Below are 72089 nucleotides of genomic sequence, written 5' to 3' on the forward strand. Positions count from 1 at the left end.
CCTGTAGAATTCTTTCATTCTTTCAACTATTGTTTCTAACGTTGACATTAAATAAGTCCTACATCATTCAACGTCTTTGTCTCTGCTGTTTTCATCCTTAACTCTTACTCCTTACAAAGTACATCGTGATTTCCTCTCAACAGTTTTCAGGATGGCAACTGCTTTAGAAGCTGGAATAGTATGAGAAGTAATATACTTATACTCGTATTTAGAGAAAATGCAGCTTATAATCAGTTAACCGATGATCACGTAACCAATTTTGTAATAAAGTCTGACTTCGACAAAAAGAAATGAACAGCCAAAGTAGGGCACACAGCAAATTGGTGTAATGGTTTCATGGCCCTTATGGGTACTGAACAAAATTCAAAAGAAAAACTATAACAGGTGATAATGCCTCCCTCTCATTACAATATATGTGTGGTGTTCGAATGATTGTATACGGACTATTATGGAATTCAGATGGCATGAGTACAATACTCTGCCGACGTTCTATCGTGCAGACATGTACACACACTCTGTATAATTTACTGCAACAAATGTCCAGTCACGAGCCAGCAACCGAGCTTACATTTATATTTCAAATTTATACCTGCTGAGAACGGCATATTTATCACAGTTAATCGGGGATAACGTTACGCCAACCTAGTTATTCCACTGTTGTTGTTGTTGTGGTCTTCAGTCCTGAGACTGGTTTGACGCAGCTCTCCATGCTACTCTATCCTGTGCAAGCTTCTTCACCTCCTAGTACCTACTGCAACCTACATCCTTCTGAATCTGCTTAGTGTATTCATCTCTTGGTCTCCCTCTACGATTTTTACCCTCCACACTGCCCTCCAATACTAAATTTGTGATCCCTTGATGCCTCAGAACATGTCCTACCAACCGATCCCTTCCTCTGGTCAAGTTGTGCCACAAACTTCTCTTCTCCCCAATCCTATTCAATATTTCCTCATTAGTTATGTGATCTACCCATCTATTCTTCAGCATTCTTCTGTACCACCAGATTTCGAAAGCGTCTATTCACTTCTTGTCCAAACTATTTATCGTCCACATTTCACTTGCATACATGGCTACACTCCATACAAATACTTTCCGAAAAGACTTCCTGACACTTAAATCTATACTCGATGATAACAAATTTCTCTTCTTCAGAAACGCTTTCTTTGCCATTGCCAGTCTACATTTTATATCCTCTCTACGTCGACCATCATCAGTTATTTTGCTCCCCAAATAGCAAAACTCCTTTACTACTTTAAGTGTCTCAGTTCCTAATCTAATTCCCTCAGCAGCACCCGACTTAATTCGACTACATTCCATTATCCTCGTTTTGCTTTTGTTGATGTTCATCTTATATCCTCCTTTCAAGACACTATCCATTCCATTCAGCTGCTCTTCCAAGTCCTTTGCTGTCTCTGACAGAATTACGATGTCATCGGCGAACCTCAAAGTTTTTATTTCTTCTCCATGGACTTTAATACCTACTGCGAATTTTTCTTTTGTTTCTTTTACTGCTTGCTCCATATACAGATTGAATAACATCGGGGAGAGGCTAAAAACCTTACTCCCTTCCCAACAACTGCTTCCCGTTCATGTCCCTCGACTCTTACAACTGCCATCTGGTTTCTGTACAAATTGTAAATAGCCTTTCGCTCCCTGTAATTTACCCCTGCAACCTTTAGAATTTGAAAGATAGTATTCCAGTCAACATTGTCAAAAGCTTTCTCTAAGTCTACGAATGCTAGAAACGTAGGTTTGCCTTTCCTTAATCTTTCTTCTAAGATAAGTCGTAAGCTCAGTACTGCCTCACGTGTTCCAACATTTCTACGGAATCCTAACTGATATTCCCCAAGGTCGGCTTCTACTAGTTCTTCCATTCGTTTGTAAAGAATTCGTGTTAGTATTTTGCAGATGTAGCTTATTAAACTGATTGTTCTGTAATTTTCACATCTGTCAACACCTGCTTTCTTTGGGATTTGAATTATTATATTCTTCTTGAAGTCTGCGGTTATTTCGCCTGTTTCATACATCTTGTTCACCAGATGGTAGAGTTTTGTCAGGACTTGCTCTCCCAAGGCCGTAAGTAGTTCCAATGGAATGTTGTCTACTCCGGGGTCCTTGTTTCGACTCAGGTCTTTCCGTGCTCTGTCAAACTCTTCACGCATTATCGTATCTCCCATTTCATCTTCATACACATCCTCTTCCATTTCCATAAGATTGTCCTGAAGTACATCGCCCTTGTATAGACCCTCTATATACTCCTTCCACCTTTCTGCTTTCCCTTCTTTGCTTAGAACTGGTTTTCCATCTGAGCTCTTGATGTTCATACAAGTGGTTCTCTTATCTCCTAATGTCTCTTTCATTTTCCTGTAGGCAGTATCTATCTTACCCCTAGTGAGATAAGCCTCTACATCCTTACATTTGTGCTCTAGCCCTCCCTGCTTAGCCATTTTGCACTTCCTGTCGATCTCATTTTAGAGACGTTTGTATTCCTTTTTGCCTGCTTCATTTCCTGCATTTTTATATTTTCTCCTTTCATCAATTAAATTCAATACTTATTCCGTTACTCAAGGATTTCTACTAGCCGTCGTCTTTTTACCTACTTGATTATCTGCTGCCTTCACTACTTCATCCCTCAAAGCTATCCATTCTTCTTCTACTGTATTTGTTTCCCCCATTCCTGTCAATTGTTCCCTTACGCTCTCCCTGAAACTCTGTACAACCTCTGGTTCTTTCAGTTTATCCAGGTCATATCTCCTTAAGTTCCCTCCTTTTTGCAGTTTCTTCAGTTTTAATCTACAGGTCATAACCAATAGATTGTGGTCAGAGTCCACATCTGCCCCAGGAAATGTCTTACAATTTAAAACCTGGTTCCTCAATCCTGCCTTACCATTATATAATCTATCTGATACCTTTTAGTATCTCCAGGGTTCTTCCATGTATACAACCTTCTTTCATGATTCTTAAACCAAGTATTAGCTATGATTAAGTTGTGCTCTGTGCAAAATTCTACCAGGCAGGTTCCTCTTTCATTCCTTAGCCCCAATCCATATTCACCTACTACGTTTCCTTCTTCTTCCTTATTTCGTTATCTGCGCTATTTGTAACCACTGAATAGACATGAGCGAACTATTTGCAACAGATGCGGACATGATGATGTTACATATAGAATGCACCACAGATTTGTGTAAGTATTCATTAACTGATTTAGGAAGGCAGAAATGAGTAGCAGAAATGTCGAATGAATTGGCTACATTGTCTTCAAATCAAATAACAGACGACACGAGCCACTTATGACTCATATTACACGTTAGATGATAGTAGAAGTTTTAGCAGATTTGTATGTGTTATCAACTGACGAAACAACAGAAGTCCAGCCATTACTGTGGGTTCTTTGATTGCCTTGGAAGATAGTTTTCGGAACTTCGACATAAGATATATTGGTTGACGTTGGTTCATGAATGATGAAAAGATTAACTTAACTTTGTACGATCTCTAGCAAAAGGGCGTGCAGAACATTTACAACTGTCTTTGAATATTGAAGCATCGCTGAGGCACACTTTTATCAAAATCTTCTCTTGAAGTAGGCCTACGCAGATGTGATTATCACAGCGTAAGTTCAGTATATGACATAATTCACTGTTGTCCTACCAAAAACGCTGTTTTCTTGATATGAGCTCGTGAACAGGGACAGGGCCTTCCTCTGATCGGCAATATATCGGATAGGGCGAGTTGGTGCACTGGTTAGAGATTGCGCTCGCACTCGGGAGGACTACGGTTCAAACTCGCGTCTGGCGATCCTGATCTAGGCTTTCTGTGATTTCCCTAAATCGCTTCAGGCAAATTTCAGAATGAAATTAGAATTGTATTAATACCTTCAGCTGCTAGCGGGCGTAGATATTTATCAACGGGGATAGGTGAAAATGTGTGCCCCGACCGGGACTCGAATCCGGGATCTCCTGCTTACATGGCAGATGCTCTATCCCTCTGAGCCACAGAAGGCACAGCGCGACTGCAGGGACTATCTCGCGCACGCCTCCCGCGAGACCCACATTCTCACCTTGTGCCTCCACACACTACATTCGTAGTGTCCCACCCTAACACGCTCATTACTTGTGGAAGACATTGTTATCAAGTGCAATAAGAGTTCGGGGAATATGTGTGCATCCACCCAGAAGAAGGTCATGGCCAGTGTTGCTAGAACTATATACTTATATGGAAATGGGGTCTGTTCTTTCGGACATGTCCTTATAGTATCTCGCGCATAAGTATCACATCATTTCCATAATTAATCACAAGTGTAGCACAAGGTTTGCAAAATAGATCATGCGGGAAGAATGTCCTCGAAAGAAGTGTCTCGAAACCACGTTTGCTAGCAGCCACTGAAAACAGCTGAAATTCCTGATCAGATCTCCTAAATTTCATCGTCGCCTGTTACCGCCACAACTCATTACTCAGAAACAAATGTTTAAGACTCTTTTTCAAGCATGGCTCCTCTAACTGGCTGATTTGCTGGAAGCGTACAGACTCACGAAAAACACACGCTAAACTGCACGGCCGCAGAGAGACCCAATACAAAGAGTCTACTTTGCATAAGGATACTGCTTACGAACGTCCTTGGGGAAAGTTTTCAAAGACCAGATTGCGAATTTAAGTGCCGTTTAATAGGCAAGATTCAAGTTCTTCTACGTCTGTATTACGAATAGCCAATACGGCTATGTCGTCTTCCACTCTTGAAGTTTTAATCCACAGTAGTTGCTGCCTCTTACTCTTGTTACTCCTTGTCCGGTTGAACTGATGTTGAAGAACATCCGTTTGTTTCTAGACTTGAGCCGCAATCTTCAAACGTTAATGAACAACTTATTCCACCTTACGTTGTTCAAGCTTGTTCTTTGTCAACTAATGCTAAGAACGTATTGCAGTTTTCGTTCAATTTATCATCGTTTAACAAGAACAATGTCGTTATTGCCACTCTGATATCTAATTAGTTTCTCACCATTCTCCAGTTCGTTTCCAATTTATCTTCTGTTATTTTGTATACTAATCTAGTCGTCACTTTACAACTATGAAATATCACATTAATCACCTCATAACTTTCACGTGACTTTCTTGGTTACGTGGCTGGCAATGGTCTTACAGAAAACTGACAGCCATTCACCCATTCTATAGGGCGCATGTTTCCCACAATCCCTGCAGAAATATGTATCACTTTTCTACCTATTAGTTTCAGCCCAGACGCTTCAGTGCTCTATGAAACGTTAACATCATTACAGTGTCACGAAGTCCTTCCGTATAAACTTCAGGTTTATAATGTTCTCCTGCTACAGATTTTGTCCTTCTTCTACATCTAACAGAGGTTCCCTAAGCGGATGTCTTAGGTTGTGTACTTTACACTGTATTTGTCGTAACGTTTAATCTTCCTATGTGGCGTACCAACTTTTCATACGAGGATACAAATCTCACTACCTTTACATGTTTCACTTATCCACTCAAATTGAGCAGGTACGCACTTTCAGTTTATTTCATTATTAAGCAACCTATAGTGTTGTGGTAATATCTAATTTTTAGTATTGGTGAATCTTTTTCGACCATCTGTGAATTCTATTATCTCATCCATGTCGCAATCCCATCTACTTTCGTCTAACCTGCAGTGCTCCTTTTGTATTACAATTCCCTTCTCTCCCAATTAAATCTTCTTGATACTTCGATTTAAACCACTGGTTACAGCTTCAGAAATTTTCCACGTTGTCAAAGTTTCTCGTAAATACGCAGTACTCCGTTTAATCGCATGTTACTTTATCTTTATCCGTTCAATATTTGGTTGTTTCTCGTCACAACTAAGTTGTGTTCGCACGTGAATGAATTTTGTAATCCATTATTGAAGTTCTGCATATTTGTCCCGCCATTTTCGACTGTGTCTTGTGCTGATTTAGAGATGTGACTTGAAAGTTTGAACTGGGCAAATCAATGGGGAAAAGTTCATTTGAAGTCAAGTTCATACGGTGGAGTTGATGCAAACCGTTTTTGCTATTGTTGTTATTATCTTCAGTCGAAAGACTGACCTGATGCCGAACTACATTCTAATCTATAATGTACAAGCTTTTGATTCCCGGCAAAATGATTGCGGCCGTCACCCATTTCAACCTGCTTACTGTATCCAATCCTTGGTGTCCCCCAGCGTTTTTAGCCCACAAATTTGTCTCCATTACCAAATTGACAATTCCTTTGATCCCTCATATAATCAAGTTTGAGCCAAAGTTTTTTTTTTTTCAAATCCATTCAGGGGAACACAATTAGTTGTTCTCTCTACCCACCTAATATTTAGCACGCTCCTATACTCTTCTTATCTGAACTGTTTGTCACTTCTAAAAGTTGCTCTCCAGACAACTACCACCAAAAAAAGCTTTTGTAAAATATTTTGCATGACATATCCTTTCTACTTTCGCCATCATCAGTTATTTTCTTATGTATATAACGAAACTGATCTAAATTCTGCAGCATCACCTGACTAAATTGGACTCCATTCCATTACCCGTGTTTTACTTCTGCTAACATTCGTCTTAAAACCTCTTATCAAGACACTGTTAATTCCATTCAGTCCAAGCCCTTTTCCGTCTTAGTTAGAGACTGTCATCCAGAAAACGTAAAATTTTTATTTCTTCTCCCCCAAAATTTTCATTTGTTTCCAAATCTGTCTTTCATTTTCTTTAGTATTTGCCTAGTGTACTGACTGAATAACATAGGAGATAGAATTCAATACTTTCTCACTCTCTTTTCAACCATTGCTTCCCCTTCATGTCTTTCGATCCCAAAAACTGCAATCTGATTTCTGTATAAGCTGTAGGTATCGTTTCGCTTCCTGTATTTTATCCCTGCTACCTTCTAAATTTGAAAGAGTGTTTCACACTCAACATTGACGCGAGCCTTCTCTTAACCCCAAAAATAAAACTGGTTGATTTATCTTACCTCAACCTATTTATTAAGATAGTTCACAAGATCGCTACTCCCACCCTGTGTTCCGACATTTCTGTAGAACTGAAACTTATTTCCCCGTAGGTCAGCTTCTGCAAGGTTTCCCATTCTTCTCTTAGATGCAAAAAATGGTTCAAATGGCTCTGAGCACTATGGAACTCAACATCTTAAGTCGTAAGTGCCCTAGAACTTAGAACTACTTAAACCTAACTAACCTAAGGACATCACATACAGCCATGCCCTAGGCAGGATTCTAATCTGCGACCGTAGCAGTCCCGCGGTTCCGGACTGCAGCGCCAGAACCGCACGGCCACCGCGGCCGGCTTTTTTAAAAATGGCTCTGAGGACTATGGGACTTAACATTTGTGGTCATCAGTCCCCTAGAACGTAGAACTACTTAAACCTAACTAACCTAAGGACATCACACACATCCGTGCCCGAGGCAGGATTCGAACCTGCGACCGTAGCAGTCGCGCGGTTCCGGACTGAGTGCCTGAACCGCTAGACCACCGCGGCCGGCCTTCTGTAAGTTATTCGTATCGGAAATGCAAGATAACAGTACTATGAAGAGCTGGGTGCACCGCGCAGATTATTCTGCGATATCATCCTCCAGATGCAACAACGACTGGCAGTACTTTTGCTGATGTAGCGGCCGCATTCTTTCGATTGCAAATATAAGTCAACGGCGAGTTTCATTGTCAATGGTCCTCTTTGGTGAACACTGCGGATGGCTTACGTGTACTACAACTTAGCAGAAGAAAGACGATCGACTAATAACCACGTCGGAGTCTGACCTAGCACTAGTGTGTGTGTGTGCTGTGTAGAATCTGTCGAAGTGCTGCCGATTTTCGTGCGATATTTCAGTACAGCGTTACCGAGGTGTCAGCACGTGTTCCTTCGACCAGCAGCTTTTTATGTAATTTATGGAAACTTGAGTATATGCAATGTTTCCCTGTGAGTCAGGGAACAGTGTGTCACTAGAATATTATGACAAAATCAGTTTTCATCGAGACTTCTCTTCCACTTGGTTTACTGCGGCTTTACGAAATTTATGCCTGTAAACATGTTCGTAGTGAGTCCCAAGTTTTTTTTATATTTTTTCTTTTGATGCTTTTCTGATTGCCTTCGATTCCTATCGGAAAAATTCTCCTTCCACACATACCCCTCCTTCTCCCCTTACCCTTTCCATCTCTGTTCACTATCGGCAATTGGTCTCCCTTCCAGAGCCATTACCATACGCAGGCCGATCGCTGATACGCGTCGGGGAATTTCATGCCAGATGTGCGTGCGAGCAGTAACAGGAATTTCTTGAAACGCGCCATTACGCTCGGAGCCAGCACATTTTCCGCTGAATGGTCGACGTCCGGGACATTAAAGCTCGTATCGCACATGAAGAACCATTTGCAGATGTTCGTACATGAAAATATATTCCCCGAATCGAGGCGTACCTCACTTACGACTGCCTATCGGGTCCCACGGACTCTAAGGTGGGAGTACCAAACAAGGCCCGGTTTTAGATAAGGCCCACTGCTCCCAATTCTGAAAGTATGAGCGAAACCAGGAAGGTGGAAGTAATTTCTGGCCATTCTACTATTACGTAAGCACTCGACGGTGTTAATAAAGCACTTCAGCCTGCAATTCATTTCAGTTCACGTCGTATTGTTGCTTTTGTGTGCTGCATTTGGCCAGCTTCGTTGGTTGTGACATTTACTAATCCGATATCTGTAATATTTAGTAACTGAAATTTTAAGTGTCGCATATGTCTGAAAAGCTTGTTCACTTAACATTAAAACAAGTCCATTAAATTTGTCTAATTATTACTCGCGTTAAAGTCAGTACGTGAAAAGTGAAAAGTAGGTGATTTCTAATAAGATCCTTGTGAGTCTTCTTTAATACATTTGTTGTACCAATATGAGTGATCAGTTTTGTTTAATGAGATTCTCATCGTATTGTTATTTGCTGTAATCAGTAATCAATTGTGGTTGATGTAGAAGTTCGAACCTGTGGACACCCTTCCGATGGGCTTGTTATCAACACGTATCATGAGAGTAAGTGTATAATGTGCGTGCTGCTGAAACTCAGAATCCCTGTACGATCACGGGAGTTACATGGTGTCGTAGCCCTCTGCCCCATATCCATGAAAGACACCCCGTTTCTAATTGAAGGGCGTCTTCATGAAGGTATAAGGGCTCGGACGTTCCGGACTCTAGGATTTTCTGGTACATTCCCGAACATTCGAGAGTATCCGAGAACATCCAGACCATTCGAGAGCATTCCACAACATTCTATGTTGATCCGAAATGTTCTAGATTGTTCGCGAATAGTCTGGAACATTTGGGAGGATTCTAGATTGTCCAGGAACATCTCGGAATACACCGGATCATTGTGCAACATTCCAGAACAGAGTGTGGGCTGATGTGAAACTTCCTGGCAGATTAAAACTCAGTGCCGGACAGAGACTCGAACTCGGGTCCTTTGCCTTTCGCGGGCAAGTGCGCTGTATGATCACCGGAGTTACATGGTGTCGTAGCCCTCTGTCCCCTATCCATTAAAAAGGCTCCCGTTGGAAGGTAGAAGTATAAAGCTGTGTCGACGGGGCGTGAGTCATGATTGGGTAGCTCAGATGGTAGAGCACTTGCCTGCAAAAGGCAAAGGTCCCGAGTTCGAGTCTCGGTCCGGCACACAGATTTAATCTGCCAGGAAGTTTCATTCCAGAACACTCTACAATGTTGTGGAATGTTCTGGAACATTGTCGACCATTCGAAACGTTTTTGGTATGTTCAGGAATACGTCACTGGTGTGGCTACCCATTGGTGTGGGTATATCAAGTAAGACCTGCCGTGTGTTCAAATGTCAGTTTCTTATCACTGACGAAGCAATCGGAAAAGTACTGCAGTGAGTTGTTGGCAACGAACAGTGAGGTATGAGTAGTCGAGGTGATACTACGACTATACATAAACAGGAATAAAGTGTAAAGTGTATGATGTGTCCTTACTGTATTTTTAATAAAAAGTTGATATGTATTACATTTTAGACAGTGGGCAAATGTGAAAGAGGAGAAGAGCTTGCTAGTTCTGAAGCAAACCGGTGAAAAGAAAACAAAAAAGAAATAGACAAAGAATGCGAGGATCCCGACGAGTGATAATGAGCACCGTGAGAAACAGAGAAACCGAGGAACAACGAAATGGTTGGACTGAAGAATAAAGAATTGTGACACAATCTTACAATAAAAAACTGTGAACTGGAACCAGCCTTGAAAATATAAACCTACGAGAAGTGAGGACTAGGGTTGGGTTGGATTGGGTTGTTTGGAGAAGGAGACAAAACAGCGAGGTCATCGGTGTCATTGGATTAGGGAAGGACGGGGAAGGAAGTCGGCCTTGCCCTTTCAAAGGAAACAACCCGGCATTTGCCTGGAACGATTTAGGGAAGTCACGGAAAACCTAAATCAGGATGGCCTGACACTGGATTGAACCGTCGTCCTCCCGAATGCGTGTCCAGTGTCTAACCAATGCGCCACCTCGCTTGGTAAGTGAGGACTTGAACAAGTAAACAGTGCAACCTAGGGAATTAAGCATGGCACTGTGACCTGGCGATAGAATATGACAAACACAATCACGTCGTAATCGAAAAATAGATAATATACGCCAGTTTTACAAAGCGAAGACATTCATTGGAGGACACCAGGATTCTGTAGCATGAATTGAAAAAAAAAATAGATTACCACCACTGAAACACCTGCGCAGTAATGTTTACATTACATGATCAGTGGAACTTCAGAATGAAAACACTTCCTTCAAAATATAAAAGCATACAACGCCGGTTTCCAGTTGACTTATTTTGGTTTCAGTGAAATCAACATAAACAGAGATGAAGTCGAGTACGTATTTTCCTTCCAAGAATAGATCTATCGATACAAGGGGTCATTGCCACCAGTACCAAAAGAAGGCCATAAGTTTCTGCAAATATATTTAACCAGAAACGAACAAACAAAAACTGATCAGCAACTCCCAGTTACCAGTGGAATGAGACGATAAATAGTCGTAGGTGTACAGAGGACCTTACACACAACCACAGGTGGAAGCACAAGCGGCCAAAGACACTGCTAGCTAGGGCATAGCCACCTATGGTAAACTAACATACGCAAACAGCGACAAACGTCGGCAAGCCCCTGCATATCAGCAACACTGACTGGCAACTACCAGCTGCTACTAGAGCCGACCAACAGGCCACAGCAGGGACACCGACGAGCTCGCCCACAGGCGCACAAACAATCTGCCAACATTCCGTCACACTGTGCTTCCGGTATATGACCTATCGGACACAAGATCGATAACAAACCTAACTGTTGCAGGTTGCTGACGCTGAACGAGGACTCTGTACCAGCACCCAGCGCCAGCCGCCGAGCAGCACAAACGCACAACGTCAAGGTATCGACATGCATGATACCCACTACCAACAAAGCCTATCCTTGCACAACCTATCGCAGGCAGCAAGACAACCGCTACTGCTCTTACCACCTGACCTAACTATCGCAGAGTTTTTTCCCTTTGTTCTTGCCTTGGCACTTTTTTTCCTCTCCCCTTAAAACCACTACCCTTCGTCAGATTTCGACCAATCTATCTCCAGATGAGCACGTATTAATGGTTAATCTTAACCAGACGTACGCAAACATCGCAGTACCCACATCCTGCGACACCTCGGTTTAGTGAATGCTAACCCTTATGCAGAGACGGCAGTAGACCTTTTGAGTTGGCCACCATGCCCGTGTGGGCGTGGAGGGTCACCACCTCTATTAAAAATAGAGAGAGGACCTTACAAGAAATATCCTATGGTTCACCTATTCGATACAGCACTATACCGTGTATCTGATGACTATAAAGATACAATTCGTACCGACAACAGGCCACCTGAGAACACGAACGTCGGTTTCATGCACCTTTGATAGACGGAGTCGCCATCGTAATTGTGGACAATAAATACACAAGCCGTAACATAATTGTACAACTAAGATGAGAAGGACTACAACGCATTACAGAGATACACCGTTCATATAACGCCTTCCAATACACGTTAATATTTCAGTAAGGAGAGAACGGATACCAATTCACTGTGAAACAAATTCGACCTGTAACAAGCGTAGAAACAGACAAAAAAGTAACTTCCTAGGAGTTCTACGCTTACCGCTTAATGATGAGAGAGAATGAAACATACAATCTTATTCTCAACACTCGCCGTTTATTGCAACATATCCTGGTGGATATGTATTCAAAAATAGAAGCGGAAAGGATTCATTGCGAAATAGTGAATCAGAAGAAACTATGCACGAAAGAATTCATTCACCTTCGTGATGCAGTCATAAATGACGGAAACATTGACGACATTGGAAACATGGTCATCTTCCGCTGTCCACATACAGGAAGTCCGAGACACATGAACGAATACACTCAAGGTGCAATGACCTACATAAGAAAATATGGACGACCTGATCTCTTCATATCGCTCACGTCCAACTCGTCGTGTCCAGAACTCAATGAACAAGTAAGGTACGGACAAGCCCCCCGGCACTGACACGACATAATAAGCCGAGTTTTCCGAAAAAAGAAACATCATATACATTGAAGGCCTCACAAAATTCCACTGCGTTGGAAACGTTAGATGCTGGAGGTACACAATCTAATGGCGAAAAACGAGGACTGCCTCACTCGCTGAATCTTACAGGGCTATACGACCGAATTCATCCCACGGGTATCAAAAAAATCATTCACATTGAATTGCCCAGTCCACAAGATGATTCAGAACTGTACGACATACTAGTGAAAAACATGATTCAAGGACCTTGAGGGATATTAAACCCCAACTCGGAATGAATGAGTGATGAAAAATGTACAAAAAAGTACCCGATACCATAACTGGACAACACATAAACTGGAAGTGATTGCTATCCCTAATACAGAAGACGATCACCAGGAAACGGTGGCTTCAGAGCAAAAATACGAATACGAGGCAGCGACGAACTAGAAATAGATGATAAATGGGTGATACCATAGAACACTCTACTTTCCAAAAATGTTCCAAGCACTCATATACGTAGAATACTGCAATTCAGTGAAATCCATCAAATACGTCTGTAAGCATATTAATAAACGCAGTGACGTGGCAGTATTTGAAATAGCCAAAGGCACCGAACAACAAAACAGCAAACACGAGATCCTTATGTACCAAATGGAAAGATACATCAACAGTAACGAAGCAGCCTGAAGGATTTTCCTTTCTCCCATACATGAACATGAAGAGACTGTGCAACATCTGGCAGTACATTTGGATAATGAACAAAGAGTTTAAGTCACAGAAGACACCTCCAGAAAAATTACAAGCGAATCCTCTCAGAACACAATATTAACCTATTGTGCGAAACGCATCCAATCGCGAAAATATTATATGTCCACATCCCTAGGTTTCATGCGTGGAAAACAACAATAAAAGTCTTTCAGTGATGAAAAGACAGAATTCCAGCAGCAGATAATCCAGTAATCATGAAAACTGCCGCACTAGGCCGAGTACACATAGTACATCTGGACGGCGCCGAATGTTTCAGTCTCCAGATGTTGCTACACTAAATACGGTGGCCTACAAGTTTCACAGATCTCGTGACTGTTTGGACTACGCCAGACGTACAAGAAGTCTAACTCACAGCCTCAGCTGAACAAATGAGAGACTTATTCGCCATAATTCTAACAACAAGTAATACAAAATAACTATGGGACTCCTTCAAAGAGAGTATGAGTGATGACATACTGTATCAAATCTTACAAGCTCATTTTGAACTGACCATCGATTTCAATGGTGACATCTTCTATGAAACACTCATTGGAGTAAAAGATAAGTGTTTGGCAATAAAGAGTCACACCGTAGTAAAACCTGGGATTCAAGTACCACGAAAAGATGCTGCTAGCGGCACGAAAAGACGCTATCAGTCTGCTGAACTTCGAAATAATAAAGTAAAAAACCTACAACTCAACGAACTACTTCCATATGTATTTCACTACAAATCAGTCCTGGATGAGAATCAGAAGGAAATTTGGAACGTTATCATGGACCGAATCGGCCACAACACTGGCGAAATTATTTACTTGGACGCACCAGGCAGCACCGGAAAAATGTTTCTAAAGGTCTACTGTTGGTGGAAATACGTGCTAAACCCATCTATAAGATGGATCATGAAAAAATATCGATGATGATAAAACTCATCTGAAAAGTGGGTAACATGTACACTGCTGGCCACTAAACTCCTACACCAAGCAGGATACTAAACAGCGAAATTTTACTTACATAATAACAAATTAAGAAATTTTGTTTATAGAGTTCACTCTATGTACCGTATGTAAAGGAAGGCTCCATGATGATGATGATACAGACTTTCAGAGACGAGGTTCATTTCTACTCATGTGAAACATATCGCCTCAACCGAATAAGTGCCCGCACAGCTTAAGGTACGCATTCTGTGTCACACGTTTATGCTTTTCTTTGTCCCATACTACCTCCTCCCAAGACACAGAAAGCAAACACCTTTAAGAAGAGATGCACTAGACACATCACTACTATTTTCGCTGAGAATTATGGACTCGGTCTTTTCCTAACCAAGGTTGCTTTAACTCAGATTCATACATTTACCGTTCATCATCATCCCTGAAACTCTGTTGCACTATCACGAATCACATTGTATAAGTTACTAGCCATTACAGCTGCAACATTAAGAACGATGGTAAATAGCGAAATTTTACTCAATGTGTGTATACTGTATAGTTGGAAGAATATGTTATTGTATTTGTAGAAGATTCGGCTGTCTGAGGGGGTAGAGGGGGGAGGTGCGAATTTTATTACACAGTGCTGCACCTCTAGCAACAACAGCGGTTTCAATGGATTTGGCCACAGAGTCTAACTGAGATCGGAAGATAAGCTGAAGTATTTTATTCTATGCTCCATCAACCCGGTCAGAGTTCGCGAGTTACAGAGGCAGGTGATGGATGTCAAACTAGTATCTCGGCTAACCAGAACCAAATGTTTTCAGTTGGGAAGAGGTCTGGCGAATGTGTTGGCTCAGGCAACAGTCGAATACACTCTGTATCGAGGTATGTCAGGTCAATACGGGGAACATGTTTCCTGGTGTTATCTTGCTGGATGTTAAAATCACGGAGACTTCAGAGATTGAACAGAGCTATCAACCTTAACACGTCCCAATTGCTACAGTCATTGTATAATTCCGTCTCAGTGAACCAGAGCTGGTCACGGTGGGTGCGCAATGCCAGCCACTAGCATCAAGGCACGTATTGGGCGTTTGTGACGACGGTGTTCATCCTCATCGAGGCCTCCAAACATGGAAACGTCCATTGTGCTGTGCATTCGACAGTACCCCACACAATCACTGCAGGTTCTGGCCTCTGTACTGCATACACCTAACTTTAACTCGCATGAAAAGATGTTGTGAGGTCATTCCTGTTCCCAGTTTGCTGGTCGAAGACCACCGTCTTCAAACCTCTCCTTGCTGACACATCAGTGGGGGGGGGGGGGGGGGGGGTGAGGGTCTAACAGTCGTCACAATGCTCTCTTCATACTGCTTGGGAGCCTACTTTTATTCCTACAACCAAACCTATTTGTAGGCCCAAGTCGCTTACCGTCGTTGTTCAGTCCTGTAGAGCGGAATAAAAGATGTACTGGTCATTATAATTAATGTGCCACTACGCACAGAGATCCAGTTGGGTTGTAATTGCCGTATGCCAGCGAATCTTAGTAGATACGAAAATCCGTTAATGCGGAGCCGATCTAATCTTCAAAAAAATTTTTTCGAATTTTGACCCCCATGTGCGCTGTGAATACCCAAACGACGTATAGAAATGTCTCCTAGTATAATGGATCAGGAATGGGAAGTTGGCTTGTACAACTTCCTCAATATGACCAGCAGACTAGGCGATGAGATGCTGCATCCGTGAAACGACGCTATGAACGGTTGGTGGCAGCACTTGTAACACCATATCTTTAATACTCTATTGATTTATTTTGCGTTTTGCTTTGTTATAACAGTAAGTATTTGTAAATGTGTTTGAGTCGACAACATAAAATTGTATACTCCTTTCTTTGTTAAAACTTTGATGCCATGATTTGATTCGATGTAATGTAGTATATCTGTCATTTATATTCTTTGTCCTATTTGGAGGGAGAAAAATATATATATATATATATATATATATATATATATATATATATATATATATATATATATATTGTAATTTCCGTGTGAATAATTTTTTGTTGAAATGTCAATATGTGCAAATGTTCTGTTTTATTTAATGTGTTTGGTTGCTGTTATGTAAACTGCTGACCTTCACTTAGGGATCTTAGTTCTTTAGTATATAAAAGGTGTAGTGATTCCCCTCGGGAACGGAATTGTGTAGCTCACGCAAATTGAGGTTGGCCTAGGTAGAAATGGTGGAAGAAGAGTCAGTCGGGGACGGCCTACAAAACTGTGCACTGCCATGTAAAACCTGTGCTGGTTCCGAGAGAGGCTTCTTCTGCTACTTTCCAATGCCTTGGATGGATGGATAAATAGCGGGAACGATTCTGGAATTGGTATTCATCATCACCACCAAGAAGAGACAAAGTCCAGCAATGCTGTCTGCAAAGCCGCCTACCAACATGCAGTTCCCACCACATTGCGCAATCACTGTAAAGGAGTACTATAATATTGTACTGTGAAGGATCAGCTTCTTGGGTGATTTAGTGAGCACAAATATAAGGTAACTTACAGCTGAATTTATGTGCCTACCTTGATGTTTCCCCTATCACAACACCTCTCAATTTCCTCTCCATTAGAACTATGATTACTGAGTGTTCTATTTTGTGGAAAAAAATGAAAGCCTCAAAGTTAGACAGTTAATTACATAATGTTGTTTGATCTTTGATGAGAAGGGAATATTCAGATTTACTGTGGATTTAGTGGAAATGTGGGAGGCAGTAAATGTAGTTTTGTGAAGTTTCCAAGTCACCTATTTAATCATTTACTTGAAAGTAGAAGACAGTGGTAATAAAGACAATTTGCTGTATCTTTTAACGATTAAAAGATCGTAAAACTGAGGCTTATAAAGCTTTGCTTAGCAAATGATCACATTGCTGCCTGTAGTAAATTTTTAAAAGATGAGTCAGTTTCTTGCAATTTGTCAACATTGTGTTTCACTGTAGTAAAAGTGGAAAACTGCAATAGTAGAAAATTATATGTTCATGATTGCTAAGTGTTTGTCTCTCTTGAGTGTTGAAAGTGCATATTAATAGTATAACAGGATTCACAGTTTGTCTATTATGCTAATGCTAGCTAACAAATAACGGGAAGAGCACTATTTATGAAAACCGTAATTTCTTTATTCAAAAGACAGTGAGAAGTAACCTGTTAGTGAATTCCATTTAACTTTCATTCAAAATAGAATAATATTTAGTTGAGAGATATTTAACCTGTGACCAGTTCATAATTTTGCAGTAAACTGCATTCATAGTTTTATTTCAGTTAGGAAAATGTTTGAACAATAATACTGAACCTATGTCCAATTAATGATTCTGCATTGAATAGTAATAATAACGTTATAAAGACCATTCAGTTTGAAGAAGTACTGCAAGTAATAGTGTGTTTCGTTATTTGTTACATTTATGCAAATACTTTGTGCTGCTCTAGCTGTTAGTTTCAACCTTAACGTTAGCATATGCAGGTGTCAGATTTCATTGCACTCGCGTGTGGTAAAATATAGGTTGCGTTGTCTGTTGAAGTTACTAATATCTAATCGCTCTCTTACCTAATTAGGCTGGCGACCGTTTTATTTACTCTTTAAACAGTGTAGCTAATTAAAATATTAATACTTACTGTTTAAATCTTTACGTAATTCTGACTTTCACTTCTGATAAGCCACCTCCGTTAGGTACAACACGGTCAACATAACAAACTTCCTCTCAGAGGGTAACACTGCTCTGTTGCGTTGTACCATAATTGCTTTCACACGATACCTGCCTTCAACTTTAAGGTTATCGTATAGTAGTGTTACACGTGGCTTTTCCGCGACAGGACTGCTTTGTTCTGTTGGGGCATAATACGTAATAAACCAAATTTGGTATTTGATTGCATAAGCTACGTAAATGCTGTTGCAGTGTTATACACTTCCGGTGGATGCTGGGCAACGTGTTTCCGTAAACCGGCCTTCAGAACAAATAGAGACCGAATATGTCCCTGGTAGATATATCCAGAGCCAAAACTCACATGGATTAAGATTAGGTTACCTTACTGACAATTAATCTGGAAAACATGTGGAGGTAGCAAGTTTGTGAAAGATTACACTAAGCACGAGGTGTTACTCTATCTTGCAAGAAAACAGCTGTCTCCGCATAGTTGCGCTCTTGCGAAGTAGGAATCACATGCTGCACAAGGAGGTCTGGATCACATACAGGCGTCAGAGTACGTCTGACTGACGCTCCCGCTGTAGGCTCCTCAGAGAAGAACGGACCGACACTAAACTTGCTTGTGAATCCAAACCTCACAGAGACATACAACGAATGCAATGGCTCATTGTACGAAACACGTGGCTTAATGTTACCCCAAATTCGGCAGTTATGTTCATTTACTGCTACATCCAGTGTAAAATGTGCGTCGTTGCTCCATAGAATATGTCTGGTCACATCTCATTAACCTCGATCCGTGCCGGAAACCGAAGAACAAATTCAGATCATTGCTTCGGATCGTGAGATTTCAGTTGCTGCATGGTCTTAATCGTGTACGGGTATCAGTGTAATACAGACCAGAAAACATTCCGTACTGTTGGCCGTGAGATGGACAATTCTCGAGGCACTTCACGCGAAATAACACTACTCGGAGCACAAACTACATGCTTAGTTACACCAACAGCAACCTCGTCAATACCTTCCACCTATATGGGGCGTCTTCCTCTTCTACGGGCCACGCTCATGTTTTCCAACTTCATTATAATCTTCTTAAATTATTTAATGACATCCGGTCTCCTCTCTCATCACTCGCTCGGCGACGCTCTCTCTATGCGTCACAGAAATTGTTGCCGTTCACATAAAACAGTTCCAGTAAGAGCTTCCGGTCTCCGTTCTCGATAGCCCTACTGTTCACTCATGTTATAGACTGTCAAATTACAACATATATAACATACCGTCATACAGTGTACAGGAACGAATTTGAAGTTGCTGACCATAGGTAGAACTAATTATTTTTCCAGCGTAAATTTGTTCCACATTAATGCATTAACATATCTGGTACGTTTCACTGCCATACGACAACCACAGCCCACAGTTGACCTTCGTGAATAATTGAACTTTAATTAGGATCACACTTTATCTGTACCCTTGGGCGCTTGGCGGATTGGCCATTGAGATCTTCCATGGCGCTGAGTATTGTATGGATATGAAACCTGAATCAGAGACACACAAGAATAAAGTGGAAGTAACTGAAAGTAATGCTACAGGAAGATATCGAGTAAAAAGTGAAATAAGAAGTAAATTTACGAAGTAAACATAGGCCGAAAGTAAAATCGAATGAATGCCGATCAGGAATAGTAACCGGTAGCAGACAAAGATTATTTGAAGGTCTGCGTTGAATTTCAGAAGTGGTTGTTAGCAGCTAGGAGAAGCAATATATCGGAAATTTGTAAAGGCTAACAAAGACTACAAGAACGTTATCAAGTAGTTATGAGTGGTGGATATGTGTAAACATGTGTCAGGTTAAAATTAAAAGTGCTAATGAAAAAAAGGAACGCACACGTAACCGAAAAATGAACATTCCTTATAAATTTCTTCTGACAGTGTCCCATATTCAGTTTCATTACTTTGTCAGTCTGTAACAATGTGATTTGTTATTGTCAATCCTTGCTACAAATTTGTCGCCTTAGCAGACGCGGGGCCTGCAGTTTAAATCCAGACAGTGATGTTCAGGAAGTCTTGCTGACAATATTTGGAATTCTGCAGAGAAGTAGAAAATATTATTATAACAAAATACGGTGAACTCTTAAAATAAACAACTGCAGTCCATACGATTAGGAATGTGTGATATAAGGTAGACAAAACTGTGAAAGGAAGATTCCTTGACTTGATAATCTTTGTAGCACATGAAACGTAAAGAAACTTCGAGTTCCGTACGCTGTCAGGAAGAGACTTCTTTCTAGTTTTGAAACCCGATAAACTCTATGGGAAAATATGAATTTCATGACGATGTTACGTCGTTTGATTTATTATTACCTCACTCGCACTTCGGCATGCTCTTTGACCTGTGGAATCCCACTGAATCGTAATTCGATTCTTCGCCCTTCGCGTCGCGTGTGTATTAGGTCTGCGAACTGCGATTGCGAGAGGAGACCTGCAATCAAACAGACGTAGAAAATTCCATGCATTTAAAACAGGTGCAGACTTTGAGAGCGAGAAACGCCGATGAAGCTGCAGGGGACGACGAATGCACGAAAGATCCGTTTCGGAGGCGTATAAAAATTTATTTCGTCATATCACTTTACCTTGTATTTCAATATCGGTAGAGAAAAATCTCTGTGCAAACGGATCAGCACCCGATAAATAATACATTATGGGAAATTTTTATTTATATCAATAGTGGAAATGACGCAATTTAGGTGTAACGTACACAGTTATTTAATCTGACTATTTCTTGTCCAGCTTGCCACAACCACAACATCCTCTCCTGTGTCAATATCTTTAACTCAGAGTGGCTGTTACAATAAGCATTCCCTGTTACGTATTGTGTCTATTCCACTCCCTATATTGTTCTACCATATTTATCCCGTACGTACTCCGATAAGGGCATGCAAGTTTTGACCTGATGCGTAAACCATGTGCTAACATTTTGTGTTATTGCCACTGTGTGCCACGTTTTCCGTTGCTCGCAGACTCTTCTTATGGTATCAGTTCACTAAAGATTCAAAATCTGCCGCAACACAACGTCCAAACTACTTCGATTCTTTTCTTTCCTTGTTGTCTGAAGTCCAAAATCCAGTGTCCAACCACGATACCCTCGAAATACACAACAAATTTCTTCCTCAAACTAAGATCAAAGTTTTGCACAGGTAGACTGGTTTTAGCGAGGAACACCTTCTTTCCTGTGCCAGTCAGCTTGCATGTCCTTGCCTAGTCATGCTTTATTTGGCTTTGAAGTTAGCAGAAACCGTCCACTTTAGTTACAGCATCATCACCAACATTTATATCACATTCATGTTAAACTCCTTTCTGCTAATTATCATTATTAACTTGTTCCTTTTGTTTATACCAAAAACATAATTTGCGATCAGAAGATTGTCAGCCGCATTCAAGACATACTGTAATTCTTTCTTCCTCTCTAAAAGCATAGTAGTGCCTTCTGCGAATGTTATGGTTAACATCCTTCCACCCTGAATTGTTATTCCACTCCAAAACTTTTATTTCCATCACTCCTGTTTCGCTATAGTGATAAAACATTGGGGGAGACAGGCTGCATCTCTGTCTTGCGCTCTTTTTATCATGGCAAGTAAGTCATCTCCGACGTAATGACAACTAAGTAGCTATGGAAAATATCTGAAAATGATTCTGTTCCTAAACTGAAGCCGGTGACGTTTACTTGAACAGTTTTGTGATTTGTCCATACTGTAAAATAAAACACTGTCTGGTAAATGATGATAAATTATCGCTGAATTATTGACATATAGTAGATAAAATAGCGGCACTTTGCATTTTATCACTAAGATTAATGTACACTACGGCATTTCCTCCACGCATATGGTAGGTTGTAGAATTGGATGAGAGTTGCTCAGTGCGAGAAAGGTGGATTGTGCACAACACAATAAAATATGTGGACGAAGTATTTTGAAAAGAGGAAAAAATTGAAACTTCAGATTAATACTCATCAAGTACTCAATGATATACGAAGACTTCCGCAGAAAAGCGTTCCGAATTTCATAAATACTTTCAGAATTGAAAAGCGCATTTGCCTTGTGGACAGGTAATCTGACGATCAAAGTCAGCTTCATGGCAGGAAATAGTTTATTTTTAAGACCGATTTTCACCACTAAGGCTGTAATGCGTTAAGAAATTCTTGACATTTCAGTGGTACTTCCGTTAAATGATTTATTAATAAAATCATTTAACAGAAAGTATAGAACCCAATCTTACTCTATGTAGTTCTATGACATACTCATCTCAGGGCTAACCTATATGGATGGAATCATATGGGACATTCTGAACTGATATCTGATTCCTTATGTTTTACAACACTGTTGTAGTGGCATCAATGGTTCAAATGGCTATGAGCAATATGGGACTTAACTGCTGAGGTCATCAGTCCCCTAGAACTTTGAACTACTTAAACCTAACTAACCTAAGGACTTCACACACATCCATGCCCGAGGCAGGATACGAACCTTCGACCGTAACCGTCGCACGGTTCCAGACTGTAGCGCCTAGAACCACTCGGCCATCCCGGCCGGCCGAACTGGCATCATTGTGATTACTCAAATAAGTAATAGCGTTCTTGATACTAATAACGTTAATACTGGATTGCAGCTGCAACCATTTTACACAGACTTTCTAGTAACGGAAGTAATTTTGCTTCTTTTAAGAGTGGAGGCGCGTAGACCAAAATTATTTGAAGTCAATGCAGGTGTCAGTGTAAGGGCATTTTGAAATGACGGTAACACACAGAACGGCCTTGTGACTGCACGAATACATGGACGTAGCCCGGTGGTGTACAGTCGTGCTGAAAACTATCCTAACGACCTGAATGGCATTTCGCCTGATTCGCATGCAACCCACATAACACAGCTGTTTAGCAGGTCCTCTAATCGCTCCTTCGTACAGTCGTTTGACTATTGAAAATGGATCCAACATGTCACCCCTAGAAAACTCCGTTCTGTAACGCAGTAACTGGAAGTGTAAGTAATACCACGATACTACAAATATGAGGGAACGCTTTACCACAGATATGACTGTCCTTAAGCCTTGTAAGCTCACATTGATTGCAATAAATTACATACCTGAAATGTTACCACTCTCATTACTGCGTCGGATAGGTAATGCACCTAGTAAGTTCGTCGTATTCATGATTTCTTCTTCAAAGTGACATACCGTACTTGTTATTTAAAAAATTCAAGTTAATCACCAGCAGCTAGTTGAGAATATGTATGAACGTGAAATGACACGATGCACCGTCTAGTTCTGCGTAAGGATTCAAACCCAGGTCATGCTGACTAATATTTCGTGACTGACGGAATCTAACAGTCATTCCTGCCTAGGCATACAGAGAGTGATATCCCTTGGTTTTAGACAGTATCAGTTAGCAAATACCAACTTCAAATTACATAACGTTAAGATTTTAAAAGGACGCGGATTCCTACTCAGCATCTATCGTCCCTGTTAATGAATTACGAGAGATGTTAAATTTTGCTTCTTTACAGGTAACGTACTTGAAATGCAACGAGGCAAAGCTTTGTGTTGGACAGAGATTCGAACCCAGAACCTAATCGGATTGTTATCGAAGCACAATCAACTGTGACATATCGGATTTTCTCGGCAGTAGCTAGATGTTTTAACTGAAATGAGGAGACAAAACATTAACTGTTTGCTTCCCAGGACTCCAACCCGGAAACTATCGCTGTTTAGTTCTAGAGAAAACGTACGGTAAATATGGTTTTGTTACATCAGCAGCGACATGTGAGCATATTTCAACTAGAAATAATATGAGGAAGAGTTCAGTGCTGATTGGGTAGCGAACCCAACACATACTGTTGTTGACTACACACAAAGAGACGTCAGCTACCGAATTTTTCTCCACCATCAGCTCGGAAAAACATCCTTGAACTTACAGTGATCTCTCAAGTAGTCATGTGTCTCATTGGGAGTCAAAACCGTCAGATATCGTTAGTGTTGACAACGAATGAAAATGCATTAAAAACGAAAATTATTTTCCACCAGCAGACAGGTGTTCTCATGCTAGAGGTTGATAACACATAATGAAAACTTTAGTGCCAGGCCAGCATTCGGACCCATTGACGCGCAATATGTGGATATGTTGAGGAATCTACAGTTTTGAACAAACAACAAATTGTAGTTGAGCTGTATTGTCACGAAGGGGATCAGATTCCGCGTTAAGGGCCATCTGAGTTGCATTCCAAGTTCAGAACCAATTTTACTGACACACAGAAGCTCAAATAAAAGATGGAATAAGGGTCCTGTGACCCTACATAGCGTTTGTTTCGTCACAATAAATAAATAACTAGTATAAGAAAGGTTATTGTTGATAAGAGTTCCCACACTTCGCCACTCCTGACTTTATTGGGGTTCAACCTTACGTCTACTTGGTACAGAAGGAATAACATGTTTAGTGTGAATTTCAGACCACAATGCCATTATACCTTCATCACTTGGCGTATCCAGAAGAGATAAGAATCTGTCTCTATCAATTAAAAATCATCGTTAGAAGTTGGAATCGAACCCAGACCATCATCATAGGAACCTACAACCAATCCAACAGGCCACCAACGCTTATGCTGAGTAACTCATTTTCTATCATAACACCGTTGCGGCACACTCGATAAGGATTCTGACACAGGCTCCCTGTAGTGGTTTGCGGCATGTTCAGTACATTCATTTACTATGTTGAACGAATAGCCATGAACTACCTTCCTCGGCTACCCAGTGCATACATTCGACTCAATTTTGTAAACACCGAAGTAAATGCCACGTAACTGCCACCTACACATAATTTACAACAATGTAGGATGCAGAAATTTAAATAGGAGGTGTTCCTTTCCAGTTGAGTTACTGCATTACGCTATCGGTTTGTTGAAAACGTCCTGCAGTACAAAAGAAAAGCTGTAACTGTCTGTCTCTCAGAAGTCTAGATCCAGCCATACGGATTATATCAAAGCACTGTGGAATGCAGAAGTTCTGGAGGCACTGTTGTCGACTTCTGCTGACGCTCTAGCTAGATGACAGCTAGTAGCGCCACGATGTCGCGCACCGTAGATAAGACGTGGCGAGTTCTATTGCATTTGCAGCTACCTTTTGTACAACGCAATTTTGCTGTTTGCTGAAGTTGCGAATTTAATGGAACTTCTAACTTAATTCCCTTCACTTCTCAACCCAAAACATTCGCATGTGGAAAAAGGGCTAACTTATGCGGAATTTTGTTCTTTTCAGGTTCAATAGACAGCCAGGCAGCAGATGCAGCTCGAAGCTTTTGTATTATGCGTGGGAAGAGCGCATCGTGCCAAAATAGTCAGAAAAGTATCTTCTACATTACCTGTCCTCTGGCAGTGTCATTTTTTTTCTTCAAACCTTGTTTGACAGCATCAACTCAGAACAAGTTTTCTACATGCATGTAATCAATAAACTGCTTGTGCATTGTCAGACTGTCTTAGATAACATCAGGGAATTCGCATATATCGTTGATGATTAACTTCTCTCTCATGCGTAGTATGGTTTTAACAGCACTATAGGAAACCTTACGAAAATTGTGCACTGCATTATAAGAAATGAAATAAAACTACCCACAATAACCTTACATAACCTTATGACGAAAGTCTCTTTGATAAAGCTGAGTATCTGTACACAAGCGTGTATCTATCGGCACGAATTAGTAAAATACTACTCACTTAGTTTTCGATAGGGTCTGTATTTACTTGGTATGCTGTGTCATACTCAACAGGTATGCAAATGTGGCATTTCATAAAATTTGCTCGTCAGCAGCGGAACGAGGCGTTACCTGTTGTGCAGCATTGTAAGTTTTTCACCATTGCACTATGACCTGAAAGTATTTTCTTCCGATTTCCTTATCTACGTTTGTTCTGAGTGCTTGTAGCTCTTTCACAGAATGGATAAAAAAACATTATATTCGGCGAGAACGGAACCTCGAATCATAACAGACGCTTTTTCAGATGTCAGCACGTCACCACAGAGCTAGCGAAGAGGTATGGGTTGTGCAATCCTCTTACGAGGCCAATAGTGCCTAGAACTAGTAAACTGCTATTTAAAGGACGAGTTTAGTTGCGATTTTCACATGCAACGACTTCCTGGGAAGAAAACCGTAAATTTATAATCTTCTGTTACACCTCAAGCGATAATAACTCAGATTTTTCAATGAGAATGACAGGAAATTCAAGTGAACTTTGAGGCTTAATTCCGTGCACATCAGGAAGTAACTCGTCGATCACAGAGTTGCAAAATATACCTTGCCTTGTAGCCAAATCTCAGTTAGAATACTAGCAGGAAGAAAACGAGCCGATGTGATTCTATAGCGGGCTGGGAAGTGACCATAGCTGGCGTCTGAAAGACGTGGCTGCTACAACCTGGAATACGTAATGCGTCGGATTCGCATTTCTCTAACCAGGTTTTGGGACTGGAGCGTAGTTACTAATAGTACTGAGAACTGACTGCAAACTAAGCAACGTAAATCAGTAACTATCATAGTTGTCCTTATATTTCTTTCGTAATTGTTCTCAAAACTAAGAAACTCACACGTACATTTTTGTGCCTCGCCGATAATCGAGCACACCAAACAAATAAAAATAGAGAAGGATGTGTGTGTGTGAGAGGGAGAGAGAGAGAGAGAGAGAGAGAGAGAGAGAGAGAGAGAGAAGGAGAGAGAGAGAGAGAGAGAGAGAGAGACTGACAAACAGAAATAAAAAAAGAGTGAGAGAGACAATAAAAAAAATTTGTATAGAAACTGAATACAGGTAATGTAAAGAAATCTTTCATTAAAATAACACATTTCACATCATTTCGAAATGTCTTATTCATGATCTATGGAACAATTATTAATATCATCTAATATAATCATATCATATTGCTGACTAGCCATGAAGAGTAATGAATCATGGGAAATTTTCGTCAATGTCAGTAACCAAATCTTCACTTGAAAATAAAAGACGACAGGTTTTGTAATAACCTGGGACTGCTATCAAGACCCTTTTGTCCCTGTTAAGTAACCACGAAAGATGTCTGATATACTTCGATTCAGAAGTGACAAAGTGTGTATGCATTTAAAGATGAAGTGCATCATGTGAAGTTTTGTGACGGAGGTACGAACCCAACACGTAATCGGATTGTTAACTAAGAAAATCACATGTTAAGCATCGTTTTTTCTTACCAGCTTCTAGGTGTTTGAATCTAAAATTAGGATACTAATTTTTGTGCCTGAGCGACAATCCAATCGCACTCCTATCGTTCTTCTTTATCGTCCACGAATCTAGCTTAAGTATCAATTGCTTACTCACCATCAATAAGACCAGAAATTGTTGACCAGAAATTGTTGGCAACACATGAACAGACATTAAAAATACATGTTAATTTTCAATAGCAGGCCGGTGTGCACGTGGTAGGGCTTGAAATGAAATTATGATTATTTTTCTACTGGATCAGCAATCGGACCCACATACTCACCTTGGGAGGAGACCTAGAGAAGGTAGCAGTCTTGGAAAAAGGAACGAAATGATTGAACTATACTGTTCCGAGAGATTCAGATCCTCAAAGGGGGAGATACGAATTCTAATTACAGTCCAGCACCAAATTTTTCAACGTTTCTAGTTCAATCAAGCACAAGTAAAATAAGAGCCCTGTTCCTTTATGTGGCTATCGGTTAATCAAATAAAATAAGATTTTGTAATGTAAGTAAGTTTACTGGCGACAGTATTTCTGTTTATAATGGCCTCCGCCTATGTAATTTCCTAAAGAAAACCGGCTCTGTCCAGTTGGGAATGAAGGAACGTGATGTTTAATGCGGTTTCTGGATTATAACCTCTTTCACTTGAGGTTACCAGAGGTAAAGTAAATCTCTTAGTGCCTCTTAAAAGTAAATGCCTGAAGCCACGCATTGCGCTTGACAAAGTTCGTTCCACCAGACCACTGTGGCCACATTTCCCAGCCCCAGGAGTGTGCTGTAACGGTTGATGTTCTTAGCTTACAAAATTAGTCACGGCGGAAAACATGCAAGTCTATTAAATGGTTAAGTAGAAGCCAGTTTGTGACGCGGAGATTATGCTATTCTCACCATAGCAGGATGTAAAGACTCTTCTAGGCATCACAGCCTCAATGTGAAGCCATTTTTGAAATTTACATTAATTCAGGAAACTTCTTAGTTCGAGAAAATCCACTGTGAAGTGTGAAGTTAGCGGATAAATCGATTATTACCGTCATTATTCCTATTATTTTCTTCATACCACTGAAGGAAGACATGTGATTGAAGATCATTTAATTCCTTTTGGTCATTATAAAGATAGTTGCCCAAGAACAGGTTCTTTTCCTGTCTACTGAATCCTTTTCATGATATTATCAAACATAAGCAATTACCCGTAGATTACATTAAAACTAAAGTAATTGATGAAGGCGTTACTTGATAACAAAAACGCGCTGCTTTTGGTCCTTTACTTGCGCCTAGAAATGGCTGTCGAATACTGCCAAACCGAAAGGCCAAGGTATCTTACTGCCTTCCGATACACGTCACTGTCAGTTCTTCCATATGATTTGGTCGACGTGACCTGTTTCAAGTTCTGTATGACACAGAATGTTTTAGAAAATCAAGTGTTTACCTTTGCATTAAACAGAAAGATTTTCATTCTAAGCTATCCAAGTTCAAAATTTCCGCAATATTAGTTGAAATTTAATATTCGCTTCTATAATATAGGGAAGAATTTCACAGTTGCAAAACACACATCACACTCATTGTCCTTACACTCAGTTCAAAAGGTTTAATTGGCTCAGAGCTCTATGGGACTTAACTATTGAGGTCATCAGTCCCCTAGAACGTAGAACTACTTAAACCTAACTAACCTAATCACTTCACACACATCCATGCCCGAGGCAGGAATTGAACCTGCGACCGTAGTGGTCACGCGGTTCCAGACAGTAGCGCCTAGAACAGCTCGACCACTCTGGCCGTCTTACACTTAGTTGCTGACCACAAATTCTAGCTCAGAGTGACACTTGTTTAAGTAACCTAATGTAGCGGAGACTGTTTCCCAGTGCACTTTCTCACCGGGAATATATGCAATTCACTCATTGGGCTCCATAAGTACGCTGTAACAGTAATTTCTGTGTCTATGCAATGCATACGGATTTTAGAATTTAGTGGTCCTCTTTCTTCCACTTCTGTATACAATATGCCTGAGTTAAACGGGCCTTTTTTAATCATCTTGGTAATGAAGCTCTCTGTAGAAACACAAGACGTCAGAAAAACCATACCATGTGGTAAAAAGGTATGGATTTTCATAATTTATGTGTTTTCTCATATATCTATAATTACATTTTTTTAAACTAATAGCTACATGTATACAAAACAACAAAGAACGTTCTTTATCTTTAACAGATGGAAATTAAAAGCCCACTGAGGATGCTGCAACTGCACTGAAACAGTTTTGGTTATAAAACAAAACTGTGTTTTGCTAAAGGCGGACCCTATCCAAAAACATATGTATTGTTAAAGCAAACACGGAAAAAAAGAGCTTCAATACCAAGAGGATTATTTCAACGCCTTGTCAGCCATCTCCGAGCAAGCTCTACAACAAATTCCGGAACACTACAGCAAAGCTACATTGAACTATTTTAAATATAAAATTCAATAGACTTTGTCTTTCATATAATGTAATACCTAACTATATACAAGTAAATGTAAACAGTATGTCACCTGCAGCTCGTCATGCCAAACACAAAGCTGAAATTGAGTGGCTGAAGCCAGAAATTAGAAACCTACATACAAAAAAGCAAGAACTCAATGTTGAACCATTTAAAATTCACCTGGAACTAGGAAACCACATTAAAGTCTCTGAAATATTCAACGATATCATGAATGCAGTCAAACAAAACACAGAAACACAAATAAAATCAAAATGGAATAAACAACAACAAAAACTAAACACTCTTTTAAAACAAAACAAAGCTTTTGCACATAAAAATAGAAAGCAAGCAAACCACACATTCCACAAACGTCTGGTAAACCTTACTGACATACCACTAACAACCAAGATATAAGTTTTCTAGAAAAAGGCCCAAAATACAATCTCAACACACACATCACACACAAGACCGTGGAGAATCTTATCACAGAAAGTGAGTACATCATAAAACAACAAGAGAGAAACAATAACCAAAACTTCAATGCAGGTCTGACAAGAGAATTAGTCACAGAAGAAATAAGATACATAATAAAAGAAAACAAAAACAACATATTGACAGGAACAAAAACTGAAGAAGAAAAAACCTCTAGAAAAATAAAGGACCAACTTAAAAGCAATGAGTCACTCATCACAAGATCAGACAAATGCAGCACCATGATAATAATAAAACAGGATGAATACAAGCAAACAACCTTAAAATTCCTGGAAGACTACAACAAAACAAAGCTAACCAGTGACCCAACACAAAGATACCAGAGAAACACAATAACACTCCTAAAAAATATCTCACACATATTCACAAATCAGAAAGCAAAATCGTTGAAACAAAGGAACCCCCGAGCACCCACACTGAACAGCCGGCTAAAGCTCCACAAGGATGACATTCCTATACGCCCTTTAGTCAATTTCAGAAGTGCACCCACATACCACTTAGCCACAGAAATTCACACATACATACAGAAACATTACATATACACAAATAACAGAAGCATACGAAACACTGAAGAGCTGGTACAGCAAATCAAAGACATCAACATACTCACAACAGCCACACTCACATCATTTGACATCACATACATGTACACCAATATCCCCACCACTGAAACCATCAACACCATCAGACAACAATTAGAAGAACAAGCCAAAATTCCCGAACCCCACATAAAAGAAATAGCTAGCATCCTAAAACTTATCACACAACAAAACTACTTCTCCTTTGACAATCAGTTTTACTCACAAGAAGATAGGCTTCCAGTGGGGTCACCAGTCAGTGGAGTCCTACCCAACATCTTTCTCAATCACATTGAAAATAAAATATTCGAAACAATAGTTAGACCCAAACCATATCGGATAATATATTGGTACCATTATGTAGATGATATCATATGCCTTATAGATGAAACACCAAGTCGCATCCAACAACTCCACAGTGATATAAACAAAGTACACCCAAAAATAAAATTCACCATAGAAACAGAACACGAAAAAAGGCTAAACATCCTTGACCTCACAATATAGAGACACAACAACCAACACCAATTCTGTATATTCAGGAAAGCGACCACCACTAGCACAACCATTCACAAAGACTCTAATCATCCGATTACACACAAACTAGCCGGCTTCCAATATATGCTACACAGACTAAACAAAACCCCACTCACTGATAACAACTACAAGAATGAATTGCAGACAATCAGACAAATAGCAGTGGAGAATGTATATGACACAAACACTATAGATAAACTAAACCACAAAATTAAAGCAAAATTAAAAAGGACACCCAACATACAAAAACAAAAACAAAAGCCTCAACCTACAAACACACAGAACCCACCAATGAACACACATGAACAGGAAACACCCATAATGACAAGCAGATGGTTCACTCTCACCTATGACAACAAAACAGTACACAGAATAGGCAACATACTCAAAAAACTAGGGATAAAAATAGCCTACAGGACAGACAACTCAACACAGAAAAAACTAAGGACAACCAACACAAGCACAGACAAACACAATACATCTGGTATTTACCAATTAACATGCCAGGATTGCGAAGCAGTTTATATAGGACAGACTACCAGAAACTTTAATACCTGATATACAGAACACAAAAGAGCATTAAAAAGTAACAGCTGTCATTCCACATTTGCTGAACACCACATGGACAAGAAACATAGCCCAACAAACATCAATACGGATTTGAAAATTCTCAAATGCAGCAACAGCCCCTCACAAAAACTGATACCAGATACAAAAAGCCATAGTGGAAGGCAAACAAATCATAAATGAATGCACAGCTCTCTGCAATGGCACTCTGTTCTCTGCCCTCAAAGAATTAACAGACAAAACCAACCTATACAGATCTTAACCCCCCTCCCCCACACACCACTCCCCCACACACCACAAAAAAATTCTGAAACCTGAAATCTCTCTCTCTCTCCCTCTTTTTCTATCTCTGTCTCCCCCTTTTACATATACATACACACACACACACACACACACACACATACACACACACACACACACACACACACACACACACACACACACAAATCTCAGTCACCTCTGAAAGGTTCAAAACAACCGCCAGGAACACCTTCAACTGTTCCAATGTCAGCCATCTTGTTTTTACACCTCCAGCTGTTCCGCTGCCAGCCATGTTTTGTTTTTACAGCTGATAAACAGTGAAACAGTGAGTGACAGTGACAGTGGCAGTGGCAACTCAATATTCAGTGTTTGACGGTGATGAAGACGAAAAAATAGTAAGTGAAACACCATGTAAATAGACACTCACACACACACAAACACAAACATAGAATTAAATAATTTCAGGCATAATAATAACATAGCTCTTCAAATCGTAATTTTGGCTTAAACAATTTATCCACTTTAAGGTATGAGTGGTTGCAGATGACAAACTATGGAACACACGGTCACTGTAGAAACACAAGACGTCAGAAAAACCACACCATGTGGTAAAAAGATATGGATTTTGATAATTTATGTATTTTTTTAAATATCTATAATTACATATTTTTTAAACTAATAGCTACATGTATACAAAACAACAAACAGTTCTTTATCTTTAACAGTTGGAAAATAAAAGCCCACTGAGGATGCTGCAACTGCAGTGAAACATGTTTGGGTTATAAAACAAAACTGTGTTTTGCTAAAGGCGGACCCTATCCAAAAACATATGTAGGGCCTTTTTTAATTAGAAGTTCTGGGCGTTGCAACATCACACTGACAACACTAATGTGCTTGTACTGACAACCTCAATGTTCGTGTTACCTGATTTTGTAATCATTTGAATAAAACAACACAACCTTCTAGTGGCAGACATTTCGTCCGTCCCCCTTTTCCTAGTGTGAAATTTGTCAGTAAACTTCTTGCCTTCCATCCAGCGAAATGCGGCAGAGTACGGCCGGTGAACGATTCACAAACCACGATGTAGTCACGGTAAGACTATTTCTTTAAACATTGGCGTAGCTAAAGGAATTTAATTTCTTCTTAAATCATCTTATGCAGCAACGTTCATATATATCTCAAATAGGAAAAGTTCTGTATCCAGGTACTTCCCACAGTTTTTGTCAGGTTGATCTTTTCGTCTGTTAACAGTGCGTAAATATTTTGTGTAAGAGGCATCACAAGTAGTGTTTCTGTAGCTGTGGGCATCATTGGTTGAAAACGAATTTAACACCAGTGGGCACAGCACTACTAAATATTCAAAATGATCATTAGTCTAAGTCTGAGTTCATCCACAAACTGAGGCGTATTTATAATATTGAAGCTAGACTTTGTATCCTCGTCTTCCTTGAGTAAGGTCTCCTAAGGGACACGCATGGGCCAAAGCAGGCACAAATTATAGATCCTTAATTTTAATGCTAAGCCCAGACCACAGTAGTAGCTCCATAGCGGAAAGTGATAAAGATCAAGAGAACGAATATGAAGGTCTCAGGTTCAATCCCTCGTTAGGCCCACGATTTATATGTGCCATTTTACACTTATTTCCCGCCAGGCAGTGTTCATTGATGTGAAAAATGCCAAGTTGCACTGTAGTCAGAAAGTCACGTAAACTGTAGGTTCCCCTATTATCTGGCTAGGTAAGTAAACTCAAAGGTCGGAGGAAAGCAATGGCATACCACCTCCAACATGACCTTGCCTATTAAAGCACTGTGGTGTTGAAACCACTCGTCCGACTGATTACTGCTTTACTTTCTATGGGTTCCAAAGTTAATGACCTTCGGGTTATTAACATTTATGTGCTTTCATGCTGTAGCTTTGATACCAGTAAACGTAAGTAACCAGCTGAGCACTGTCACCGTTCGAGTTGTCAAAATGGTAGACGACGATGATGTCGACCCCAGTTACAGTCTTGGTCATGGCTTTGATTCAGTCGAATGCCTCCATGTGACTTTCTGCGTATCTCAAGATATACTTTTATACACTTGGTACGCATCCAAATTGATATCTGATACAGCTGTGCTTAGCAACATGAATCAGACATGTTTTCCGTGCAGTATACCGGACTACATGTCAGTGCAACGACATTTCGTTTGTGTGATGCGCATGGTGCAAGATATATTTGTGTTTTGCTTGCTTCTGTGGTAGATTTCACCCTACTGAATGCAAGCAAGCTCACGAATAAACTATCAATAACTAGAATTACGGAATAATACACTTAAAAGTTGTATTTTTGCATTATGTGTCCCAATGAAAATAACAGTAAACAGGTTATATGCCTACTTGTTTATTATTCCCGCTTCTCGATGCTTTCCTCAGAAAACAAAATAAAAATAAAAAGAGACGGACAGAGAGAGAAAACAGAAATGCATTTCAAATATCAGCTCGGTGACGCCATAATCGTCTCGTGATGTAAAGCAAGGATAATTGATAGGTAATATCTCGTTGTACTAGCGATATGTATGGCTAAAGGGTTCTTTCTTTTCTCTCTGCAAACAACCACAACATAATTCAGTAACAAAGTGGTAAGAACAGCTATGCAGTGGGCCATTTAAACACTCAGCTTTTCTTGGTTATTTTGTTAATCGTCTGTAATGCAATAACATTCTAGATAACTGATTCGTTATTACTACCATTTTTATTGTTATTCGTCACAACACAATAGTTTCCCTATCACTCATTGCCGCCGATGCACGTAACGAATGGATCAGGATGAATGAAATGTTGGATATTTCGTCACGGACAATATACCCATTTATCTCGGAGTCTTGTGTTCATGGTAATATGAAAATCTCAATATGAAAAGACGACAATAAAACCCAACTATTTCTGTCGACTTAATACCATGACGACAGACAAATTGGCGTCTCTCTGTATTTTGATTGTAATTCGTTAGCCTTCTTGCGACCTCGTTTTAATTCCTCGAGGGACCAGGCATGATATTTAGCTTTCTGAACATCGAACAATAACACACAAAGATAGTAGATGGAAGGATACAAAGAAAGAATCAGACTCATTGGTGTGGATCCAGTTCTTCACTAGAAGACTAAACGAAGGGAAACATTAAGAAATCAATGAGTACCCTGATTAATATACATTACTTGTATAGATCTGGAGATGAAAAGGCGCAGATCTGAACAGTGCCCGAATCTGTACATTAGTTTCTGTCTTAAAGGGCATAATTTTTAGTTTATTCTCTTCCGAATTTTCAAATGAATTGATTATTATGTGGTACAGAATAATTAGTTAACTGTGTTTCTTACAACTTCCAATCGCACCAACATTTTCCTACATTCTCGTGCGATTCATGATATTCTACTTGTATGATCACAAGACTGCACATAGATACAATCGATTTCGAGGTGAAAAGTGTTTGTTATCTTACTTTTCGTGACAGGTGGGCAAAGTTGATTTCCAAAGACTTTTTATTCTACTGAAATAATCTTTAGTCACAAAGTAAGAAGGTAAGTGTTTCATTCGTATATATTTTTTGGGTAACTCTAATCGTGATGGAAGATTGCACATCTGAATGTTTGACACAACTGGTAGGAGAAAACGCTGCATATTAACCAAACTCCGCGTCTCCTCTATGTATCCTCCTATGATAAGAGCACGGGATTCTCCTATCATAACGCTACAGAGCTGTTCCTAGCACAGCTGAGAATTGGCAACATCGTCAGAAACATTTGGCAACACTGTGACATTGCAATCACTTCTGTGTATGATACTGATCTGACTCGCAAAATTTGCTTGATACTCCCTTTCCATTTGAATGACTCTTCCTATATAATCCTCATGTAATCTAAGAAACTGAGACAGAAAATACCATTTTATGGCTAAAGAAATGCTATTATTCACATAAGTGACAACTTTTAATGTCTTACACTATGCATTACGAGGCTGAGTGACCAACACCATCATAAGAGTGGCGTGCTGGCAGCAGTGTGTCCGTAGTCCCTTGGTACCGCCCATGACTCGTGTCGCAAACCTCAATGAGTCGTCAGTTCTAACTGTGGTCGGGGCCAGCGTGTGTGAGTTCTGTTTCTGATTTATTTTATGGAGCTGCAAATTTGCAGAAAAATTCTGTAACGAAATCAGGACAAAACTTTTACACATCAAATCCTATTGCTAGCTCGACGCAGTATGTTGCATTACAGCATATTGATAAATTTTATTTAATGACCTTCTGACAGCAATTGAATAAAACACATTTTTAGTGCCATTCGCGTTTCGCCTTTATTATCAGCAAGGCATCATCAGTGGCCTGCAGTGTGAACATATGTTTGGTATTTAACTTACATTTTTGTCACTGTACCTGTAGGTTATAAACAGTTCTACTGGTTGGTATTTCCTATTAAGTAGTAATGTTTTAAACTGTATTTACAGGTTGCATAGACAATTTCTTACATATTACGCTCCTGTTGCATTTTTGGTGTTCTTCTTCTTCTTATGAATGCCAATTCGCGTTTTTTCCCAACATTCCACAGCAGTATGAACTAAACGCTTGTTTCAATGCAATATTCTGGATTCTGTGGCCGACTGTCAAATGTTTTTGCCAATGATCGAATGTTATTGCCAAACTTTCGAGTGTAATTATTGATCTGTTGTGTATGCATTTGTGTGAGTGAGTGAGTGAGTGAGTGTGTGTGTGTGTGTGTGTGTGTGTGTGTGTGTGCGTGTGCGTGTTTAGGTGTGACATAACTTTTGGTGCCGTGTGTGTGTGTGTGTGTGTGTGTGTGTGTGTGTATGTATTAGATTAGGAAATGAGACACCTAAAGTGGTAAATGAGTTTTGCTATTTGGGGGCCAAAATAACTGATGATGGTCGAAGTAGAGAGGACATAAAATGTAGACTGGCAATGGCAAGGAACGCGTTTCTGAAGAAGAGAAATTTGTTAGCATCGAGTATGGATTTGAGTGTCAGGAAGTTGTTTCTGAAAGTATTTTGTATGGAGTGTAGCCATGTATGGAAGTGAAACATGGGCGATAGATGGTTTATACAAGAAGAGAATAGAAGCTTTCGAGAGTGGTGCTACAGAAGAATGCTTTCCATTCTCAAAGTCTCTGTACCTTTCCTCCTCTCCGTCTCCTCTCAGTCCATCTCCGCCTCGCATTCTCTTTTCACCTCGTCCTCCCACTCTCTCTATCTATCGTCTCTCCCATTCTACCTCACTATCTCTTGATCCCATCTCTGTCCAAGTCCTCTTGGTCATCCCTTACACTGTCCACCATCCCGTTATCACCTCCATCCCCATGCATGTTGATGATTTTGGTTTTCATGCTCACTCTACTTCACTCCAGATAGTAACGAATGTGTGTTCCAAGTTTGGTTAAACTGGATCTATGGGGCTGAGGAGGAGACGTTCTACATTCATATATGTGACATATATTGCTTACACATGTGTTACAATGTCTGCTTGTTCTACACCATCCTACTCCGGACAGGAATTTGTGAAATTTAGCTGTGTGGCTTTATCTTGTGCCCCAAAACACGTTGACAATGTTGTGGACCTCAGTGAAGTGCTCTTTATCGCTACAAGATTGCCACACTGAACAGCACCAATAAGAGAAATTGCAGTTCATACTTTTAAAAGTCAACTGAATACAACAGTCAATCTTCGAACATTTCAACTTCATTCCTTCTCATCCACAATAATACTGCTACTGGTAGTAGGAATCCTACTTAGAAAGTATTTTGAAGCAAATATTCAGTCATGCATGTGGCAAAGTTGGTTGAAATTGTTTAATATGTTCCCGAGTTAGGCTTCCATGTCACCCTCTTCTCATGACCACCCATATCGGACGCGCATGTATCTTGACCCCAGAGTCGTTGTTTCCAGATAGTAAGTAACCAGAAAACCGCCAATCCTTTACGGTATCAAACTCCATTACATAAAACAACTTAGAACTTTACCAATTACACAATGTGTAAAATATTTGACTTTAAACATGTAAACGAAGAAAAATGGTTTGAAACTGTATTTAAGGTATGCTATAAGTCACTCTCATTATCAAAGACTATTTGAATATAATCTCAGTAATTTGCACTGCGTTTTAAGAAACAAAGAGTTTTTCACATATCTCAGTGATTACGACGTCATACCTCTAGAACTAGGTATTGCACAATGGTATAATTTTCTGGTACGTTCAGTGGTTTACATGGACAATTTGAGCTAAATGTGTTGCGAATAGAGAACGTAGTAAAGAAACATAAAACAAAGCGTCACAAATAACAACGCAAATTTTTACTCATCGCAATGATTATGACGTCACATCGCTTGAAGTACGTGTCGTACTATGGTGTCGTATGATGATACAACTTTGCACGCACATTTAATGGTATATGTAGATGCAGTCTGAAAAATGTATTGCGAATAAAATTAGTAGCAAAGAAGTAACAACTGGAACGTCAGCCTAATGAGGCAGATTTGCTGCAAGAATAGAAAAAATGTCGCTAGCGATGAGCTTTTTACCCTTCATCATATTGTGCGGGAGTCAGGAAGAAAAAGTTTCATAAAGATTTGAAATCACGTGTAACGCCTGTTCGAAGTTGTTAATCTTAAGTTCTCTCACTCTGAAATAATAGGTGAATAAATTCTGGGAATCACGTGCGAGATTTTTTAGGCCACATTCTCACCCCACCCTATCCTTCTTGGGTGTTAGATGGTTGTTACCCATACGGTGTTTCCTACCAAATAGCGTGTGGTATGTGTGTCTCAATCTGCTTTAAACCGATCGAGTGATGCGGCACATCGAGGAATGTTGTTGTTGTCTTCAGTCCTGAGACTGGTTTGATGCAGCTCTCCATGCTACTCTATCCTGTGCAAGCTGCTTCATCTCCCAGTACATACTGCAACCTACATCCTTCTGAATCTGCTTAGTGTACTCATCTCTCGGTCTCCCTCTACGATTTTTACCCTCCACGCTCCCCTCCAACGCTAAATTTGTGATCCCTTGATGCCTCAAAACATGTCCGACCAACCGATCCCCTCTTCTAGTCACGTTGTGCCACAAACATCTCTTCTCCCCAGTCCTATTCAATACCTCCTCATTAGTTACGTGATCTATCCACCTTATCTTCAGTATTCTTCTGTAGCACCACATTTCGAAAGCTTCTATTCTCTTCTTGTCCAAACTAGTTATCGTCCATGTTTCACTTCCATACATGGCTACACTCCTAACAAATACTTTCAGAAACGACTTCCTGATACATAAATCTATATTCGATGTTAACAAATTTCTCATCTTCAGAAACGCTTTCCTTGCCATTGCCAGTCTACATTTTATATCCTCTCTACTTCGACCATCATCAGTTATTTTACTTCCTAAATAGAAAAACTCTTTTACTACTTGAAGTGTCTCATTTCCTAATCTTGTTCCCTCAGCATCACCCGATTTAATTTGACTACAATCCATTATCCTCGTTTTGCTTTTGTTGATGTTCATCTTATATCCTCCTTTCAAGACACTGTCCATTCCGTTCAACTGCTCTTCCAAGTCCTTTGCCGTCTCTGACAGAATTACAATGTCATCGGCGAACCTCACAGTTTTTACTTCGTCTCCATGAATTTTAATACCTATTCCAAATTTTTCTTTTGTTTCCTTTACTGCTTGCTCAATATACAGATTGAATAACATCGGGGAGAGGCTGCAACCCTGTCTCACTCCTTTCCCAACCACTGCTTCCCTTTCATGCCCCCCGACTTTTATGACTGCCATCTGGTTTCTGTACAAATTGTAAATAGCCTTTTGCTCCCTGTATTTTACCCTGCCACCTTTAGAATTTGAAATAGAGTATTCCTGTCAACATTGTCAAAAGCTTTCTCTAAGTCTACAAATGCTAGAAACGTAGTTTTGCCTTTTCTTAATCTTTCTTCTAAGATAAGTCGTAAGGTCAGTGTTGCCTCACGTGTTCCAACATTTCGACGGAATCCAAACTGATCCTCCCCGAGGTCCGCATCTACCAGTTTTTCCATTCGTCTGTAAAGAATTCGCGTTAGTATTTTGCAGCTGTGACTTATTAAACTGATAGTTCTGTAATTTTCACATGTGTCAACACCTGCTTTCTTTGGGATTGGAATTATTATATTCTTCTTGAAGTCTGAGGGTATTTCGCCTGTCTCATACATCTTGCTCACCAGCTGGTAGAGTTTTGTCATGACTGGCTCTCCCAAGGATGTCAGTTGTTCTAATGGAATGTTGTCTACTCCGGGGCCTTGTTTCGACTCAGGTCTTTCAGTGCTCTGTCAAACTCTTCACGCAGTATCGTATCTCCCATTTCGTCTTCATCTACATCCTCTACCATTTCCATAATATTGTCCTCAAGTACATCACCCTTGTATAAGCCTTCTATATACTCCTTCCACCTTTCTGCCTTCCCTTCTTTGCTTAGAACTGGGTTGTCATCTGAGCTTTTGATATTCATACACGTGGTTCTCTTCTGTCCAAAGGTCTCTTTAATTTTCCTGTAGGCAGTATCTATCTTACCCCTAGTGAGATAAGCTGCTACATCCTTACATTTGTCCTCTAGCCATCCCTGTTTAGCCATTTTGCACTTCCTGTCGATCTCATTTTTGAGACGTCTGTATTCCTTTTTGCCTGCTTCATTTACTGCATTTTTATATTTTCTCCTTTCATCAATTAAATTCAATATTTCTTCTGTAACCCAATGTCCCCTTATGCTCTCCCTGAAACTCTGTACAACCTCTGGTTCTTTCAGTTTATCCAGGTCCCATCTCCTTAATTTCCCACATTTTTGCAGTTTATTCAGTTTTAATCTACATTTCATAACCAATAGATTGTGGTCCGAGTCCACATCTGCCCCTGGAAATGTCTTACAACTTAAAACCTGGTTCCTGAATCTCTGTCTTACCATTATACAATCTATTTGATACCTTTTAGTATCTCCAGGGTTCTTCCACGTATACAACCTTCTTTCATGATTCTTAAACTAAGTGTTAGCTATGATTAAGTTGTGCTCTGTGCAAAATTCTACTAGGTGGCTTCCTCTTTCATTTCTTAGCCCCAATCCTTATTCACCTACTATGTTTCCTTCTCTCCCTTTTCCTACACTCGAATTCCAGTCACCCATTACTATTAAATTTTCGTCTCCCTTCACTATCTGAACAATTTCTTTTATTTCATCGTACATCGTACATTTCTTCAATTTCTTCATCATCTGCAGAGCTAGTTGGCATATAAACTTGTACTACTATAGTAGGTGTGGGCTTCGTATCTATCTTGGCCACAATAATGCGTTCACTATGCCGTTTGTAGTAGCTTACCCGCATTCCTATTTTCCTATTCATTATTAAACCTACACCTGCTTTACCCCTATTTGATATTGTGTTTACAACCCTGTAGTCACCTGACCAGAAGTCTTGTTCCTCCTGCCACCGAATTTCACTAATTCCCACTATATCTAACTTTAACCTATCCATTTCCCTTTTTAAATTTTCTAACCTACCTGCCCGATTAAGGGATCTGACATTCCACGCTCCGATCCGTAGAACGCCAGTTTTCTTCATCCTGATAACGACATCCTCCTGAGTAGTCCCCGCCCGGAGATCCGAATGGGGGACTATTTTACCTCCGGAATATTTTACCCAAGATGATGCCATCATCATTTAATCTTACAGTAAAGCTGTATGTCCTCGGGAAAAATTACGGCTGTAGTTTCCCCTTGCTTTCAGCCGTTCGCAGTACCAGCACAGCAAGGCCGTTTTGGTTAATGTTGCAAGGCCAGATCAGTCAATCATCCAGACTGTTGCCCCTGGAACTACTGAAAAGGCTGCTGCCCCTCTTCAGGAACCACACGTTTGTCTGGCCTCTCAACAGATACTCCTCCGTTGTGGTTGCACCTACGGTACGGCCATCTGTATCGCTGAGGCACGCAAGCCTCCCCACCAACGGCAAGGTCCATGGTTCATGGGGGGGGGGGATCGAGGAATGCTGCACATAAATTTCTATAACATACAGGGATTACATCCGCAGCAACTGTCAAATTTTAACTCATATTCAGCCACTTGTAAATAACCTAAGGCAGTGTCAGAGTATGTAGAATGGAATCCGAAAGTGCCATTAACGAAGTGCCCAACACTTCTGCCCCGTAAAGTGTTTCTATGTAGCCATTCCCATTGTGGGGGTGTGATTTTACGTGTTTCACATTCGACTAAGAGTGTCTGCTAGCGACAGGTGGATCACGGGCAGGGTTGTTTTTTCCTTGCCAGATCGGCAGCAACACTACTGGCCATTAAAATTGCTACACCAAGAAGAAATGCAGATGATAAACGGGTATTCATTGGACAAATATACTATAACTGACATGTGACTACATTTTACGCAATTTTGATGCATAGATCCTTAGAAATCAGTACCGAGAACAACCACATCTGGCCATAATAACGGCCGGTATTGAGTCAAACAGACCTTGGATGGTACAGCTCATGCACCTTCAACACGATGCCACAGTTAATCAAGAGTAGTGACTGCCGTATTGTGATGAGCCAGTTGCTCGGCCACCATTGACCAGACGTTTTCAATTGGCGAGAGATCTGGAGAATTGGCTGGCCAGGGCAGCAGTCGAACATTTTCAGTCTCCAAAAATTTTGGGTTTCGCAGGGGTCGAATGAATTGTAGAGCCACGGGTCGTAGCACATCTAAAATGTAACGTTCACTGTTCAAAGTACCGTCAATGAGAACAAGAGGTGACTGAGACGAGTAACCAATGGCACCCGTACCATCATGCCGGGAAATACGCCAGGTATGGCGATGACGAATACACGCTTCCAGTGTGAGTTCACCGCGATGTCGCGAAACATAGATACGACCATCTTGATGGTGTAAACAGAACCTCCATTTATCCGAAAAAATCACGCTTTGCCATTCGTGCACCCAGGCTCGTAGTTGAGCACACCATCGCAGGCGCTCCTGTCTGTGGTGCAGCGTCAAGGGTAACCGCAACCATGGTCTCCGAGCTGGTAGTCCATGCTGCTGCAAACGTTGTCGAACTGTTCGTGCAGATGGTTATTGTCTTGTGAACGGCCCTATCTGTTGACTCAGGGATCGAGACGAGGCTGCACGATACGTTACAACCATGCGGATAAGGTGCCTGTCATCTCGACTACTAGTGATACGAGGCTGTTGGGATCCAGCACGGCGTTCCGTATTACCCTCCTGAAGCTACCGATTCCATGTTCTGCTAACAGTCATTGGATCTCGACCAACGGAAACAGCAATGTCGTGATACGATAAACCGTATTCGCGATAGGCAAAAATCCGACCGTTATCTAATTCGGAAATGTGATGGTACGCATTTCTCCTCCTTACACGAGGCATCAAAACAACGTTTCACCAGGCAACGCCGGCCAACTGCTGTTTGTGTATGAGAAATCGGTTGGAAACTTTCCTCATGTCAGCACGTTGTAGGTGTCGCCACCGGCGTCAACCTTGTATGAATCCTCTGAAAAGCTTATCATTTTCGTATCACAGCATCTTCTTGCTGTCTGTTAAATTTCCTGTCTTTAGCACGTCATCGTCGTGGTGTAGCAATTTTAATATCCAGTAGTGTATATTTAAGTTCTGAGTTACTTTACTTTCGCAAACTCAGTTCCATTGTTTCTCCTTGTAGCTGGGAGCAGTACTTATTTTCGAGGGTCTTTTCGTTTTTGTCCTATACCTTTGGCACAGAGCTATGTTTAAGATGGGACAAGTGTAATGAGCGAAAATATCAGCTACAGAGCAGCCAAAGAAAAGAATTCCGTTTCCAGTCCAAAAAAAAGTGGTCGTGATTCAGCTCTAATGTCTGTCGTTAAGTGATTTGTTGTTATTGTAAACAAATGTTATGTGACTTACCTTCCTTGTAAGCGTACTTGTACTTAGTAGTATGCCGGCCGTGGTGGCAGAGCGGTTCTACGTGCTTCAGTCCGGAACCGCGTGACTGCTATTGTCGCAGGTTCGAACCCTGCCTCGGGCATGGATGTGTGTGATGTCCTTATATTAATTAGGTTTAAGTAGTTCTAAGATTCAGAGGACCGATGACCACAGATGTTAAGTCCCATAGTGCTCAGAGCCATTTCAACTAACTTAGTAGTATACCTTACGTTTTAGGCATATTCAGTGGCTGACAACAGAAACGATTATTACCAGTAATTCCTTAAAATAAAATTTTATACAGTGTGATTCAGCTAGGCTGTTAGCTTTAAATATTTCCGAAGTTGTTTAAGATATCGAAGTTGTGTTTTCACTCAGAGAATTAGTGAGAAGGTCCTCACCAAGCCGACGTAAAACTTCTTTTCACTCCTGTAGTCATTGCAGAGATATGTGTAACAAATTTACTGCTTGAAGTGAAACGATACAAATTTCTCCTCCTAGTGTCATAGTTCTAAACGCGATGAATTCAGTGGCATATCACTCGTGAAACACCGGCTATATCAGTGGAGTGCAAAAGGACGAATGTGGCTTTCACATGATGTGTCATTCTAGCATAGCTCGATAAAACTTACATCGTACATACAAAGAAGTACAGTACGTTACAGAGGGTAACTGAAAGAAGTACTGAATGAAACACACGTAGATATTAGTTTATGCAAAGACAACCATTACACGGAAGTCACAGTCATTTATGATGGTCCCCTGTCCATTACAAGAGGTGGGACATTGTCCTAATAGGGTGTGTGACCACTGCGGACGGTAACGACGCATGCCTTGCACCGTGCCCACGTAGCTGTTAAGGAGTCCTTGTGGTAGGGCTTTCCTTACCTCCAATAGCGAGGTTGACAATTGATGGATACTCGTTTGCGCATGTCTGGGAACCGCAATACGACTGCGCATCGCAGTCCACATGTATTCAATGCGATTTGAGTATGGACAACGGGCGAGGCAGAAAATTAGCAGGACGGACCATCATATGGCGGGAGATGAGAACACGGAATGCACACAGGATAACTGTCAAGCATCGTCGTCTTGGTGGTTCAGATATTAAGGCTTGGTCTGGGTTAATGCTGCCTGGGCGTATTGACCTCCAGATCTTTGAACACGGTACCTTCATCACTCAACGTTTTCTGACATTCTATTCCTTCCACATGTCCGTCTTTTCAGGTGTACGTTGAGCCGTGACTTCTTCTTAGGGTTCAATACTACAGTGTATAAGAACTGAAACAACATAGGATCACATTGTTGTCCGTCCGTTCGTCAGTCTGTCTCTTTGCAGGTCTGTCTGCCGACTGTTAAAAACCCATTTTCTCAGAAACACATGGATGTACGAAGTTTTGTTTCACATTACTAAGATCTACGATCCCTTCACAGACGATTAAATGTGAGACATTTAAGTCAATGCAACCGAAAGACAGAGCCATTTATGTCGTAACATTAGTTCCTCACCAACTCAATCATAAAAAAGTATAGGGTCACCCGTTTACCTAGAAACATCAACTTTGGCTAGATGTAAAATTTCACAGTAAAACAAAAGAAGAAATCATAAAATTGTTAATTTGTATTTATATCACATTAAAAATGTTTTTTTCTCATTTGTTACAGACTGTCTGGCAGCCTGTCTATTAAGACCCCATTTTGTCAGGAACGAGTAGACATCTCAGTCTGAAATTTGTGTCACATACTATAAAGTCTCTAGTTTCTTAGCTCTAAAATAAAAATGAGAATCTAGCACAACGTAACGAAAAGAGACAGACTTTTATGTCACATACACTGAAGAGCCAACAAACTGGTACACCTGCCTCAAAGTGTAGGGCCCTTGCGAGTACGCAGAAGTTCCACAGCACGACCTGGCATGGACTGGAATTATTTCTCAAGTAGTGCTGGAGAGAACTGACACGATGAAACCTGCAGAGCTGTCCATAAATCCGTAAGAGTACGAGGGGTTAGAGATATATTCCTAACAGCACATTGCAAGGCACCATAATTTGCTCAATAATGTTCGCTTCTGGGGCATTTGGTGGCCTGAGAAAGTGTTTAAACTCGGAGGAGTGTTCCCGGAGCCATTCTGTAGAAATTCTGGACGTGTGGGGTGTCGCATTGTGCTGCTGTAATTCTGCAAGTCCGTCGGAGTGGACAATGGACATCAACGAACGCAGCTGGTCAGACAGTATGCTTAGGTACGAGTCACCGGTCATAGTCGTATCTAGTAGTACGGGTCCCATTTCACTCCAACTGCACACGCCCCACACCATTACAGAGTTGCCTTCAGATTGAACAGTCTCTTTCTGGCACGCAGGATCAACGGATGCATACCCATACACGCCCATCCGCTCGAAACAATTTAAAATGAGACATGTATGACCAGGCATCATGCTACCAGTCATCAACAGTCCAGTGTCGGTGTTGACGGATCCAGATGAGGCGTAAAGCTTTGTGCAGTGGAGTCATCAAGGGTACACGAGTGGGCCTTCGGCTCCGACAGACCACGTCGATGTCGTTTCGTTGAATGGTTCGCACGCTGACACTCGTTGATGCCCAGCATTGAAACCTACAGCAGTTTGCGGAAGGGTTGCACTTCTGTTACGTTGAAAGTTTTTCTGCAGTCGTCGTTAGTCCAGGTTTTGCAGAGTCCGCCACGCTATCCGATATTTGATATTTTACCGGATTCCTGATATTCACGATACACTCGTGGAATGGTCGTACAGGAAAATCTTCATTTCATCTCCACCTCGGGGATGCTCTGTCCCACCGCTCGTGTCGGCCGCGGTGGTCTCGCGGTTCTAGGCACGCAGTCCGGAACCGTGCGACTGCTACGGTCGCAGGTTCGAATCCTGCCTCGGGCATGGATGTGTGTGATGTCCTTAGGTTAGTTAGGTTTAAGTAGTTCTAAGTTCTAGGGGATTAATGAACACAGCAGTTGAGTCCCATAGTGCTCAGAGCCATTTGAACCGCCGCTCGTGCACAGACTGTATCACCTTATTGTCTTATATAGATGTTACCGACCGCATCGCTGTATTCTGCCTGTTTACATATCTGTGTATTTGAATACGTCTGTTTATACCAGTTTCTTTGGCGCTTCAGTGTATTTTAAGTCCCGCAGACTCACTGATCAAAACTTATAGCATAAGTCCCGTTGGCCAAGAATCGGGAAATTTGGCCTGAAACAAGATTTCACAGAACGACGACGGCAAAAAACTCCGAAAGTATTAATTTATAGTTATATCTCAATACAAAATATTTATTTCGTTATTTGTTATCTGTGTTCAAATCTGAATTTAAAACATTCTCGAAAGCTTAGAATCCCTGGAATCGATATCTTGCGAGTATCAAAATCGGCTACAGGCAAAACTCGCGGAGATTCTCGATTCACGGAATGAATGAACTATCTACGTACACAGTTAAGTCTATACCGAACTATCAGTGCTCGGGTTTTACTCGCACATGCCTCATTTTTTTTTTTTTTTACGGAAGACATTACACGACCGCGTCGATCAGTGGAGGTGGACGAACTCTTGAGACGAGAGGATGTTGATCGAATGGACTTGCCTCCTCGTTCCCTCGGCTTAAATCACATCGAGCGTATGTGGAAAGCACTTCCAGATGCACCAACGACCAACGATCAAGAAAACTTCGAGATGTTATTTTATTACGAAGAATGCAGAGGGAACGCGAAGGAAAAGGTTGAGTTCCATCGTCAAGGGAATCTCGACAGATTATGTCCAGAAACAATAACAATTCAATGAATGAGCCAAAATTTGTTGTTTGAGTGGTACAAGAATACTATGCAGAGGGTACGAAATAAACCTCAACGACCGTAGAGAATGAAAATTCATGCAGCTGTTGCTCACAATCCACATGTTAGCTCTACAGAAACTGCGAGTGCCTCTCGAATAAGTCAAATGTTCTTCTCTTTTTGTGTATAGACCGTTTCCATATGTAGCGTGTGTCACTTGCCAGCGGATTAATCAATGGGATGACAGGTTTCTTCCGCTCAGGTCTGGTCCGACGTCTGTGGAATAGCGTTGTCGGTAAATCTATAAATATTATAAAACTAAATTTAAGAAATATGCACTCGTCGTTTTCAGGAAGGATACTAAGACGTATATAGAACAAAGACGATGGGTGCCCAGCTCACTGTTGTGTTGTGACTAGGAACGCGCTCATCCACCTGGTCACTGGATAGAATGTGGAGGTTTTATTAGTTTGCCTTATATGTCACCAGTGGATACTTTTCTCTGCGGTAAACTAAACTACGAATTCCAAGAAGAATTTCCGACGAGGTAAGAGCATTTAAAACATCGCATTCTAACAGTATGTGTAATGCTATCGAAGCAATCCTTTCAGTTAGACGAGAAGGCTTTGCACTAACGAAGACGAACATTCATTGCAACATCGACGATTCGAGTCATCTGTTTCGATCTTCTTCGGGATGTTTCAGTGTCTACCATCGGTAGTGGACAACGAAAAATTCTGAAGAAGACCCAGCAGACCGGTCGAAACGTCGATTATTTTAGGAGGCATGGCGTAAGTACTCAGAAGACTTGAACTGTAGTGACAACGGCCACGAAAGCCTGCTGTCTTACATCATTAAGGAAGTATTTATGACCGCATTTTACTGTGATTTTATTTTTGCTGTTGTTGGTGCAAGTTTGCTAAAATGTATGTCTCCTGACCTCAAACAGAAGATGCGAAGCAATTACTATAGATTCGTTATACCACAATTCCGAATTTTGGACTTTCACCATTCTTTCAAGGCTCTGACTGAGAACAGCTGCTGCCATAGAAACTGGTGAAACATCCTACAACGTCACGTCCTTTGCCATCCAGTCGGGACGCATGCCCGTGTAACATCGTGTAGACGAGTGTGATTAGTAGCAGTTTCGAAATGTACATTATTCGTACGTTTTCCATTTTTATGCACGCAATCGTAGCTGCGCCAAGCTGCTGCCCCACATCATCCTGGCACAACGGTTCCGCATCACGACGCGAGCTCCTACCTAAGGCAGTAACTAAAAAATGGTTCAAATGCCTCTGAGCAGTATGGGACTTAACATCTGTGGTCATCAGTCCTCTATAACTTAGAACGTAACATCTGAACTTGGAACTACTTAAACGTAGCTAACCTAATGACATCTTACACATCCATGCCCGAGGCAGGATTCGAACGTGCGACCGTAGGAGTCGCGCGGTTCCGGACTGAAGCGCCTAGAACCGCAAGGCAGTAACTGTTTCAATGTCGAAGCATATAAATCCTACCTTCTAAATACTGTAATTTGTCCGAACTTAATCGCCTTTTGAAGAGTTAAACGCCGTTGAATAGATCTCTTTAAGTAACATGGTACTAGCAGCAGAAATTACTGGAGTTATATTTGAAATAGGCTAGTTAATAGCAGAATATCTTTAGAAATATCCTTTTGAGAAGAGAATATATGTTATCTTCTGGTAAACGTTCCGTGATGTATGGTCGTGGTCCATTAAACTCTTCAGCTCCTAACGTTTCGTCCAGAGCTGCGCTGGACATCTTCAGAGGGGTGTTTCTCCTCTGAAGATGTCCAGCGCAGCTCTGGACGAAATGTTAGGAGCTGAAGAGTTTCATGGACCACGACTGTACATCCCGGAATGTTTACCAGAAGATATGTCATCCGGTCGTGAAAGCCTTCATACTATGATCAGAATATACATTGTTTAGAATTTTCCGAATTTATTTGGAGAAAGCCCGAATTAGAACTTCCTAAATGGTCTATGAAAGTTGTCAAGATGAGCTGAGTCATCTTGTATGGATTTAAATAGCTCATCCTTTGGGTTAACTCATTGTTTAAATTACTTTTAAGTAAAGTTCATTGGGTGCTCACTTACGTTTACATATCGGAACCTCTGCATGTGCCCATTAGCTGTTTCATTTCCTCTTATGGCCTCAAAATAATTAGTGGAGGTGTGGACTGAGCGTAGCCAAAATTTAGCATTGTAAAACATCACACACATTATTCGCCTACTTGTTTCTTCATTTGCTATTTATTCGTCTTGTTCTAAAACAGACCATACTTCCCACATAAAGTTACATACACAATTATATTACACAATGTATAAACGTAAAAATAAAACTGGCTAGTGTATTTCAGCATTATGCTGTTAACCGATGGCAGGTACAAATGCGAGGGGTTACGCGGAAGTTCCGTCAGTGCTTTCCATCGCAGCTCCTTCATAATTGAATGGGTTTCTTTGAACCCTTGCTTCGCCGTATTACTGTGCAACTGCGTGGGTTGGTCACTGTTAGAGGTCGTGGGTTGGACTCTGTTAGAGGTACTATTTCCGTCCTCACGTACTCTGATGGCGTTTTGGCTTTTTATTGCCTTCCTGGTACTCACATTAATGACCCCAAATATACGCTCTTGCCGTTGCTCGTTACTGGATTTTAACAAAGTGGTAACTACTTCGACGACGGTGGTTGACCCCCGAAAGACATTAGGGATGATAGTGGATCGCAACGCGACCAAACTGGTGCCATTTATCTGGCAAGAGCGTACGATTCGTCTTCAGAGAGCTTTCTGTGAACACGAAAATCGTTGCTTCCTTCACTAAAGATCACCAGTTCAACGTGTGCACATAGGCTTCGCAGAATCTCTTTGGAACATTCGTTGGTTGACTGTCCTAGACTCTTATAGAAAGTTTCCTTTTGCTGTGCCAATGAAATCGACAACACCGCGTAGCACAGTTAGGGCGTTGTCGTCTATTTTTTGTCTCTAAGGTTTGCCTGAATTCATTGCGTCACTGGCCCTCACTTCACGTCACATGAATTTGAAAGATTCTGTGAACGCATTGGCAAACATCATTAAACTAATGCACCGTTCCATCGACAGTCAAACTGCGAAGCAGAACGTTTTATCATAACATCAAAGCAGCAGATGGCTGAACTTCGCTCCGCACACGCGAGGGAACAAGCACTGCAATTGTTTCGCCGGCGGAATTGTTTCAAGGCCGCCGCTATCGCACTCTGCTCCACCTTCTTCACCCTCCCCAGCATCCGGCGATTAAGGAAGGTCGCAAGTATCGCTTCGCGCCTCGTGTTAGTGTGGTCTTGAGGGTTTTTAGCGGCTGCGGATGGTGGGTGCGAGGCAAGATCCTTCGGTGACTTGGCCCATGGATGTATCTCATTGCAGGCCTAGATGGACAGAAGCGCCGACATCACAATGAAATGCGCCACTTTCATTTGCATGGTTATTCTCCCGTGTCTCTTGCCCCAGATTCACATATCCCGAGGACAGTGAGGTCACAGCAGGTGCCAGAGGGTGTCATCACGACACTACGCGGACTCCATGCAGACGGAGCCTTCAAATGTCGTCCGACCGATGGAACTGGACCCACCCATGCCTCCGATATCTGTGCATGGACTTCAGGACGTGGGCGCCTACCCTTCCGAGCGTTTTCTGGGGAACATTTCCAGCAAACCGAAGGTCAGATGGCGGGGTAAGACCTGGAGTCTGACGTCCCCTGCAGCCACAGCTTCCGGTCCTTTAGAGCGTCCATGCTTCTGCCCCCTTCCCCACCCTCCTTGTACTACTGCTCCATACGAGACGACGGTCCGTCGTTTTTTTTTTAAGGAGGGGAGGGGGGGGGGGGGCGAGAATTGTTGCGGCGTGAAGTCAAGCGCTGGCACACCAGTCGTGAACGAGAAAGAAGAAAAGGCTGTGAGAAGCGGTCAGCCAATCGCACGCTGAACGACACCCTTCCAGGTCGACAACTATACAGCAGTGGCCCCAGTGTGAAGAGGACATAAGTGCCGCGACCGACTGGTGATGGCCCAGCAGCTTTAAGATTAGCAACTTAGATACGAGCGTCAACGCTGCTAGCTTCGCTTATACTCTTTATGTAGCATTGACTTGGAATTGCCTATTATGAAGAAGACTGACTATTTTGTGTGTCGCCCTTTCTCACGACACATCTGTGTAATGGCTAAAATGAAGTACTGCAATTTTCTTACTGTAATCAAGCTCACTAACAAAACTTGCTTGATCGTTCATCTAGCAGTATGCTTCCTAGACACTATGCTTCTCTTCGTTATTCATATGTAAGGACCAAATAGATACTAGGTCGTAAGTCATTTTCTGGTCATTAAGATGCTTTTTTATTTTGTTTCTTTAATCATAATTATGTGTTTCTCAGTTTGCAACCATATTGCATGACTGATTAGCTTATGGTCGTCTGAATGTTCATGAAAGTGCCAAGTCAATCTATAAATCCCGTTCGACAGAATGCTGTGCAAGGAGGTTTGGTTCCCTTAACATTTGTATCGTAGATTTTCTCAGCTCAATGATGGGGCATGTGTTGTCTTCATTCTCATTTCATTGTTACTTCATTGTTACAAAAACACAGGTCACCGAAATGTAGTCAACTAAAAAGACTTGCACCAACGGATAGGTATACCCAACCAAAAGCCCTAGCCATACGCACATTTCATGTTATCATCTAGTGCCACATCGTCGCCCATCAGTTTTGCCCACGGGGTGGCAGCCGACCACAAGGAAGTGACTGACATCAACTGGCCCTCACAGCCACTAGCACTGTAGCACTATTTGAGTTAGAGGTGGACTAAGTAGTTAAACTACTCTGAGTAGCCTCAAGCCGCCAATATTGTGGACGCATTGTAGATAATATTTGGGTCATCGAATGCCATAAACATCATTGGCCTTTTGTGTCCTGAAGTGTTCGCTGTAGGTACGTGTAGTGATCTTGTCATGCGTTTGGTAATTTGCTTCGCTCAGTGTCTTCGACTCTGCGACCTCAGCCACATGAGCTCAGCTGTGAACAAGACACCTTGATGCCACCATCGGTAGTGGAACAAGGGTGGTGTGGCCACAAAGTACCGTTAACAAACATGGCGGAAGGTTGGCATCACCCCATGAAGGGGGTCACAATGAATACCATTATCCAAGATGGCAGCCGTGACGTCAGCTGATGAGGCAACTGACGTCATTGAAGACGATGAGAAGATCAAATTTTCTGAGAGAAGATCCCTCAGTTGATGTACCTCTACTAACCTTAAAGTGTGCCACGACCACTGGGGCCAATTTTAACCTTTGGTGGGAAGATAGTTCAATTGGGCTATCTCTACTAACCTAACAAAATTGCCGAAAAGAATTGGTAGTTGGGCTACCTCCACTAACTTAAGTCACCTATTCCTAGGAACTGGACGTAAGTCTTAATTTAAACAATTAGAACGAGTACCACTATCAAGTATGTTCGCCATCATCTTGGAAAATGCTTGTGAATTCTTCTCTATGAGCTTATTACTGCAGTTGAGGCGAGTTGGAATGTTGCGGCCCCCACTAGAGACTGCGCGTTCAATTCGAAAATAATTTTTATAAATTAGTTTCAACTCCCTTAAAATTCTTTCAATTTCTATAAATTTGTTTAAAGTTGATTACATTTGTTTAAATTTATTATCTACCAACAGCATCTGAGTCGTATTACAGCCACAAGAGGCTGAGATATAGGTGGTCCCTGTTTCGTACCTGTATTACATGTACTCATTCAGCTCTACACCTAAGTCTTTATTAAAACAATTAGAGCCATTACCACTAAAAGGTGTGTTCGCAATCGTATAGGAAAACGGGCATTAATTATTCTCTAAGAGCTTGCTCCTAGAGCTTACTGGAGTTGGTAAGGTGTTTCCGCTAGCACTCTTGTATTTCGAAGCGACTCACTTTTCTCGAATGTATATGCTACAGTAAAATTCTAACCTGGTTTCAGGTACCTCCCCTACCTCCTCCCCACTACCTTGCGTCATGCAATTGCTACCGTTTCTCCAGCCTTATCCATATGATTGTTACAATTTCAGTCAGTAGAAGTCGGGGAAAATACACTCCTGTAAATGGAAAAAAGAACACATAGACACCGGTGTTTCAGACCCACCATACTTGCTCCGGACACTGCGAGAGGGCTGTACAAGCAATGATCACACGCACGGCACAGTGGACACACCAGGAACCGCGGTGTTGGCCGTCGAATGGCGCTAGCTGCGCAGCATAAGTGCACCGCCGCGGTCAGTGTCAGCCAGTTTGCCGTGGCATACGGAGCTCCATCGCAGTCTTTAACACTGGTAGCATGCCGCGACAGCGTGGACGTGAACCGTATGTGCAGTTGACGGACTTTGAGCGAGGGCGTATAGTGGGCATGCGGGAGGCCCGATGGACGTACCGCCGAATTGCTCAACACGTGGGGCGTGAGGTCTCCACAGTACATCGATGTTGTCGCCAGTGGTCGGCCGAAGGTGCACGTGCCCGTCGACCTGGGACCGGACCGCAGCGACGCACAGATGCACACCAAGACCGTAGGATCCTACGCAGTGCCGTAGGGGACCGCACCGCCACTTCCCAGCAAATTAGGGACACTGTTGCTCCTGGGGTATCGGCGAGGACCATTCGCAACCGTCTCAATGAAGCTGGGCTACGGTCCCGCACACCGTTAGGCCATCTTCCGCTCACGCCCCAACATCGTGCAGCCCGCCTCCAGTGGTGTCGCGACAGGCGTGAATGGAGGGACGAATGGAGACGTGTCGTCTTCAGCGATGAGAGTCGTTTCTGCCTTGGTACCAGTGATGGTCGTATGCGTGTTTGGCGCCGTGCAGGTGAGCGCCACAATCAGGACTGCATACGACCGAGGCACACAGGGCCAACACCCGGCATCATGGTGTGGGGAGCGATCTCCTACACTGGCTGTACACCTCTGGTGATCGTCGAGGGGACACTGAATAGTGCACGGTACATCCAAACCGTCATCGAACCCATCGTATTACCATTCCTAGACCGGCAAGTGAACTTGCTGTTCCAACAGTACAATGCACGTCCGCATGTATACCGTGCCACCCAACGTGCTCTAGGAGGTGTAAGTCAACTTTCCTGGCCAGCAAGATCTCCGGATCTGTCCCCCATTGAGCATGTTTCGGACTGAATGAAGCGTCGTCTCACGCGGTCTGCACGTCCAGCACGAACGTTGGTCCAACTGAGGGGCCAGGTGGAAGTGGCATGGCAAGCCGTTCCACAGAACTACATCCAGCATCTCTACGATCGTCTCCATGGGAGAATAGCAGCCTGCATTGCTGCGAAAGGTGGATATACACTGTACTAGTGCCGATATTGTGCATGCTCTGTTGCCTGTGTCTATGTGCCTGTGGTTCTGTCAGTGTGATCATGTGATGTATCTGACCCCAGGAATGTGTCAATAAAGTTTCCCCTTCCTGGGACAATGAATTCACGGTGTTCTTATTTCAATTTACAGGAGTGTATACCAGGTGACATTCGTCCCCCGATGTACATAGGAAATTTGGTTGTATGACCTTGAAAAGTATTTGAAACTAGGTATTTGAAAGCATAGCATACCATCTTTCTTATCTATATCAACCTCCACAGCCTAATAAGCATATGGTAACATGGTGACATCGAACTAAGTCGCTATTCTAGTAGGTAGACAATAAATTTAAAAATATTTAAACAAGTTGAAACAAGTTATATTTTAATTGAATGAACAGCCTCTAGTGGGGCAGCACAATACTAACTCCCATCAGCCTGCAGGAGTAAGGTCTTAGAGAAAAATTAATGTCCGTTTTCCAAGAGGATGGTGAACACCTTTGATGGTGGTACGGCCTTTAATTGTTTAAATAAAGACATATGTGTAGAGCTGAGTTAGTGCATATAATACAGCTATTAAAACAGTGATCACCTATATCTCAGCCACTTGTGGTGGTAACACGACACTAATGCTGTAGGTAGATAATAAATTTAAACAATATTAATCAAATTTAAACAAATTTATAGAAATGTACAGAAACTTAAGAAAATTTAAACAAATTTATGTTCGAATTAAATGAGCAGGCTCCAGTGGGGTCGACACAATGATAACTCTCCTCAGATGCTGGAGTAAGCTCTTAAAGCAAAATTCATACCCATTCTCCAAGAGAATGGCGAACACACTTGGTGGTGGTACTGGTTATAATTGTTTAAATAAAAACTTATGTTTAGTTCCAAGGAGGAGGTGACATAGTTTAGTGGAGGTAACCCAAGTGCCCATCCTTTGTGGCCATTTTCTTAAGTTTTTAGAGATAGCCCCACTGACCTATCTTCCCATCAAAATTCAAACTTCCCACCAGTTCCTAGGAAGAAGTGGGGGTCAGGTGAGTTAGGTTAGTGGAGGTAGCCCAACTGACCTTTCTTTCCTGCAATTTTCTTAGGTTAGTGGAGGTACCCCAAGTGGCATTTCATTTGAGCCATTTTATTTGGTTAGTAGAAGTAGCCCAATTCTTCCCTCCAAAAATTCAAACTTCCCAATTTCTTGAATGGAATTGGAACAGAGGCCAAAATTGTTGGTTACAGTAAATACCTCATTATGCAACTGGAGGTAGTATTAAACCAAAATGCAAATTTTTGTCAGATCATGCCGTGAATCAAGGTTTCTAGATTTTTAGTGAAAAAAGGAAATCCGACGTAGAATCCGGGCCTAGCACAATTTTATAATTGTCTGACTGTATTCAGCAATACGGGAGTACAGTTCATGAGAGACTAAGTTGCTGGTAGTAAACTCATGGTTTATAATCACTCTGTAAAGTAAAGGTAACGTATTATACATACATAAGAAAAGGAATTCACTACCGTACATCTACTCCATTGACGGCTATTTACTGAACACAATTTATACTGCAAAATATCTATGCACAACTATGCAGAACGATTTTAAATGGAATGACCACAAAAAAGAAAATTGGTATGAAACGCAGATGCCAGCGAGATTTATAGGAGTAATCTGAAAGATAATTCATTGACGAAGGAAATGGCTTATAAGACGCTACATTCACCCGTCCTTCAGTACTTTTGACATTAGGATCCTCACCAGGTAAGACTAATAGAAGAGACAGGGAAGATCCAAAGAAGAGCGGCGCGATTCGTCACGGCATCGTATAGTCGGCGCGAGCCTAGGTGTGCAACACACTCCACTGGGAGACGCTCAAAGAGAGGCGTTATACAGCACAGAGAGGTTTAATACTGAAATTTCTAGAGAGCACATTAGGAGAAGAGTTGGAAAACATATTACTTTGTCACACATTCACTTCTGAAAATTACCACAATGAAAATATTCGAGAAATTCGGGATCATACGCAAGGTTACCAACAGTCATTATTCCCGCGTGCCATTTGCTAGTAGAACAGTGAGGATGGGGGGGAGGGGGGCGGAGAAGGGCGATCATTTAGTATTACTAGAAGTACCCTCTGCCACAAAACATCTGGATGCTTGTGGAGTATTAATGTAGACGTAGATGTAGCAGTGGATACGTTCTTTGCCAGTGTCGAACAACCAATAGATCCCACACACAAAAACAGATGCATACAGCCAACATATATTTATCTGGGACATATTATCCATAATTAAATTAAACACATCTCTAGTCCCTCAATTCTTACCAACGATTATTTGAGAAACTCGGCTCGTTTGTGAGGGATATGCCGGCTTTGACAAAATGCAGCCGCAGCCACTCCAAAAATTATTCGCTATTTTTCCACTAGGGGCTCTCATCGGCTAAGAACCAGCTTTACTGGTATTTGAAGAGAACTGGCATCAACATCTTTTTGTGTTTGACTTCTTCTTCTCTTTCCTTATGGGCCGTACAACACTGGGATGCCACGCTAACTCTGCTGATCGACACGCCGGACACACTCCGTGGGACACCATGGACCATCCCTCACCATGCGCCCACGTGAGTGCGGCAACGCTGCCTGCAGAGCTCCGTCTGCGAGCTTCTGCCAGCAAATCTGTCCGCCCCGTACTGCTGCCAGTGGAACAAGTGACAGCTAATAGCCGTTCTCGCACTAGGAAGCCTGCTATCGACAAGGGAACTGAAATTGATTCCTTATTTCTAAATTTAAAGAAGGCTTTCGACACCGTACCACACCAGCCGCTTATAGTGAAGATTCAAATGGCTCAGAGCATTAACATCTGAGATCATCAGTCCCCTAGAACATAGAACTACTTAAACCAAACTAACTTAAGGACATCATACACATACATGCCCTAGGCAGGTTTCTAACCTGCGACCGTAGCGATCGGGCAAGCGCTTCCGCACTAAAGCGCCTAGAACCGCTCGGCCACAACGTGAAATTGTGTGCTTACGGAATGTCGCCTGAGTTATGTGACTGGATTTGTCATTTCCTATGAGAGAGCATTATTCGTAGAAAATGACGGAAAATCATGAAGTAAAACAGAAGTGAATTGTGACGTTCCTCTAGGGAGTGTCATAAGCCCTTCGCAGTTCCTCATCTATATAACTGGTTTAGGAGAGTATTGAGCAGCCGTCTTTGTTTGTTTGCAGATGACGCTGTCGTTTATAGACTAATAAAGTTATCAAAGGATGAAAAGAAATTGCAAAACGACTTATAAAAGACATCTGTATGGTGCAAAATATTGGGAATTGACCCTAAATAATGAAAAATATGAGATCATCCACGTGAGTGCTAAAAGGAATTCCATAAACTTCGGTTACACGATAAATCAGACAAATCTAAAGGCCATAAATTCAACGAAATAGCTACGAACAATAGTAACGAAACTCTTAAATAGGAAAGAAAGCATATAAAACGTTGGAGGGGGGGGGGGGGGGGAGACAAACCAAAGATTGCGTTTTATTGGTAAGACACTTAGAAAATGTAAGAAATTTATTAAAGAAACTGCCTACACTGCCCTTTTCCGACCTCATTTGGAGTACTGCTGCGCGGTCTAGGATCCGTAACAGATAGGATTAACTATTTGTATTATCGGGAAATAGGGAGAGAATGTCTCTGACATGATACAGTATTTTGGGTGGACATCATTAAAACAAAAGTCTTTTTAGTTGCGGCGGGATCTTCTCACGAAATTTCAGTCATCAATCTTCTTGGCCGAATGCGAAAACATTTTGTTGACGCCGACCTACACGGGAAGAAACGATCACCACCATAAAATAAGGAGATTCAGAGCTCGCACGCAAAGACGTAGGTGTTCAGTTTCCCTGCGTGCTGTTCGAAATATGAATAATAGAGAATTAATGTGCAGACGGTTCTACGAACCCTCTGCTAGGAACATAAGTATGATTTGCAGAGTATCCATGTAGATGTAGATGTACAAACACTACCAACCGCACGCCCATACATAGATCTCTTCAAATTCCCCTTGTGTGCTATGGATTGTCTTGACTCATGTGTCTTTTATCAGCGAGACTCAGATGACACCAGAAACGTGGGACATTTCATCTAAGGCTTGTTCCTACTGGAAACTAAGGCCGGCAGAAATACAGGAGTTCATGAGTGGCATAAACGAAGCCAAATAACAGGACCCAGCATGTTACAATCACAATCAAACACTAAAACTGTGTGCCGGACCGAGACTCCAAATCGGGACCTTTGCCTTTCGCTGGCAAGTGCCCTACTAACTGAGCTACCCAAGCACGATTCAAGCCCCGTCCTCACAGCTTTACTTCTGCCAGTACCTCGTCTTCTACTTTCCAAACTTTACAGAAGCTCTCCTGCGAAACTTGCAGAACTAGCCCTCCTGAAAGAAAGGATACTGCGGAGACATGGCTTAACCACAGTATGGGGGATGTTTACAGAATGAGATTTTAACTCTGCAGCGGAGTGTGGGCTGATATGAAACTTCCTGGCAGATTAAAACTGTCTGCAGGACCGAGACTCGAACTCGGGACCTTCCCAGGAGAGCTTCTGTAAAGTTGGGATGTTAGGAGACGAGGTATTGGCAGAAGTAAGGCTGTGAAGACGGGACGTGAGTCGTGCTTGGGTAACTCAGTTGGTAGAGCACTTGCCCGCGGAAGGTAAAGTCCCGAGTTCGAGTCTCGGTCCCGCACACAGTTTTAATCTGCCAGGAAGTTTCATATCAGCGCACATTCCGCTGCAGAGTTAAAAGCTCATTGTGGGCACATTCGAACATCTTACAATAATGCACTTTCAGGACAATGTTCCTTACAGTTTTATTCTGCTACTCTACTCCAATCACAAAAACTTAGCAGCACAGGCAAGGCACACTAATTATCAGGATATGTAAGTTTTCCGGACTGAAATACCACAGCTACATCTCCTGCTCAGCTGCACGAGTATTACGCAAAGAAGTAAGGTCGATAAGCACATGAGACGAAGTTCCTACTTTTAGCCTAAAATATTTGTAAATGTAATTTGAGTTGATAATAAAATATTTATATATATATGTGTAGTGCCTGTTCTTTAAGACATGTCCATAAGAAGAGACACCGTTCTTGGTTTTTCATCCACACATATTCATGATGGAATGTAATAACCTTTGACATTAGCAGCAACTGTGCATCGAAATGAATTCAGAGCACAAAAGTGAGAATTTGTGCCGGACCATGACTCCGACACGGATTTCCGCTTAATGCAAGTGGTCGCCTTAACCGTTTCCGCTCTCAAGACACGCTTTCCGTCCGACCCAATTTCGCAACTTGTCGCACAATACTTACGTGTAGTCCCTTCCTCCTTAGAGATTGCTTGCTGCACCACACTGGATTCCCGCAAGAGTTCAGGAGAGAGAGTAGATCCGTACTTAAATGATATTAAAGGCCGTCAAGCCGTTCATATTTATATATGAGTGGTGTCTGTTCTTTCGGACTTCCAGTAGCTTGCCAAGTAAACGAACTGAATTCTCATGAAACTGAAAAATTGGACACTATAAATTCCTAAAACGTTGTACAGTGTGTGAAATTAGCTGCTTAATTCACGGTCAGCAATGAACTGATGCAGCTAGTACCTTTACCTTTTCTGCACTCTTTCTGTGTTTCAATGTCTCGCCCTATCTCTCTCTCTCTCTCTCTCTCTCTCTCTCTCTCTCTCTCTCTCTCTCACACACACACACACACACACACATCCATTATTTCGATAATGAGCTCAGACTGAATAAATTTCTCGGGCGTCTCTGCGAATGTCTTGAAATACTTCACCAAAGCGTTGCCGCCAGAGCGGCCATAGCTTCCCAGTGCTGTTGGGTCCTAAGGCAGGCTGGCGGCTGTCTGAGCTTTCACCTGCTGTAGGATATGGGTCTTCAAAGCCAAATAACACGTGAGCAGGTAATGGGCAAAACGCTTTCCCAGGCAATAATAATTGAGATGAAATTAACTTTTCTGGAATTTTGGTTAGAGCCAAAGGACACCAACCAAAAACCTTCATTCGTCCAGTCATATTCAAAATAACATGATCAATAATCTTTCTATATGCACTGTATAATATGCAAACGACCATGAGCCCGATGATTCATTCGCTTCGCCTAGTCCGCTCTGTCGCTTCTGTGCCGCATACAGCTAGAAGGCACAAAACATTCCGTGTTCCCAGCACGCCGGACACAGGTTGCAATTGCGGAATGAACGGAGGGCAGCCAGGCGAGTAATTCATAACGAGGTCGCCGCAGCATACAGAGCAGCAGAGCTACGTTTGTTCCAAACATCTGCGCACCCCAAACATCCCACTCTCGTCCAGCAGTCATGTAACGACACCGCAAAACGACGGCCCTCGAATAAGGAGCGCATGTAAACCGGACGCACAAACGAGTCACGAGCAACGGCCGAGTGTTACAACAGTCAAAAAAGATTACCATAAATTGCCGGACGTTTTCTAACATATTAATTTTCGCCAAAACTTACCTTTTATAACAGTGCTGTTGCCTGGATTTAGTCTTAATAATTAGGGAGAGAAAACGTGGAACAAAGTAACGGCTAGACCACAATAAAATATGAAACAAATCTGTGTTTCGGATTAAGGGATGTAGGACGGCAAACGGGCCGATTTGGAGCAGGAGAGGCATCACAGGACATTTTAATTTCCAGTGTCTATACTTTTACAAATAAAGTCATAAACTTTATCAGCATCACCAGGAAGGATTCAGGATGCACACTCATTTCAATGGAAGATCGAAAACATAACAAATAATATATGTTTTTTTTACATGTGATATTTCATCATTTTTTCACTTACTTATGGCAGCATTAGTTGCTGCAGGTACACTTTTCTTCATAAGTTAGAGGGATTCTTCTGTGAATTTTGCACAGCATACATACCATTACTTACAGGTATATGGAGTTCTAGAATTTATTTAATTTATGAAAAAACGTATGAGCTGTTATATTTTAAACTTCATGTTTAGAAAAAACACAACTTTTATACTTAATTACCTCAATTTTTACCACAGTTTTTAATAGATGCAGGAAATTCTAGTGTTCCATACACCTTTAAGTATGGTTTATATGTTGGGAAAAATTCATCGAAGAACCTCTCTTACGTATGAAGAAAAGTGTACCTATAGCAACAAATACTGCCATTTGTAAGTGAAAAAACTGATGAAATTTAACATGTGAAGAATATTGTTTCGTTATGTTTTCGAACTTCCTCTTCTATGTGTGTGAATTCTGAATTCTTCCTGGTCATGCTGACAAAGTTTTATGAATTTATTTGTAAAAGTATAAACAGTGGAAATTAAAATATCCTGTGGTGCCTCTCCTGCTCCAAGTCGGCCCGTTTGACGTCCTACCCCACTTAATTGAAACACTTAAACCAATAGCGATCCCACCTACGTTTGAACTTTCCCTTTGTTTCCTGGGCAGTAATGTTCTTCTTATTAACGTAAAAGAAATTTTCGATTTGCCTTGTGTTTCTACGTTACTTTGTAATTTGGAACTGTCTGAAAAAGTAGGCAGTTTTGTAAGTCTATACAAATACTCACCTCTCGAGCGGTTTGAGTAATTTATAAAAGTTATTCATCATTCGAAGGGGAAGAGTGCAGAATAGTGTCAGACATTAGTGACATGATACACATTTTATGCAATTTGTAGACAAATTATATGCAATTTTAAGAAAAATAGCTATATCAAAATATAAATCGTCAATCTCAAACTTCATTCATGAATAGTATGTGGTCCTACAATGTGACTTTCTATTTTAAAGGCACATTTACGGGGCGAGCTTTTATTAGCAGAAAACGTAATTATAAGTAAAGAAATAAAGAAAAATTTTAGCCATAGATATAATCCACAGCTGTGTAAATATTGTATGCAGCCGATGGAAACATTTGAAGATTTTTGATCGTCATATAATTCTACTTAGGGTGACCTTTTTTTCAATGCCTTATTCAGACCGTACGTATTTAAGCGCACCACCATTATAAATACATTATTTTATTAATACCAGAGGAGTTGCAACCAAACGGCACTCGTAATTACGTAATGTAAGTGTCGTACATTAAATTTTGTTTCTATTTCCGAATGTGCTGTTATTACTAACTTATGTTTGTTTTATTTTGCGTCTTTATTACTTGTAACATGGCATGGCAAAAGGTTATTACCAACAGTGGCTGCTACTGTTACTGTTGACACCGACCTACACAGAGAGGAACGATTTCCACGATAAAATAAGCGAAATCAGTGCTCGTACGAAAAGATACAGGTGTTCATTCTTTACGCGCGTTATACGAGATTGGTATAATAGAGAATTGTGAACGTGGTTCGATGAACCCTCTGCCAGGCACTTAAATTCGATTTGCTGAGTGTCCACTTAGATGTAGATGTAGATGTAGAAAAACGAAATTAATTAAACTGGTGACTTCGTGTCTGGATTCATTGTTATATGTACTACATTGTCTTCCTTTTGTTTCATGTTTATTGGAAACTACCAACGAGTCCGGAATACACTGAAGTAAGACAAATTACTGGATTGCAGTAGACACCAGAATTTACTCTGAAAATCGCGGATACAAGGTAAGGCACCGCATCATAAAATCAGCAATCTTGCCCAAGCGCTTCGTATTATCGTAGCTTCCTTGGTAGATCTACCACAATATTATATTCCCTTAGCAGAGATTTTAAGCTACATCTCTGTTTCCTAAATTATTTTCATTATTCACACTGTGCAACAATACAAAACTGTGTTCACAATACGGCCGACTGTAGTTCTGTGAGACGTAACATGGCGTGCAGCCATTAGTATTCAAAATTTCAACATTACTTTCGGCGGTTAATTTTCTTGTTCAGACAGTGTCGCACAGCGAGATTAATTTTTAAATGTGTTCTGATTGCCCATTTCATTTTCAATGAGTCATACATTACGTGTGGAATGGTACTGATCAGTAAACTATTAGCAAAGATGGAGAACCATATACTGCAAACACAGAAGCAATCCGACTATGAAATGCCTTTAAATAATTAAAGTGACGTTTCGGCTGACGAGAATACTAACGACCGACGTATTACTGATTATTCTGGTTACGTAAATTTAGAAAATAGACCGCCTAAAAGTAATTTGCCTAAATATAGTTCCGAACCCATTCTGGTGTCTGACATCATGTCTAACGACGAGGCTGGGAGGAACAATTGCACATCACTAGTATTGCCAGTATGTACTATGCTATTATGAAACAAATGACACAACATAAATAGGACGTTGACTCACGTATCGACCAATAGATGGCTTCCATACGCGCCACTTTGAAAACAGCTCCTGTCCAGATGAAAACACGACACGATGACATTATATGAGCTTTAGTGAAACTTTCAGAGCTTACACTACAACAAGGAAACATAAATAAAGATGTAGCAGGTATCTGAGCACAAGTGAAAATTCTCAATAAAACATACGGGTCAGTAGTTATTCAGATTAAATCTTATCCAGCAATGCATGATAATATAAAAACGCGTACTCATGTCCAAAACGAGGATGACACAATTGACAGACAGCTTTCTGATAAAGTAAGACTATACATTGACAACCATTTCTCATCCATCAACAGAGAATTTCACAGGTGGATAGAGCAAAAAGACAAATATATTGATGAGTGCTTACAAGAAAAATTGCCTGAAGTTGTCCAAGACACTGTCGCGGACTTTATAAATAGCAAGAAACACGTTATCAGTCAAGCAGTAGAATCGGCCGCTGTGCAATCGAAGCAGTTTGACACTTACGTATAACCAGTGTTCAGTGACGATAATAGCTGCCGAAACACATACCTTTGGCAATGAACACAAGTACATTTATGACGCATACACAACGCAAACTACGTACTCATAACAACAGTAGGCACCGCGACATGGCACCCTGCAATGCAATCGTGATAATTATCAACAACATTTTCCTTGCCATTCTGAAACTAAACATTACTATAATGCCAAGGAAGAGGACAGCCTCATAAAACATATTTAAATATGGGACATTTCCTTGACGAGCCGGTTGCAATGCGCGGCATTTTCCGCGCACTGAAGGCAAGACTGCCGTTTAGCAACAAAGAAAAATTTCTGCACATCCCAGAAAACGACGCGGAGTATTTTCTCACATGTTCGATTCTGTTTATATGCTTTACGAGGTCAGCGTTCCGTACGGCAAAACAACTGCTACAATGTTTACACCTGCGCCATGGAAAATACGCAGGCTAGACAACTAAATCGCGGCGCGCCGGCTGATGTCAGACACGGGAGCCAACAGAATCAACCGCTTCAAATGGAAAATGTACACACACAACAGAACCAACATGCTCAACACAGCACAAACAGTAATTACAACACTTCTCATCCTACTGGCGGCAATCCAACGAAACTAGAAACGGACCTGGAGAAACGACAACTACGCCGCTCGGTATCAAAACACTGCGACACCATCTCAGCAAAACAATAATAAAGACAAGTGGCAATTGCCACCACCGCAAATGCAAACTCAAGCCTGGTATGCATCTACGGTTCCGCAGGTGAGTCAAAACTTGAAAACGCTACGACCAACACAGTTCGGAGCCTGGAATAGACAATACCCAAATGTAAAGTAACAAGTGATACTGCATTTCCGTCTGTGACTGCACCCACTACAAATGTGACGACGTCAAACTAAAAGCAGTCAATACTTTGCCCCAGGTCGTGGCTGTGAAGGAATTGGTGGGCCACTTCCATATCAATTTATTATTGGACACACCCAGTTTGCAACGTCACAACGATCATGTACCTGACAGTTGCATACCACTACTACTCATAACGTATAATCATGACGAAAACTTGTCTGATCAACTGTTAAAAGAGAACACACAATGTCGTTCATCGAAAAGTGAAATTGTTTTGGCCTCAACTACTGGTGTTGTGGGTGGTGTTTCCAATAATGTTATTCTGGACACAGTAATGTCTTCTCTTATGATTCTTACAAGAAAAAGTGTGGGTTTGAACCCGTACCAGAGTATCCTGTCCAGAACTGCAAAATTTTAACTGCCGTATGCAATGAGCCTTCTAGGATTAAGAAACAGGTATTTGTGACAGTCAAGATAGGTAATGGAATCGTACATTGGCCCTTACTTGCCATCCAAATCCTTGTCATTAATTGTATTTTAGGTTTAGATTAGTGTGCGAGATGGACCGCACTATTGGCTTCTCCCAGCGTATATGTATACTTACAGAAAAAGGTAGTGAAATTTCTACTGTCTTGGATACCAAGATTCTGAAGCACGATAAATATTGTACCGGGTACAAGATTCAGTTAATACAGGACACTGGGGCTGTTGACACACAGACACATGCACATGATGCCGAGTTGAGTACTAGAAAACTTTAATTTGTAATAAGTTATCAGCAACCACGGCTGTCACACATGATGAACCTAATGAACCTTATGATGTTTTGTCCAAGTATATACAAGTATTTAGCAAACGACCAGGAGTGATCAATAGAAGTTAGGCTCAACAGATTTTCTTCCATAAAACAGAAGTTAAATCTCAACAGATTTTCTTCCACAAAACCTTTAAGGTGCCACTATCCCAACGACCAGCTGTGTGGTACGAGTTGAAACAAATGTTATAGTTGAAAATCATTTAACCTTCCACGTCACATTACTGCAGCCCTTTACTTGTTGTAAAGAAACCCAACGGGAGTATCAGATTTGTTTTGGGTGCTCGTGGAATTAATGAGATTATTTTACCTGTTCACACGAAACCTGGGAATTTAGAGGAGCAATTCCAGAAATTTATAGATTCTAGGTATTTTTCTACCCTACATCTGACCAATTCGTTCTGACAAAACGCAGTCACGCCAGATCCTAGAAAGTATACCGCATTTATATTCGGAAATAGGGGGTGGGGGGTGGAGGAGCGAACATCAATTTTTGGTCCTTCCCTTCGGTCTGAACGTCAGTTCACGTGTGTTTATCACCGCATTGGATACTGTACTTGTACTCACTACACTAAAAACCTATTCATAGTTGGTAACACTTGGTCTGAACGCATTGATACTTTGCAAAAGATTCTGCGTAAATTTTCACCAGCTGGAGTGAAAGATAATCTTGAAACGTCGAAATTGGCTTGCAGTGAAATGAAGTATCTTGGACATATTATTAACGCTCAAGGTATACGACCTGATCCTGGTAAGACAGACAATCGAGAATTATCCTAGTCCATGGACTAAAAAGCAATTAAAATCATTCCTTGTACTTTGTTCTTTAATTCGACTATTTTTTCCACACCAACTATTAAACAGTCAGCGTCTATGGAACCTACTCAAAAAGGATCAGACATGGATATGGTCTGACCAGTGTCACAGACTTTGATGGTATTAAGTTTTGGTTAACGCAAAGATTTTGACCCACCCTGATTTTAACTTGCATTTTCGTATGACATGTGACGCCTCATCCTATGGCGTAGGCTGTTGTTTGTTTCAAGTTGCAAAGAGTGGACAACAAGAACACGTGAAAATAACTAGTTTTGCAGGCCGCATACTTAGTGAATGTGAACGCACGTACTCTACCACAGAACTTATAAGACTCTCTACAATGTGGGCCTTCAAGAAATGCATTTATTATTTGTACGGTAAGCACACTAAAATTTATACTGATCACCAAGTTCTCACATTTCTTTTATCTTGTAAGCTTGTACATCCGAGATTATCATGCTGTACTTTATCTTTGCAAAACTTTTCCTTTGAAATTCTATATATTAAGGATAAAGAAAACATCACTCAGGATGCTTTGTCTCTTCTGCCTCAAGGCTTCAATAGGTATAACTCCCAACTGGAGGAGGAGGAGGAGGAGATTGGTGTTTAACGTCCAGTCGACAACGCGGTCATTAGAGACGGAGCGCAAGCTCGGGTGAGGGTAGGATGGGGAAGGAAATCGGCCGTGCCCTTTCAAAGGAAACATCCCAGCATTTGCCTGAAGCGATTTAGGGCTGGCTCTGAGCACTATGGGACTCAACTGCTGTGGTCATTAGTGCCCTAGAACTTAGAACTACTTAACCCTAACTAACCTAAGGACATCACACACATCCATGCCCGAGGCAGGATTCGAACCTGCGACCGTAGCACTGCGCGCCTAGAACCGCGAGACCATCGCGGCCGGCTGCGATTTATGGAAATCACGGAAAACCTAAAGCAGAAAGGCCGGAGACGGGATTGAACCGTCGTCCTTCCGAATGCGAGTCCAGTGTGCTAACCACTGCGCCACCTCGCTCGGTCCCCAGCTGGAGAATGTGAATGATTACTGTATACTTCTTATGCAGGATAAGCCATATCACCAATATTATATCGACCTAGTAGAAATATGTCAACGCTGCAGAAATCTGATCCTGACTGGAGTAAGGTAAGAGGTTTACTCACAAAACAATCTGAACGTCCTCTGTCCAACCGATTTTAATACATACTGATGTGATATTTTATCCCCGTCTTCCTGAAGCCACTTTTCCGTATGTTTGTATTAATAAACCTTCTGAAAGCCACTTCATTTGGCACACAAATTTTGTTTGGGGTCATTATGGTACCAAGAAGTGTCTAGCAAAGCTTAGTATCTATTGTTATTTTAGCAATGTGACACGTATACTGACATCATGTGCGATCTGTCAAAAATGTTAACCGCTGAACTTACGAAGAATGATTTGCACTCTATTCTACCCATTAAACCTCCAGAAATTGCAAGTTCTGACATAAGTGGTCCACCTCCCACAAGCAAAGCAGTCGTGGTGCCAAATATATTCTTGCTTATTACGATTTATTCTCGAAGCCTGTTCAATTGCTCGCTATAAGATCTGCTACTACCATTGCCATCATTCGTCGCTTCTCATGTGACTACATTCCTCACGTGGGAAGACCGAAAGCTATTTTATCTAACAATACTGCATACTATACCCGGTACAAGTGGTGTAAATTTCATAAAGACAATAGTATTAACAGTATTTTTATCGCACGTTGCAGTACCCATTGTAATACCACTGACGTATGTTCCGTGAGGTTAACAGATTTACGACAACCTACATCTCTACCAAACATGCCAACTGGGTAATATATTTGCTTTATTTTATTTGAAGAGGTACACAACAACCTAAATCGTTATGTAACACCGTAGGCTTCAAATGAGCTTATGTTCGATCGCAAAGAGGACAACGATTGACAATGCCAGTACCAAATCTTTCTTTTCAGCAAACAACACACGACAAAAAGGTAAGGGAAACCTGCGCGACGCTGTCTGCAGAAGCCAAAACTAGGAACAAAACTTATGCGCTCACTGTCAAGCCGAAGTGGGGGTTTAAAGTAGAAATGTTAGTGCTTTTGCATACTCAATATAATTCGTCAGCTCTTCAGCGGCGCAACGCGAAGTGGGGTCTGTTGTAGGACGTTCCTTATGTTATTGTCATCATTCCGCATCATGGTGCATATCTGCTACAGCATCTTAAAAGAAACAGATTTATTGGACAATATGGTTACCGTGCTCTTGGAGTATATCATGCTCAATGGTAAACACATCCATGAATAATGCTTAAGTTATACTGACCTATCAAACACACGTATCCCACAGTACTTCCTCAGAGAAGCTACGTAGTGTAAATGTTTCAATTCAGCTGTTCTTGTCACCTGCAGAAGGAGAAAGAAAAGATTCGTTTTGCTCGAATACTAACAGCAGGCACTTAAAATTGTGAAACAAATTTTTTACTAACTTTAATACATGTGTGAAGAATGTATTTTTTCAGCCTACGAGATTGACTATCTGCACCGTCAGTCTTCGACTACTAAAGATTGATTGACGTGAATACTTTATCATTCTACACCCTTACACTTTCTCGTTCAAACTTATTCGATCCACATCTCACCATTGAACACACCCACTTACGAGTATCTAAGGACAGTCATGTGGCGAGTATTGTTTATGTTTGATGTTAGTTCATTGTTTTTGTCATTTGCTAATTTGTAATTGTGCGCTTGGTCTTGTTGCTGGTGTGGGATGTCGTGTATAATCCTCTTCTACTTCAGGTCAGATCATTTGCAAAAGTAGAACATAGCTCTAAACTTGTAATGATTGTAAATACCGTAAATATTGTAAATTATGTAAAGCCGTATGAAAATATTTCTATGTGACCATTCATTCTTGTATGAAGGTAAGAACCTGTGACTACGAGGATACTGGTGTGCAAAACCGCATAATTGAACAAGACTGTTCATGATACATTGCTATGTATTTAGACGTGATGAATTATTTATGTTTGTAATTTGTTTACAAGTTGTTAACGTAAAGGCATGTTAGGAAATATTTGATAAAAGACTTGTCAACGGACATTTGCTATACGTCACAACTACCTGTGTACCAATATTTGTATATCGTCTGACAAAATTGAATATGTGAAAAGAAAACTGTGATAGTGAAGTCTCCGACACTTCTGAGTGCATCGCAAATTGACATTTACTGCGCTTCATCTTTGTACCTCTGCAAGTCTGAACAGCAAGAACTGGTTCCCTGCTGCAGGTTGCTTTGTTCCAAAACGAGGAAGAGCACTCTCCGGGTGGAGGAATTTTCGACGGGTCCTCAGGGAGCAAAATGTTCTCGGAATAGACGGACACTCTTACCTCGTGTAAGCGAGAATCGACGCTAGAACCGTGCCGTCTGAGGTCCTGCCTTAATGCCTTCAAGAACATTCTGATGTGGAATGAGAATCCACCTGTCTCTTATCAGGTGATGTACGATCTAGGATAAACAAACAGTGACGTCAGTCAAAATAAACAGGATAACCAGTGAAAAAAATATGAACTGTGCTACTAGTGATCGCGCACACGCGAATATTTATTGTACAAAATCGCTTGTTTTTTGCCAGAGCGGTGTTACTTCCCTAAGTGTCGCGCGCTGACGTAACTGCTTTTCTCACTTACAGTGATATTGCCTCACACTACAGTCCACTGGCTACGACAGATGGTCCAGTGGATACTTCCACCAGCGTGGTGGGAACTGAAATCTCAGTCCCTGCTATGCGTTCTGCAGTACTGCCCCAGCTCACTGAATGCTTTGATGTCTGCAGACGCCTTATAGAAGATAAATTTGAGAAAGAAAGAAATAAACTTGTTTATTCAGAAAGGGGTGCCTTACAAAATATATTACATTAGTCATATTTCATAACTCTCCAGTGATCACATAATGTGTACTACAAATATAGCTGAGCTAAGCAGCTTCCACAGCTCCTCAGGTTATTCGTCAGATTACACAATTTGAAATATAGGTCAGCGAGACATATAAATATGTGCCACAAATAGGGGTTTTTCTGTGCAGATGTTTTTGAAGAATTTAGACAAGATCTCTTCAAGACGTTCTAGGCCACTTGATGTGATTCTTACATTGCTCTAAGTTGACGACACCAAATTATTCTCTAACGTATTAATAACAGGAAATGCGCAGATGAAACTGGTTTTGTCGTTTTTAAATTACCAACTTACGTAAAAAGGTGTACCACAATGATACCTTTCCTAAGACGCTTCCGTAACTGCAGGGACTCTATGTAAGAATACACACTGGCCGTATATAACATTTGGGAGTCTCATTACATTTTCCTTATAGCCATAAATCAATCACGGAGAAATTTCTTTTAACTGTTTTTCTGACTGCCTAGAAACAAAATTGTTCCTTACCTACTTGTTACCGTCATGGAGCATACTTTCAAATGAAGAAACAAACAGTCTTCATTACAACATTAATTATTTTATTATTTCGCAATGATGATTATCACCTTTC

This window comes from Schistocerca gregaria, chromosome 1, assembly GCF_023897955.1.
Source record: "Schistocerca gregaria isolate iqSchGreg1 chromosome 1, iqSchGreg1.2, whole genome shotgun sequence".
Classification (NCBI taxonomy): Eukaryota; Metazoa; Arthropoda; class Insecta; order Orthoptera; family Acrididae; genus Schistocerca; species Schistocerca gregaria.